We start from the raw sequence: 72,089 nt of genomic DNA, 5'->3' as shown, positions 1-72,089 counted from the left end.
TCCTTCAGGTAAACTCATGTGTAGCTTAATTAAGTTACAGTGTGGAGCTTGATAACCACTGTCACACACAGGACGAAGTTCACAACCACACAAGAAATGGGTTAACCCTAACCCTAACCTTAACCCTAACCCTAACCCTCAATTCCAAGCAGTATTTATGAAATTGAAACAAACAGCTTATTTCTAGAATTAATGTGAAGAGTGAGCCACTGCAGGTGGACCAGTGTTTATTCTAACCCTAACCCTGACTCCAACCCTTACCGTACCTCCAACCCCAACTCTGACCCAACCCTAACTCTGACTTAACCCTAACTCCAACCCCAACTCTGACTTAACCCTAACTCCAACCCCAACTCTGACCTAACCCTTGCTCCAACCCTAACTCTGACCTACCCCTCCAACCCTAACTCTGACTTAACCCTAGCTCCAACCCTAACTCTGACCTAACCCTAACTCCAACCCTAACTCTGACCTAACCCTAGCTCCAACCCCAACTCTGACCTACCCCTCCAACCCTAACTCTGACCTAACCCTAACTCCAACCCCAACTCTGACCTACCCCTCCAACCCCAACTCTGACCTAACCCTAACCGTAACCCAGCTCGACAGGCTGAAAGTCCTCATTTGTTCACCACATCTCCGGTTAGTGTGACTGGGAGGAGTGAAAAATACTAATAACAGAAACATGTTACCGTAACCAACACGGTTAGTGTGGGGAAGGAGGAGCAGGGGATTAGTGTGATGGAGGAGGAGCAGGGGATCAGTGTGATGGAGGAGGAGCAGGGGATCAGTGTGAGGGAGGAGGAGCAGGGGATCAGTGTGATGGAGGAGGAGCAGGGGATCAGTGTGATGGAGGAGGAGCAGGGGATCAGTGTGATGGAGGAGAAGCAGGAGGTCAGTGTGGGAGAGGAGCAGGAGGAGGTCAGTGTGGGGGAGGAGGAGGAGCACGAGGAGGAGAAGGAGATTGGTGTGAGGGAGGAAAGATCAAATAATTTGAGTTAATGTGATTAACCACCACCACTACCACCATGACCACCAACAACACCATCACCACTACCAACAACACCATCACCACGACCAACAACACCATCACCACTACCAACAACACCATCACCACGACCAACAACACCATCACCAGTACCACCATGAACACCAACATCATCACCACTACCACCACCACCAACAACATCATCATATCCATCATCACCAACACCACAATACCACCACCACCAATACCACCATCAACACTACCACCATCACCACTACCACCACCATCACCACTACCACCAACACCACATACCACCACCACGAACCCTAACCCTAACACCACTACCACCCCCATCACCATTATTACCATCAACACCACTATCATCACAATACCACCATCACCATCATCACTACCATCACCACTATCAACACCATCACCATCATCACCACTACCACCACCAACACCATCACCACCGACACTATCACTAACAACACCAAAACTACCACCACCAACACAACCATCACCAACACCAACACCCATAACCAACACCAACAACAACACCAACAACAACACCCATCACAACAACAACACCAACAACAACACCAACAACAACACCCATCACAACAACAATAGGTTTAGTGGAGGTATTTGAAGAGCAGTGACAGTTGTTCCTGATTTCTCACTAGAGGTTTTCTTCTAGATGGTGAGGACAGATCCTGTCAGGCCTGTTTGTTACTCATCGTATTTACCTCAGGAGGGAAGCCAGATTCAAACAGTAGCTAATAGTCAGAATTGAAATCACAGAGGCAGGGCGAGCTGGGACACGATCTGCTCGGCTGTGATGACGAGGCTTCAAGGGTTAAAGACAGGAATGTTTACTTTGCACAAAAGGCCGTTGATGCTGGTGTTTTCCCACCTCAGTCTAACAGAAGTCCCACTCATGAACCTGCACAGACAGAGTCAGAGCAACCTGCTTTGGAGGCCCTGGCAGGCAGGAGTCACCTGCTCTACATGACTATGTATGAATACAAAGTGGTGGTATGGAGCAGCAGGACCCAGCAGACAGGCAGCGTGAATATTGTGTAATTATATCTGTTCATGAGACTCGACGACTGAGATCAGTGACAAAGTTGTAGGCTGGATGAATTTTGCACCCACATTTATTTTTGCAAAATCCCTCCAGTAATATGCAGATAAACCTGCTCCACATTGAGCAGTACCTTTCACATATACGTATCAATCAGCGCCTGCTCTTCCTCACTACACCACGTTAGCCCCCAGAGACTTTTTTCAACTCTTCTTTAAGATTCTGGCAGTTAACTTTGTTAGTTTTGTTTGTTTATTACCCAAAATGCATTGCGCTCTCCATCACGTTCTCTCGCTACATCCGCTGGAACGTCCACAGATTTTCATTTGCAAGTAAACCAAGACCCAGGTTTTCAAGTGGACCAGAGTTCATTTGTTTGATGTGGATCCGAATTCGGAGAAAGTCCCTGAAATGAACTCTGGTCCGGATCAAACCGGGCTGGTGTGAACGCGCCCTAGGAGATCATTCTTTGAATGTACATAACCAGCTGGTCTCCCTGCAGGTCCAGTAAGGAGGGCTTGGTTCACTCCCAGCGGACTCTCCACCAGCACAGCCCCACCTCGTCGGTCACCTCCACAGGCTCCTTGTCCCGAGCTCAGTCTTCCACCCTCAGCAGCATGCTCAGCGGCTCCCATTCTTCCCACTCCACCTTCCCCCACCAACAACACCACAGTCAGGGGGAGCCCTTCCCCAGTATGGGGCCCCGCAATCCACAAGGCACCGGCCCCCACCAGGTGGGGGAGCTTTTCTCCTCAGGGCCATTTCACCCCACCCCACAGAGGGGCAACGGTTTCCCCCCTGACCCGTACAGCTCCACGCCACGGATGCAGCAGCAGCAGCATCACCATCACCATGCATTTCAGCAGCAGTTTCAGGGAGCGCCACCTCCTCAAAACCAGCTCCCTGTGCAGGCTACACATTTCCCCCTGCCACATTCCTACACTCACCTGCAGGGGGAGCCCTTCTCCATGATGGCCCGAGCCCACCAGATGGTGGACATGCTGACGGAGGAGAACCGGGTGCTGAGGCAGGAGATGGAGGCCTGTCGGGAGAAAGTCACCAAGCTGCACAAGGTAACAATCTCGGCATCTCAGCCTTCAGCACCAGGGCAGCGTCAGAAGGGCTTCGGGCAGTTATTCAAACTTTATCCATCCCTCAGAGCAAACAGTGGTTTAAGCAACAAAACTACACCATTGGCACACAATCCAATATCAAAGAAAAACTGCAGCCTGCTGCAGTTCATCAATGTGCAAAAAATTAAAATATGCCAAGATAATAAATACTATCTAAATCACTATCCAGGAGTGCGGTAGCCGAAGAAGTCGTCTTCATTAATATCGTCAAAGAGGCCGTGACACAAGATGAGATTGGAGAATATCCTGGTTCCACTCTGTGCATCTCTTCTGCTGCTTTTCCTTGTTTGTTAGTGACACACCAAAACTTAGAGGCTAAAAACAGCAGCTCAATAACAGTGCACAGAAGAGCTCCACTATCCTTAAGATACAAACGTGTTGTTTCCTCAGACTGGACTCCAGCGCCTCGTCCCTGCTTTTCATCCTGGTTTAAACTGGCTTTTCTTCCAAACTTCACAATCTTCTCTTTGAACTTTGAGGCATTTTGGTACATTTGGTTGTTGAAACACCAGTCAGCACAATGTCCCTTCACTCCTTTTCATCAGTCCGACAGCATCCTAGTCCCCATTAGGACACTCTCTCACTGTCTTCACTCTGTGTTTGAGCAGTTGGAGACAGAAATCCAGCTGGTGTCAGAGGCCTATGAGACCCTGGTTAAGTCCTCCTCTAAGAGGGAGGCGCTGGAGAAAACCATGAGGAGCAAACTGGAGCTGGAGGTGAGACGGCTGCACGACTTCAACAGAGACCTGCGAGGTGAGACAGCACCATTTTAATCCACACTCATCAAACACATTCAACACAGTCAAAGACAAATTTTAGAGACAATCTGGACGTCCTCAGTGGCTCCAAGAGAACTTCATCACAGAGCGTCTCTGTACCGTCATCATGAAGCTGTGCAGAGTCAGCAAGCTTAGAAAGACACAACAGACACACAGACCAAAAGGTTCAAACTGCTTCCTGCAGCCTCTTTCTGAGATTCTGACACTGAGAAGAGGAAAAGCCTGCGTCTGATCTCTGAGCCACTCAGGAAGGTCATCCAGTTTTGAATGAACTTCAGTTATGTGCAGTCCTGAACATCACATGCTCCACCATGATTTGACTTTCTAAAGTTAATAAATAGTTGTTAAACTGGGTGAACGCAGTGTGGTAGTTACATCTGAGTGAGGAACTATTATGTGATCATATTCGATGTAACTTTTTTGTTGAAGTTACTTTGCAATAATGAACATAATAAGCTCTATTTGTGTTTTGAATGATGTGACTATTTAACCTTTGCAGACTGGAACTTCATGAAGTCTTCATTTATTTGAGCTCTTTATTTGTTTACTCATGTTTTCTGTGTTTCCTGGGTATTTGTGCTTCATGCTGCTGTTTTAAAGAGCGAATGGAGACGGCAAACAAGCAGCTCGCTGCTAAAGAGTGTGATGTGTCAGAGGACAACCGCAAGACCATCTCGCAGTTGCTGACTCAGAGTAAGTACTGCAGGGTTCAAGACAATAAGGGCTCAGCAAGGTGAGCTGCAGGTGAGAGGACCTCAGGGTCCCGGGGGTTAAGAGCAGGTGTGGTTACGACGGCTCTCACAGCAACATGTCCAGTTTGTAAGGTCAGAATGACGGCATGTTGATTTGACTGGTGCTGCACGGAGGCTTGAAGAGGGCTCGAGGACAGGTCTTCCACTCTCCTGGATGGACAGGTCTTCCACTCTCCTGGATGGACAGGTCTTCCACTCTCCTGGATGGACAGGTCTTCCACTCTCCTGGATGGACAGGTCTTCCACTCTCCTGGATGGACAGGTCTTCCACTCTCCTGGATGGACAGGTCTTCCACTCTCCTGGATGGACAGGTCTTCCACTCTCCTGGATGGACAGGTCTTCCACTCTCCTGGATGGACAGGTCTTCCACTCTCCTGGATGGACAGGACTGCCACTCTCCTGGATGGACAGGACTGCCACTCTCCTGGATGGACAGGTCTTCCACTCTCCTGGATGGACAGGTCTTCCACTCTCCTGGATGGACAGGTCTTCCACTCTCCTGGATGGACAGGTCTTCCACTCTCCTGGATGGACAGGTCTTCCACTCTCCTGGATGGACAGGTCTTCCACTCTCCTGGATGGACAGGTCTTCCACTCTCCTGGATGAACAGGACTGCCACGGCGGTTTTAAAGAAGTAAAGAAATGAAGAGCTAATAGTGTCTATTATGGTTTCCAAGAAGGTCATGACGTTATGGGAGAGCTCCTCAGTAGCTTCTCAAAGTGACAACCCTAACCCAAGGGTTTACGGGGGAAGAGGGACATGTTGTATTTCAGATGGGTGAAGGTCTCATATAAGACTTGTTAAGTCATATTGAGAGTCCGTTTTGTAAATAACACAAATTTACTTGTAGTACTCAACAGTGTAAAAAGCTCATGAAGAGAATGTTTGGACTAGAGATAGTGACATGTGTAGTTTCTGTCAATTCTGATTTTGTAAGTGTCATGAAATGGGGCCATAAGGTGGCGCTGTGGTTAGTGCTCTCCTCACGAATGAAGGTCCTGGTTCTGGGCCTTCTCTGTTTCCATGTTCTCCCTATGTGTACATGAGTTTCCCTCCACAGTCCCAAAAACCTGCACCATTGGTCTCTAAACAAGACACTGGGCTCCTATCTGCTGCCCCCAAGCGCTGCTCTGTGTGGCTGCTACCCATGGGTTGATTTGGTAAAGACGTTTCCCAGAAGCAAGATTAATATAGTATGATAAATAAAATAAAGAGTACAAAAGTACAAAAATATTCAACTACATCTGATGGATAAGTGAATATTTTATAAAGGGTCAAACAGCAGCGACCACTACAGTTATTAATGGATTCTAAAGACTGTGGAGGGTCAGATCCACTCAAAGAAAAATCAAAAAGACTGTAATCTGGATGTCCTGAATTTAAGTAAATATTTTCACTGCCACGGTTTGGAGAGATATACTCAAGTCGAGTGCTGATGTTATGGTGTGTTCAGACAGAGAAACCCTCCGTGAGAAGGAGAAGCTGGAGATGGAGCAGAGTGCACTTCGCTCCACCACAGAGGACCAGAGGAGACACATCGAGATCAGAGACCAGGCGCTCAACAATGCCCAGGCCAAGGTGGTGAAGCTGGAGGAGGAGGTAACTGCTTGTCTCTGTGATGTCCTTCCTGACTCTGTCTGCTGGAGGTGGGCTTCTGCATTCTGGGTTCCCCTCTGGAGGGACTCTAGTGACTCTACAGCTCCTCTGTAGTGACTCTGTAGCTCCCTGTAGTGACTCTGCAGCTCCTCTGTAGTGATTCTGTCGCTCCTCTGTAGTGTCTCTACAGCTCCTCTGTAGCTCTCTATAGTGACTCTACAGCTCCTCTGTAGTGATTCTGTCCCTCCTCTATAGTGACTCTTCAGCTCCTCTGTCGTGACTTTGTAGCTCTCTATAGTGACTCTACAGCTCCTCTGTAGGGACTCTGTAGCTCTCTATAGTGACTCTGCAGCTCCTCTGTAGTGATTCTGTCGCTCCTCTGTAGTGTCTCTACAGCTCCTCTGTAGCTCTCTATAGTGACTCTACAGCTCCTCTGTAGCTCTCTATAGTGACTCTACAGCTCCTCTGTAGTGATTCTGTCCCTCCTCTATAGTGACTCTTCAGCTCCTCTGTCGTGACTTTGTAGCTCTCTATAGTGACTCTACAGCTCCTCTGTAGGGACTCTGTAGCTCTCTATAGTGACTCTGCAGCTCCTCTGTAGTGATTCTGTCGCTCCTCTGTAGTGTCTCTACAGCTCCTCTGTAGCTCTCTATAGTGACTCTGCAGCTCCTCTGTAGTGATTCTGTCCCTCCTCTGTAGTGTCTCTACAGCTCCTCTGTAGCTCTCTATAGTGACTCTGCAGCTCCTCTGTAGTGATTCTGTCCCTCCTCTGTAGTGTCTCTACAGCTCCTCTGTAGCTCTCTATAGTGACTCTGCAGCTCCACTGTAGTGATTCTGTCCCTCCTCTGTAGTGTCTCTACAGCTCCTCGGTAGCTCCTCTATAGTGACTCTTCAGCTCCTCTGTAGTGACTTTGTAGCTCTCTATAGTGACTCTTCAGCTCCTCTGTAGTGATTCTGTCCCTCCTCTGTAGTGTCTCTACAGCTCCTCGGTAGCTCCTCTATAGTGACTCTTCAGCTCCTCTGTAGTGACTTTGTAGCTCTCTATAGTGACTCTTCAGCTCCTCTGTAGTGACTTTGTAGCTCTCTATAGTGACTCTACAGCTCCTCTGTAGTGATTCTGTCTCTCCTCTATAGTGACTCTACAGCTCCTCTGTAGTGATTCTGTCGCTCCTCTGTAGTGTCTCTACAGCTCCTCTGTAGCTCTCTATAGTGACTCTACAGCTCCTCTGTAGCTCTCTATAGTGACTCTGCAGCTCCTCTGTAGCTCTCTATAGTGACTCTGCAGCTCCTCTGTAGTGATTCTGTCCCTCCTCTGTAGTGTCTCTACAGCTCCTCGGTAGCTCCTCTATAGTGACTCTTCAGCTCCTCTGTAGTGACTTTGTAGCTCTCTATAGTGACTCTACAGCTCCTCTGTAGTGACTTTGTAGCTCTCTATAGTGACTCTACAGCTCCTCTGTAGTGATTCTGTCTCTCCTCTGTAGTGTCTCTACAGCTCCTCTGTAGCTCTCTATAGTGACTCTACAGCTCCTCTGTAGCTCTTTATAGTGACTCTACAGCTCCTCTGTAGTGACTTTGTAGCTCTCTATAGTGACTCTACAGCTCCTCTGTAGTGATTCTGTCTCTCCTCTATAGTGACTCTACAGCTCCTCTGTAGTGATTCGGTCTCTCCTCTGTAGTGTCTCTACAGCTCCTCTGTAGCTCTCTATAGTGACTCTACAGCTCCTCTGTAGCTCTTTATAGTGACTCTACAGCTCCTCTGTAGTGATTCTGTCCCTCCTCTGTAGTGTCTCTACAGCTCCTCTGTAGCTCTCTATAGTGACTCTACAGCTCCTCTGTAGTGATTCTGTCTCTCCTCTGTAGTGACTCTACAGCCCCTCTGTCGCCCCTCTAACCCTAACAATCATTCAATACACAGAGCGTCTACCAGCTGGAGTTTCAGGAATCAGGAGGTCCTCTTCTTCATGGGGGTTTTCTGGGTAGCTGTGTCCCGGGTTACTGCAGTGTTCTGTCAGTGTAGCTGTTGGTTTGTTATCCAACACCACAGATCTGCCAACTGTACTCACTGTTCTTGGCTCAGTCCTGCCCCCTACTGGGCATGGAGAAGAACTGCAGCAGGGTGCAGCTCCCCTTGTTTCAGGAGCTGCATACATAATTTGGTTTGAAGTGGGCCATGCAATAATCTATAAACAACTCCTACACTCTCCCCTTCCTCTTACATGGAACTATAAGTCAATATTGAAAACCTGAAAAATGTAAATAACATACACCCCTGATGTAGATGGGAATGAAAGGGCAAACCAGTGGTGTCAAACATGCTGCTTGGGAAACAAAACCAGACCAGAAGAAGGTCCAGTCCGGTCCGGGGGACTTTGCGAAAAGTAAAAAGAATGATCAATTTAACTCTCTCTGTCTGTCTGTCTCTGTCCCTCTGTCTCTCTCTCTCTCTGTCCCTCTGGCTCTCCATGTCTGTCTCTATGTGTCCATCTGTCTCTCTCTCTCTCTCTCTCTCTCTCTCTCTCTCTCTCTCTCTCTCTCTCTCTCTCTCTCTCTCTCTCTCTCTCTCTCTCTCTCTCTCTCTCTCTCTCTGTGTCCATCTGTCCATCTGTCCATCTGTCTCTGTCCCTCTGTCTATTTGTCTCTGTCTCTCCGTATCTCCCTCTGTCTTCATCTGTCCCTCTGTATCTGTCCCTCTCTCTGTCTATGTCTCTATCTGTCTGTCTCTCTCTGTCCCTCTGTCTCTCTCTGTCCCTCTGTCTTTATCTGTCCCTCTGTCTATCTCTGTCTGTTTTTCTTTGTCTCTCTCTGTCCCTCTGTCTCTCTGTCCCTCTGTCTTTATCCGTCCCTATGTCCGTCTCTCTGTCTCTGTCTGTCTGTCTCTCTCTGTCCATCTGTCTCTCTCTGTCCCTATATGTCCATCTGTCTGTCTCTATCTCTCTCTCTCTGTCCCTCTGTCTCTCTCTGTCTCTCTCTGTCCCTCTGTCTTTATCTGTCTCTCTGTCTGTCTCTATCTCTGTCCCTCTGTATCTGTCCCTCTCTCTGTCTATGTCTCTATCTGTCTGTCTCTCTCTGTCCCTCTGTCTCTCTCTGTCCCTCTGTCTTTATCTGTCCCTCTGTCTATCTCTGTCTGTTTTTCTTTGTCTCTCTCTGTCCCTCTGTCTCTCTCTCTGTCCCTCTGTCTTTATCCGTCCCTATGTCCGTCTCTCTGTCTCTGTCTGTCTGTCTCTCTCTGTCCATCTGTCTCTCTCTGTCCCTATATGTCCATCTGTCTTTATCTGTCCCTCTGTCTGTCCCTCTGTCTATCTGTCTGTCTCTATCTCTCTCTCTCTCTCTGTCCCTCTGTCTCTCTGTCTGTCTCTATCTCTCTCTCTCTGTCCCTCTGTCTCTCTCTGTCTCTCTCTGTCCCTCTGTCTTTATCTGTCTCTCTGTCTGTCTCTATCTCTGTCCCTCTGTCTCTCTCTGTCCCTCTGTCTGTCCCCTGTCTCTCTGTCTGTCTCTATCTCTCTCGATGTCCCTCTGTCCCTCTCTGTCCCTCTGTCTTTATCTGTCCCTCTGTCCGTCTCTCTGTCTCTGTCTGTCTGTCTCTCTCTGTCCATCTGTCTCTCTCTGTCCCTCTCTGTCCCTCTCTGTCCTTCTGTCTTTATCTGTCTCTCTGTCTGTCTCTATCTCTCTCGCTGTCCCTCTGTCCCTCTCTGTCCCTCTGTCTTTATCTGTCCCTCTGTCCGTCTCTCTGTCTCTGTCTCTGTCTCCAGCTGAAGAAGAAGCAGGTGTATGTGGAGAAGGTGGAGCGGATGCAGCAGGCTCTGACTCAGCTGCAGGCAGCTTGTGAGAAGAGAGAGCAGCTGGAGCATCGTCTGCGCACGCGGCTGGAGAGAGAGCTGGAGTCACTGCGAATGCAGCAGGTAACGCAGCTGCTCTGCCCCCTGCCCATTAACCCTGAACACACCTGTCCTTTGGACGGGTGCTTTTAAAAGACAGGACAGAGTTCTTTCGTTCAGACACTCTTCTTCTCATGTCCTGACTCGTTCAGCGCCAGGGGGGCTCTCAGGCCAGCGGGGCGGTTCCATCAGAGTACAACGCCTCCGCCCTGATGGAGCACCTGCGGGAGAAAGAGGAGCGCATCTTGGCGTTGGAGGCTGACATGACCAAGTGGGAGCAGAAATACCTGGAGGAGAGTGTGATGAGGCAGTTTGCTCTGGATGCTGCAGCTTCTGTCGCCACCCAGAGGTACGTCTTCCTGTGGTCCGCTGTGTTCAGCTCCTCTCAGGGAATCGGTAGGAAGTATCACTGCTTCACAAAGTTTTCAATTAATTCACTTTTCATAAAAGACATCATGATCAATTTAAAATGAATTTCATAAAAATGCCACAGTGGTTTCAAACTAACAACAGTTTACATCTTCTGCTAACACATTGATTCAGATTTATTATGTTACCTTCCTCATTTTTAATGTTGTTCTTTAAATTCGGTATTAAAAAATAAGGATTTTAAAGAGCACTGTGGTAAAATGGGAGGAGAAAAGCAAAGCTTGTGAGTTGCACCTCCTCCTCCTGCTCCTCCTCCTCCTGCTCTTCCTCCTCCTCCTGCTCCTCCTCCTGCTCTTCCTCCTCCTCCTGCTCCTCCTCCTCCTGCTCCTCCTCCTCCTGTTCCTCCTCCTCTCTTCCTCCTCCTCCTGCTCCTCCTCCTCCTCCTGTTCCTCCTCCTCCTGTTCCTCCTCCTCCTCCTGCTCCTCCTCCTGCTCTTCGTCCTCCTCCTGCACCTCCTCCTCCTGCTCCTCCTCCTCCTGTTCCTCCTCCTCCTCCTGCTCCTCCTCCTGCTCTTCCTCCTCCTCCTGCTCCTCCTCCTCCTGTTCCTCCTCCTCCTCCTGCTCTTCCTCCTCCTGCTCCTCCTCCTCCTGTTCCTCCTCCTCCTCCTCCTCCTCCTCCTCCTGCTCCTCCTCCTCCTGTTCCTCCTCCTCCTCCTGCTCTTCCTCCTCCTGCTCCTCCTCCTCCTGTTCCTCCTCCTCCTCCTCCTCCTGTTCCTCCTCCTCCTCCTCCTCCTCCTCCTCCTGTTCCTCCTTCTCCTCCTCCTCCTCCTCCTGCTCCTCCTCCTCCTCCTCCCCCTGCTCCTCCTCCTCCTCCTCCTCCTGCTCTTCCTCCTCCTCCTCCTCCTCCCCCTGCTCCTCCTCCTCCTCCTCCTCCTCCTCCTGCTCCTCCTCCTCCTGTTCCTCCTCCTCCTCCTGCTCTTCCTCCTCCTGCTCCTCCTCCTCCTGTTCCTCCTTCTCCTCCTCCTCCTCCTCCTGCTCCTCCTCCTCCTGTTCCTCCTTCTCCTCCTCCTCCTCCTCCTGCTCCTCCTCCTCCTCCTCCCCCTGCTCCTCCTCCTCCTCCTCCTCCTGCTCTTCCTCCTCCTGTTCCTCCTCCTCCTGTTCCTCCTCCTCCTCCTCCTCCTCCTCCTCCTCCTCCTCCTCCTCCTGCTCCTCCTCCTCCTCCTCCCCCTGCTCCTCCTCCTCCTCCTCCTCCTCCTCCTGCTCTTCCTCCTCCTGTTCCTCCTCCTCCTGTTCCTCCTCCTCCTGTTCCTCCTCCTCCTCCTCCTCCTCCTCCTCCTCCTCCTCCTCCTCCTCCTCAGAAGAGCTGATGCTCACTGTTGTCTCACAGGGACACGTCTGCAGCCGTGATGAGCCACTCCCCCAGCAGCAGCTACGACACGTCTGTGGAGGCTCGGATCCAGAAGGAGGAAGAGGAGATCCTCATGGCCAATCGACGCTGTCTGGACATGGAGAGCAGGTGAAGCCGTGTGTCCGTGTGTCCATGTGTCCGTGTGTCCATGTGTCCATGTGTCTGTGTGTCTGTGTGTCTGTGTGTCCGTGTGTCTGTGTGTCCGTGTGTCCGTGTGTCCGTGTGTCCATGTGTCCGTGTGTCCGTGTGTCCGTGTGTCCGTGTGTCCGTGTGTCCGTGTGTCCGTGTGTCCGTGTGTGGGGTAGGGAGTCCTTGACAGTGAGGTCCTCAGTTAAGTTCAAAACCTTCACATCACACAGGGAGAACATGCAGACTCTACACAGGGAGAACATGCAGACTCTACACAGGGAGAACATGCAGACTCTACACAGGGAGAACATGCAGACTCTACACAGGGAGAACATGCAGACTCTACACATGGAGAACAATGAATGCTCAGTGGTCCAGTGTTAATACTTTTGCCTCATAGCAAGGAGTCCCTGGTTCAAATCCAGCAGGGATCTTTCTGTGTAGAGTTTGCATCTCTGGGTAATCGGTTCCCTCCCATGGTCCAAATAACATGCACTATGGGCCCCTCGGCCCCCACCGGCTCCTGTCATACTGTGACTGGTGAATTAATTCGTTTGAGGCGATTATTAAAGTAGGATTATTAGTAGGGGATTATTAAAGTAGGATTATTAGTAGGGGATTATTAAAGTAGGATTATTAGTGGGGGATTATTAAAGTAGGATTATTAGTAGGCGATTATTAAAGTAGGATTATTAGTAGGGGATTATTAAAGTAGGATTATTAGTAGGGGATTATTAAAGTAGGATTATTAGTGGGGGATTATTAAAGTAGGATTATTAGTAGGGGATTATTAAAGTAGGATTATTAGTAGGGGATTATTAAAGTAGGATTATTAGTAGGGGATTATTAAAGTAGGATTATTAGTGGGGGATTATTAAAGTAGGATTATTAGTAGGGGATTATTAAAGTAGGATTATTTGATTTTAAACCTCAGAGAGAGCTCTAACCACTTCACCATCACCTCCACTGTTTTCAGAAGCGGTTTGAAATGTAACATTGAGGTTAAAGAGAGCTGGTGATTGATGTTCCATGTGGCTCAGGGGGGATTCAGATCTGAAGAAACAGGGTCTGTTTGTTTCTCAGTGTCCATGTTTGATGTCCACTTTGCTCCTTCCTAATGCAGAATTAAGAACCTCCACGCACAAATCATAGAGAAGGATGCAATGATCAAGGTGCTGCACCAGCGCTCTAGAAAGGAGCCCTCCAAGACCGACGCTCCCTCCGCCATGAGACCCTCGAAGTCCCTCATGTCAATCTCCAACACGGGCTCTGGTGGCTCAGGACTACTGTCCCACAGTCTGGGACTCAGCAGCTCCCCAATCACCGAGGAGCGTAAAGACACAAGCTGGAAGGGAAGTCTGGGTGAGCTGAGCCGTCCTCGCAGGACATCTGTCCTGTTTTCAGTTGTGCACTCATTCTGTCTGATCTGCTCTCAGGGGTTCTGTTGGGTCCAGAGTTTCGCACAGAGTCACTCAGAACAGGGTCCATCTCATCGTCTCCTTCTCCAGTACTTCCTTCCACGCCCATGACTACAGGCCACTCAAAGACGGGCAGCAGAGACAGCTGCACACAGACCGACAAGGGCCAGAACCAGGACAGCAGCAAGCCCAGCACCCCAGCCCTGCAGAGCATGACGCTGCCAGCCCGCCTGTCCAGTCCCAGCCCCGTCTACATCCCGGACCGCCTGGCAGGTCAGAATTCCAGGAGTAACAGACTCCAGCAGTAACAGGCTTCAGCAGTATCAGGATCCAGCAGTAACAGACTCCAGCAGTAACAGGCTTCAGCAGTAACAGACTCCAGCAGTAACAGGATCCAGCAGTAACAGACTCCAGCAGTAACAGGCATCAGCAGGAACAGGCTTCAGCAGTAACAGACTCCAGGAGTAACAGGCTACAGCAGTAACAGGATCCAGCAGTAACAGGCTACAGCAGTAACAGGCTACAGCAGTAACAGACTCCAGGAGTAACAGACTCCAGGAGTAACAGACTCCAGCAGTAACAGGATCCAGCAGTAACAGGATCCAGCAGTAACAGACTCCAGCAGTAACAGGCTCCAGCAGTAACAGACTCCAGTAGTAACAGGATCCAGCAGTAACAGGATCCAGCAGTAACAGGATCCAGTAGTAACAGACCCCAGCAGTAACAGGATCCAGCAGTAACAGACCCCAGCAGTAACAGACTCCAGCAGTAACAGGATCCAGTAGTAACAGGTAACAGACCCCAGCAGTAACAGGCTCCAGCAGTAACAGGATCCAGCAGTAACAGGCACCAGCAGTAACAGACCCCAGCAGTAACAGACTCCAGCAGTAACAGACTCCAGCAGTAACAGGCTCCAGCAGTAACAGGCTTCAGCAGTAACAGACCCCAGCAGTAACAGGCTCCAGCAGTAACAGACTCCAGCAGTAACAGACCCCAGCAGTAACAGGCTCCAGCAGTAACAGGCTCCAGTAGTAACAGGCTCCAGCAGTAACAGTAATGAGGTAGTGGAAGATCGTCTCTGTTCCCATTCCTTCGTAGGGGTACAAGGAAAATAAAAACCTGTAAATAATACTTGAAATTTAGTTTCCTTTATTTAAGTACAAAGAGTAAAACTGCCTAATTCTTTCGTTCGGTACGAAGAGCAAAACTTGTGTATAAATATACGAAGCCCAAGTATTGATCTACCTTCTCTGGCATGATTACAATTAAATTATTATCATCACAAAAGTGACTCGCCATAGTCAGTGGTCAGCATAAAAAGTTTTAAAAACAGCATAAAATATTTTTTAGCAATAAATGAATTTATCTGTACAAACTAGTGAGATTGAGACTAATGAGACTTAGGATCAGAATTAGAAAGATTTTATTACAGTTACTATACTGGTACTTTTCACTGTTCATCACATTCACCTATTCACACCAGTGAAGGTTGCAGCAATGCAAGGTACCGTCACTCCAATGGGAGCAGTTTGAGGTTCAGTGTCTTGCTCAAGGACACTGAGCATGTGGACAGATGGAGATGGGAGGTCTTTAACAGGTATTTAACAGGTCTTTTACAGAGTGGTGGTTTTTAATAGAGTGGGGGGGTTAGCAGAATGGGGAGTTTTGGCTTGTAGTAGGTGATGTCCTTGAGCCCTCTCCAGACATCGAGGTGTCGTTGGCTGAGAGTTGCTGTTTCAGTTTCTTGCTATGAAGTGATTTAGCTCCTCTCACCTCTTGTGTTGTCTTTATCCCCACATCTGAATCAGGCTTTGTCTCTGATAGGATCTGAATCAGGCTTTGTCTCTGACAGGATCCTTCTGAGTTCAGCTGTGAACCAGAGTTTGTCATTATTGTGACTCACCCTGGTGCATGATGGGATGATGCTGTCCTCACAGAATTTAATGTAGGATGTCACAGTGTCTGTGTATTCATCCAGACTGTTGGTGGTATACCTGAAAACGTCCCAGTTCATATGTCCAGACTACCCTGAAGTTCACAGGCTTACAGAGTTTTAGTTTCTGCCTGTATGCAGGGATCAGGTGCACCATGGTGTTGTCGGACTGGCCCGTGATGTACTTGGACTGGCCCATGGCGTCGTGAGACTGGCCCATGAGGTGGTTGGACTGGCCCATGAGGTGGTTGGACTGGCCCATGGCGTCGTGAGACTGGCCCATGAGGTGGTTGGACTGACCTATGACGTAGTTGGACTGGCCAATGACGTAGTTGGACTGGCCCATGACGTAGTTGGACTGGCCCATGACGTAGTTGGACTGGCCCATGAGGTGGTTGGACTGGCCCATGAGGTGGTTGGACTGACCTATGACGTAGTTGGACTGGCCCATGACGTAGTTGGACTGGCCCATGAGGTGGTTGGACTGACCTATGATGTAGTTGGACTGGCCCATGAGGTGGTTGGACTGACCTATGACGTAGTTGGACTGGCCCATAACGTGGTTGGACTGGCCCATGAGGTGGTTGGACTGACCTATGATGTAGTTGGACTGGCCCATGAGGTGGTTGGACTGACCTATGATGTAGTTGGACTGACCTATGACGTAGTTGGACTGGCCCATGAGGTGGTTGGACTGGCCCATGAGGTGGTTGGACTGGCCCATGAGGTGGTTGGACTGACCTATGATGTAGTTGGACTGGCCCATGGCGTCGTGAGACTGGCCCATGAGGTGGTTGGACTGACCTGTGATGTAGTTGGACTGGCCCATAACGTGGTTGGACTGGCCCATGAGGTGGTTGGACTGGCCCATGAGGTGGTTGGACTGGCCCATGAGGTGGTTGGACTGACCTATGACGTAGTTGGACTGGCCCATAACGTGGTTGGACTGGCCCATGAGGTGGTTGGACTGGCCCATGACGTTGGCACATTGGCCTATGGCGGGATGTAAACTCTGAGGAGAATGAATGAGGAGAACTCCCGGGGCAAGTAGAAAGGTTTGCAGTTGATGGTGAAGGGCTGCAGGTCCAGGAACAGTGCTGGAACAGTCCTGTTAACATCCAGCCAGACTTGATGTAGAAAGAGATTCCAATGCCCTTTGTTTTGCCGGAACGCTCCATGTGTCTGTCCACTCTGTAGACTAGGAAGCCTCTCGGCTGTCGGGTGGAGTCCAGTGTCAGTTTACACAGCCACGTTTCCTTAAAGCACCACACACAGGAGGTTGAGACGTCTCTGTTCTTGTTCACCAGCAGGTTCAGCTCATCCATTTTGTTACAAACTGATCGCGTTAGACAGGAACATTCCGTGAATCGCAGTGCGTAATTCGCTCCATGGTCAGAATCAGCAATAAGTCCACCGTAGTGTCAGGAAGCGTGGGAATAAGTCCACTGGAGTAGTAGCTCTGATGCTAATGAGCTTTTCCCTGGCGTAAGAGCTTCTGGAGTTGTAGCAGAAAACAAAAACATCTCATCTCATGATGTAGGCAACACTTTGCAGAACTCCCAACAAAAGCAAATATACCTCCAGCAGAAATTACAATAAGAAAACCTTCATCCTAATAATGCAAAAAAGACCTGCAGGATGAAGAAGAAAAACTGTGAGCCAACCCAAGAATCCACAATGTGATCACAAAGTGAGGCTGAACTATTTGTTCAATATTTAAAGGTGGACAAAGAATTGACATGGAAATAGAGATGGAGTGGATTTGGGACTCCGACATTTAAAAAAGCTTTAATATGTGTGTGCAGTTAAGTAGAGACTCCTTCATTGTGATGACTCTGTTCTTTGCTTTTTCATGTAGACGTCCCCATGTTTCACAGCAGCACCCTAGAAAGGAGGCTTCCCGTCCAGTCCCACCTGCAACACCCTCCCCCTCCATCTTCAGGCCCCCCCACTCAGCAGGACGTGGACTCGGATATGGTGGAAATCCTCATCTGAGCCTGAACCCAGTGTGACTGGAGCTCCTGAACAGCCTCCATCAGGACATGTCATCTCAACTCTCCTCCCACCAATGAATGAAGTGATGACTGGAAGCTCAGGTGTGACCGTTTGCACAGTTTACAGAATGGTGTTGGTTTTCTCACTGCATTGTTGGACTTTAAATATTTCCACTCAGTGGTGGTGAAGGTCAACGTGTGGTTTAAATACAAGGTAACGAAAACACAAAGGACTAAACCAGGGGTCTGCAACCTGTTGTCCCTCTGTAGTGACACTACAGCTCCTCTGGAATGGATCTACAGCCTCTCTGTAGTGACTCTCCAGCTCTCTGTAGTGACTCTATAGCTACTCTGTAGTGGCTCTACAGCTCCTCTATAATGGCTCTACAGCTCTTCTGTAGTGACTCTCCAACTCCTCTGTAGTGACTCTATAGCTCCTCTGTAATGACTCTACAGCTCCTCTGTAGTGACTCTATAGCCACTCTGTAGTGACTCTACAGCCTCTCTGTAGTGACTCTCCAGCTCTCTGTAGTGACTCTATAGCTCCTCTGTAATGGCTCTACAGCTCCTCTGTAATGGCTCTACAGCTCCTCTGTAGTGACTCTATAGCCACTCTGTAGTGACTCTACAGCCTCTCTGTAGTGACTTCACAGTCTCTGATGTGGCTCTACAGCTTCCTCTGTAGGGACTCTGTCGTGACTTCACAGTCTCTGTAGTGACTCTACAACCTCTCTGTAGTGACTCTACAGCCTCTCTGTAGTGACTCTACATGCTCTCTGAAGTGACTCTACAGCCTCTATGTAGTGGCTCTGTCGTGACTACAACCTCTCTGTAGTGACTCTACAGCCTCTCTGTAGTGACTCTGTAGTGACTCTACAGCCTCTCTGTAGTGACGACAGCCCCCCTGTAGTGACTCTACAGCCTCTCTGTAGTGGCTCTGTAGTGGCTCTACATCATCTCTGTAGTGGCTCTGTAGTGACTCTACAGCCTCTCTGTAGTGGCTCAGTAGTGACTCTACAGCCTCTCTGTAGTGACTCTACAGTCTCTCTGTAGTGGCTCTGTAGTGACTCTACAGCCTCTCTGTAGTGACTCTACAGCCTCTCTGTAGTGGCTCTGTAGTGACTCTACAGCCTCTCTGTAGTGACTCTACAGCCTCTCTGTAGTGGCTCTCTCTTTGCTCATCATGTGGAGCTGCTGTTAGCCTGTTAGCCTGTTAGCCTGTTAGCTGGTGGAGACAGGAAGTGGTGTTGAGCAGGAAGCAGCTGATGTGAGGCTGACGGAGAGAAATGGACCAAATGTAGAATCTACTGTCTATCATGGGCAGCAGTAGTGTACTGTCAGAGACGATGGGCAGGACCAATGTGGTCTCTCACACACACACACACACACACACACACACACACACACACACACACACACACACACACACACACACACACACACACACACACACACACACACACACACACACACACACACACACACACACACACACACACACACACACACACACACACACACAGTTTTAACAACATAAACATAAAATGATTTAACATCTTTCTGCAGATTTAAACCCATAAAAAGACGGAGTTGGTCCTGTCTTTCACTGCTCCAGAAGTTTAAATGAAGATACCAGAGGACTTTGACATTTCAGTGTTTTTTACCCGGAGGCCTCTTTAAAAAGAAGATTCAATTCAAACAATTGTTTCTGGTTTTGTGAAGTTATTTGATTGAATTCCTTAATGTTTTCTTTCTTCACAGTGAATAAAAGAGGAGACATTTTAATTTGTTTATCATGGTCTAATTTCACAGGGTTTTTTAATAATTTCCTGGTTCAAGAAAACCATGAAAACAAGCTTATAAACAACATAAACTGTCACAAATCTGCAGAAAAAATGCATTTTTTTAATGTCTTCTTTCACTAAGACAGTCGCTCAGACCAATAAAACTGAAACAGAAATCTACATGAAGTTTTCTTTGTGGCTCTGACTAACCCTCTGTTGGGTGGTCCTGTATCAAACCCTCTGCTTGTCTAGGTGGTCTCAGTCCAGAGGGCAGGTTCGCCCTGCTGGGGTCCCACGGAGTCTGAGCTTCATTCAGGGTTCACTTTTTAGCTGATGAGGTCCCAGAGGTGAACATGTACATTTCTGTCTGAGGCACCATTAATGTAAACACATTTAAAGGCTTTTCCTTCACCACTTCACTGAGGTGAGGTTTGATTCCATAGACATGAACACAGGGAATGATTAGTCCACTGTTTGTGTCTTTTCATCATCTTGCAGGTCTTTGCTCTTTCTGTTTGGGCAGTTTGTGACTGTGAATGTTTTCATGAAGACCTTGGGACCAAAAGTAAGAGAAGATTCAGAGTAGAAGAGCATAACCAACTCAGGCTCAAGGCAGATTGTTGCACCAGACTACAAACTGTGTCGCATATCTTGATTTCACCAAACCTTGCAGGGTGTGGACCTGATGTAAAGAACACATTTAGAATTAACCTTGATTGTTTTAACCTTTTCAAAAACAAATCATTTTTTTATACTTGACTTCCAGTGAACTGCTTCCTGTTAGAGTGAAGAAAAACCAAAAACTGTCTGACCAAAGAAAGTCTGACGTGGCTTCAGGAGGTCTGAAGGACTGATCTGATCTGAAGTGTGTGTGTGTGTGTGTGTGTGTGTGTGTGTGTGTGTGTGTGTGTGTGTGTGTGTGTGTGTGTGTGTGTGTGTGTGTGTGTGTGTGTGTGTGTGTGTGTGTGTGTGTGTGCGCGTGTGTGTGTGTGTGTGCGTGTGTGTGTGTGTGTGTGTGTGTGTGTGTGTGTGTGTGTGTGTGTGTGTGTGTGTGTGTGTGTGTGTGTGTGTGTGTGTGTGTGTGTGTGTGTGTGTGTGTGTGTGTGTGTGTGTGTGTGTGTGTGTGTGTGTGTGTGCGCGTGTGTGTGTGTGTGTGCGTGTGTGTGTGTAGGATTTGGGAAGCCTCAGGTGGGACTCACATTTTAAAAGGTTTTAATAAGTGAGTAGAAGTAAAAACCCACAATCCTGTTCTGAAGTTCTGTCAGATGAAGGAACATGTTCCTTCATCCAGTCAGTCTGGATGAGGGAACATGTTCCTTCCTCCAGTCAGTCTGGATGAGGGAACATGTTCCTTCCTCCAGTCAGTCTGGATGAGGGAACATGTTCCTTCCTCCAGTCAGTCTGGATGAAGGAACATGTTCCTTCCTCCAGTCAGTCTGGATGAAGGAACATGTTCCTTCCTCCAGTCAGTCTGGATGAGGGAACATGTTCCTTCCTCCAGTCAGTCTGGATGAGGGAACATGTTCCTTCCTCCAGTCAGTCTGGATGAGGGAACATGTTCCTTCCTCCAGTCAGTCTGGAGGATTTCTGGATGGACCATAAGAGGTCAAATCTTCATGACATGGTAACGTTCATGTCAGATTGGAGGTGTCTGATCAGGCAGCTTCAGGCCTGTATCGTCCCAACTGATGGCTGACTGAGCTCCAGACTTTCCTGCTACACACACATACACACACACACACACACACACAGACACACACACACACACACACACACACACACACAGACACACACACACACACACACACACACACACACACACACACAGACACACACACACACACACACACACACACAGACACACACACACACACACACACACACACACACACACACACACACACACATACACACACACACACACACAGACACACACACACACACACACACACACACACACAGACAGACACACACACACACACACACACACACACACGCACACACACACACACACACACACACAGACACACACACACACACACACACACACACACACACACACGCACACACACACACACACACACACACACACAGATAAGTGGAGTGTCTCTTAGAAAAGTTGTCCTGACTTTTCTCAAAATTCTTAAGAAAAATCTGAAATCTGAATTTAGAGAAACACTTGTAATTGTTGAGTGACGTCTGTGGGCTCGTGTCATGATGAACACTTTAACAGGCACTTGAGTGGTTAGTATGTTCAAGCGTGTCACATTCGGAGCAGTTTATTGAGTCTGTTTGTGTGTAAGCTGCGTCATTTAGTTATTGCAGAACAATCACAATAATCATGAAAGCACATTTTCATTAATCATCTTTTTTTACATTGACATTCCTATCATACAATCTATTGTATTTTAAAGCCACTTAGGATTCTTTTGTTTGTCTTTTCAAACTTCCAAATAACCTTTTTTCAAATGTTTGTTTCATAAATGGCTATTAATTTAATTTGTCATTAATAAATTAATGATGAGACCTAACCTTTGTGCCTGTTTTTTATATGTGAAGCTTTTCTTTGTTTCCTTGTTCATTCCAACTTCAGGTGCTTAAAGATTTTCTCTTTCACTTTGTGTTGACTGCTTTTGGTCGCCTTTATGGGAGGAATTCTCCGTTTTGTTTATTTTTTCTGTTCTTGCAACCACCTCCATTCCCAGGCCAACACTAACCTCCATAAACCAGAGTCAATCCTGAAGTTACCTGGATAAGAGATCAGATAAGATCAGATATCCTCTATTTATCTCACATGTGGAGAAATGTGCAGTGGTACAACAAACAGGATAGTAAAAAAGAAAAGAAGCACACATAACAGAAACTAAAAAAACATAAAAATACAATATAATAAAATAGAAATAGATATTAAGTGTGGACATGTACAGAATATGGGGGTGGATGTATTTTACATAGTAAATACGTTCTTATAGATTATTATAGTTATAGCACTACTTCTTGCCCAGTTGCAGTGGAGTGATATTGTCCGGTGGTGGTGTGCAGTGGTCTCCTGGGAGCAGGCTTGGTTGAAGAGTCTGACTGCAGCAGGGAGGAAGGACCGGCGGAGTCTCTCCTTCAGACACCGCGGGTGGAGAAGCCTGTCACTGACGGAGCTGCCCAGTGATGTGACGGTACCATGTAGGGGGGGGGAGACGGTCTCCATCAGGGATGAAAGCTTCTTCAACATCCTCCTGTCTCCCACCACCTCCACAGGGTCCAGGGGGGGCAGCCCAGGACAGAGCTGGCCTTCCTCACCAGTTGGTTCAGTTGGTTCCTGTCTGCAGCCGGAGTGCTGCTGCTCCAGCAGACCACTCTATAGAAGATGGCTGATGCCACCACTGAGTCATAAAAGGTCCTCAGGAGCGCCCCCTGCAGTCCAAAGGACCTGAGTCTCTGCAGCAGATGGAGTCTGCTCTGGCCCTTCTTGTAGAGAGCTTGGGTGGTGTTGGACCAGTCCAGTTTATTGTTCAGGTGAACACCCAGGTACTTAGAAGAGTCCACTATCTCAATGTCCTTTCCCTGAATATTCACCGGTGGGGGGGGGGGGGGGGTCTCTGCCTGCGGAAGTCCACCACCAGCTCTTTAGTTTTACCCGCATTGATCTGGAGGTGGTTCCGCTGGCACCAGTCCACAAAGTCCAGGTTGAGTTCTCTGTACTCCGCCTCGTCGTCGTTGGTGATGAGGCCGACGATGGCGGAGTCGTCAGAGAAGTTCTGCAGCTGACAGGTGGATGTGTTGTGGGAGGAGTCTGCAGTGTAGAGGGTGAAGAGGAAGGGAGCCAGGACCGTCCCCTGTGGAGCCCCCGTACTGCAGATGACCAGGTCAGACACACAGTCCCGTGTCCTCACAAACTGTGGCCGGTTGGTCAGGTAGTCCAGGAGCCAGGATGTGAGGTGCGGGTCGACTCCAGTGTGCTGCAGCTTGTCCTCCAGAAGCGTGGGCTGGATGGTGTTGAAAGCTCTGGAGAAATCCTAGAACATGATCCTCACAGTGCTCCCAGCCCTCTCCAGGTGAGAGAGAGATCTCTCCATGAGGTAGAGGATGGCGTCCTCCACCCCGATGCCTGGCTGGTAGGCCAACTGCAGCTGGTCCATCGATGAGCTCACCAGGGGGTCCAGATGGAGAAGGACCAACCTCTCCAAGGTCTTCATCAGGTGTGATGTCAGCACCACCGGCCTGAAGTGGTTGAAGTCCTTGGGGCGGGAGATCTTCGGCACCGGTACCACACAGGTCGTCTTCCAGAGCTGTGGTACTCTCCCCAGTTGAACCAGAGTTAATCCTGAAGTTACCTTCATAAGAGAAACCCAGAGTTAATCCTGAAGTTACCTAGATAAGAGAAACCAAGAGTTAATCCTGAAGTTACCTAGATAAGAGAAACCCAGAGTTTATCCTGAAATGACCTTAATAAGAGAAAACCAGAGTTAATCCTGAAGTTACCTAGATTAGAGAAACCCAGAGTTTATCCTGAAGTTACCTAGATAAGAGAAACCCAGAGTTTATCCTGAAGTTACCTAGATAAGAGAAAACCAGAGTTAATCCTGAAGTTACCTAGATTAGAGAAACCCAGAGTTTATCCTGAAGATATCTCAATAAGAGAAAACCAGAGTTAATCCTGAAGATATCTCCATAAGAGAAAACCAGAGTTAATCCTGAAGTTACCTGGATTAGAGAAACCCAGAGTTTATCCTGAAGTTACCTAGATCAGAGAAAACCAGAGTTAATCCTGAAGATATCTCAATAAGAGAAAACCAGAGTTAATCCTGAAATGACCTTAATTAGAGAAAACCAGAGTTAATCCTGAAGATATCATGATAAGAGAAAATCCAGTGTCATAGTACAGGCCCCTGGTCCTTGTGGTTTCCTCTGGACTGTCGACTCCTTGCTGGATGGTTTTCGGACTGAAAACAAGAGTTACCACCAGATGGCGCTCTGAACTCCCAGGATGCTCAGAGTTTTTTGGCGAAGTGGGACACTGACCGAACCTCATGACGCCATCCTGGACCCTGTCCCCCCACTCCAACTCTGGATGAGTAATCGATTTGCAGCCATATTTCTCCAGAAAGGTACTTCTGGGATTTTTCTTTGCTTTCACTCGTTTGTACAACAGGTTTGTTCTTTTCTATGCACTCAGGCCACGCCCCCTCACAGCGACCACGCCCCCTCACATAGGCCACGCCCCCTCACAGCAGCCACACGTCTGTGATGCGGCGTTTAAACTTTTCAACTGCACAGTTTATTTCAGGCCTTCAGAGCTTTCAGAAACACATTTCCCTGAACTTTTTCAGTAATAAAAGAGAGTTTTTATCAGCGCGCCATGTTGGTTGGTTTGAACTCCAGGAGCTGACCGCTGTTCGTGATGCGTTCAGGTGCATCACGTAAGCCTGCACTCCGATATTTTAACAAGCTGCGGCGCTCGTACAGTAGCGATGTTACAAGCTAAATATGATTAAAATATGACTGATACTCAAGAGCGAACTGGAACACGCACGAGCAGCACACGGCAGAGCAGAAGTTTAGGTAGAGCAGCTCCCACATAGTTCGGCCAGGGCGGTTGGAACAGCCCAAACAAATTCCTTCGGCCAGCTCCCTCTGGCCGAAGGAAATGACTTCATTTCGTTCGGCGGGACCCGCACTGCCGAACTTTCGTCTTGTTCTTATGGAGGATGAAGAGGCCTTATGGAGGATGAAGAGGCCTTATGGAGGATGAAGAGGCCTTATGGAGGATGAAGAGGCCCTTAGCCTAGCATTTTGTAATGTTTGTTTAATGGTGAAGATGATTGGTTTTTTTTGTTTAATAACGTAAGACAATATTTGTTCACTTCTAATATCATTTCTGTGTGGTATTGTTTGGCGCAAATGCATTTTCACAAGTGTTAATGATCTACAAACATATTAATCACATATACCAAAAGTCAATCGGTGCAGTTGTTTCGTTGTGTTTTCAGTTATTTTACTTATCAAAACTAATATTATACTAACAATATACTCAGCTGTTTTTCTACATTAATACCAAAGAGCTCAGCATCAAGACTGCGGTCAGGCCGTCTCTCACTTCTGTTCGGTGAAGTGAGCAGCTCCGAGATTTTCATGGTCTTGCTATTGTGAACTTTACGGTAACGTCTCGGCCCGGAGTCAAGCTTTTGGTTTTCAAAATAAGGCAATTTTGAAACGATCTTGTTAAAACGTTGATTTTCGAATAGGGGCTGATTCGAAACTCGTGTCTTAACCAGCCTGTGAGGATTTTGGGAGACATGTCATCCAACACGCATTTGGAGTCAGTATATGAGGTAACCTTGGAGTTACCTCATATACTGACTTCAAGTATTTTTCATAATAAGGTGAATAATGTTAAAAGCGACCATCAAAAATTCGACGATAGAGCTGTATCTTCATCAGCTTATGTACTTACGCGATCCAATACTGATTTGGAGTCTGTAGGTCACATAACATGGGAGTTATTGGATTAAAATACAGTATTTTTAATAAAAATGTCAATATCATTCATAATGAATATTAAGCGCTATTAAAACATCTTCTCTGCGATAATAGGTAGTTATATGATCCAGCACAGATTTGGAGTCAGTGGGTCACATGACCAGGGAGCTATTGAGCAAAATTACAGTGTTTTTCATAAAAATGTGAATATAATTATGGTGAGCACCAAAAGCTACTAAGAAGGGGAGTGTCTGAACGATCCTGTTTGGTCATGCAATCCACCACTGATTCAGAGTCAGTAGGTGGTGTATCCTGGGAGCTATTGAGCTGTTGGTAGACATGTCATCATCGTGTCAAGGATGATATCCAAAAGTTTGAGGTTGTGGTATGTGAAAATATAATTGCTTAAGCTTCTTCTTACCAATAGGTGGTTATTTAACTGACCAAATGTTTTGGATGTGGTGAACGGTTTTGCCCGTTTTAGATGTTGCAAATGTGAAAACAATTGAGGGGTGCTATGGAGCCGTTATGCCATACACATGCGCTCTGCTCAGGCTAAGACCCAAATTGTTTTCAAATCTACCGGCTTGTTTGCACTGAACAAGCATAGAACGCATGGGAGGTGATGTAACTTTATAGCTGCATGAAATCCCAATCAGGGTTGAATCACATAACTACACCAGGTTGTTTAGACACAGCTATTCCATTTAGCTTTTAATGGTTGTTATAATGATAGTAACATGTGACTCTTCCTCTCTAGGGTTCTGAGACAGACACAGAGTCAGCTTGAGATTTCTTTCAACGTTCTCTGCGTTGCCTTTCAGCTGCTGTCTGTCCAGCCTCTCCCACAGCTCTCCTCCACCTCTTTTATACCTCCCAGCCACTACTGAGAGGAGAAAGTTCATTAGACACTGACAGCACTCAGTTGTGTGCCGAACCCTGACCCCACCACAGCAATGATGTTTACATTTTTTATGAAACAAATACTGTATATAAGCTCAATAGCTCCCAGGATACACCACCTACTGACTCTGAATCAGTGGTGGATTGCATGACCAAACAGGATTGTTCAGACACTCCCCTTTTTAGTAGCTTTTAGTGCTCACCATAATTATATTCACATTTTTATGAAAAATATTGTATTTTTCAATAGCTCCCTGGGTTAGGGTGACTCATGTGACCCATTGACTCTAAATCGGTGTTGTATTGTATAGTAGAGACACACATCGTTTCAATAGCATTTAATGTTTTTTATGAAATTTTTTATGAAAAATACTGTGTTTTTGCTCAAAAGCTTCCTGGTCATGTGACCCACTGACTCCAAGTCCGTGTTGGCTCACATGTCTCCCAAATATCTACACAGGCTGGTTAAGACGCGAGTTTCTAATAAGTCCATATTCGAAAATCAACGTTTTAACAAGATCGTTTCAAATTTGCCTTATTTTGAAAACCAAAAGCTTGACTCCGCTCCAAGACGTTACCGTAAAATTTGTAATATGAGCGACCATAAAAATCTCGGAGCGGTCACTTCACCAACAGACGTGAGAGACGGCCTGACCGCAGTGCCTCCAGCAGGGAGGAGGAGGAGGAGGAGAAAGAGGAGGGGGAGCAAAGAGCAGCACACAGGAGCTCAGACCACCCGGACTCCTTGGACTTCTCCCAGATGCCAGCGGACACGGACGGACGCCTCGGAGCGGACGCACGGAGCGCGGGAACATGGCGGCTCGGATCCGGAGAGGAGCATCACTTAACACGGGTCAGCAAATTCAGCGCAACACCTCCACACTCTAGCTATCCATCTCTCCATCTATCCATCTATCCATCTCTCCATCTATCCATCCATCTCTCCATCTCTCCATCTATCCATCCATCCATCCATCCATCCATCTATCCATCTATCCATCCGGCCTCCTGAAGTATATTCAATATAAATGATCTATTTTTGCTCGTCCACAGCTGTGAATGTCACGTGCATGATCTCAGAAATACCCCCATCATGATGTCAAATTCAGTCTTATAATTTTTCTTTTCCGTCTTTTACTCTTTCAATTTTCTACCTTCTAGAATCGTCCCACACTGAAATAATAACTTATATATATTAATGTCATGATGAATGAACACGTTCACTGTAAAATGTAGTTTATTTATGTTCTGATTTATAGTACCATCAAAACTACCATAATATTGTATATAAAAAGTATTGTATATAAAAAAACATGACATGCCTACTGATACTATCCAACCTACCATAGCAATACTATTCAAAAATGTCCTAATACACTGATGAGATGCTCTACTAGGTAGTTAGGTACTACCTTATATACTACCTAATAGGTAGTATATAAATGCAGTTTTAATCTGAAAATAAAAAAGCATTTCTGCTAATGCATTTAAATTTTCAAATTTGACATTTCAAAATGAATTCTGGTCGCTTTGCTGGGACATCGTTTGAAAATTAAAACTTGAACGTAATTTTCTTTTTCATTTTAATGAAGTCACAGAATAAGTAGCCTTATCAAAGAAAAGGAAAATGCAGTTTGGATGATTGATTATTAATTAATTTCTATGAGTCATAAAATGCAGTTTAATGTGAAAATGAAAAAGTATTTCTGTTAATACATTTCAAATTGACTTTTGAGCAATATTCGCTTCCATAGCACAGATATCAACATCATAACGTTTGGGTGCATGTCGGAGTGCGATGTGGGATAACTATTACATCAAGTATCATAAATATCTCGTATAGGAAGTATAAAAACTTTGGTCTTACTGCCGTCATCCGCAAGTAATGAACTCCAAAAAACGAGTGAAATGAAGTCGTGATTCTCAATCTCCACCCACAATCTCCACCCACAATCTCCACCCACAATCTCCACCCATTGAGCTTTCTCCACCTCCTCCAACTTGCTGTGATGTAGGAGGAGTAACAGACTCCAGCAGTAACATGATCCAGCAGTAACAGATTCCAGCAGTAACAGACTCCAGCAGTAACAGATTCCAGCAGAGGCTCCAGCAGTAACAGACTACAGGAGTAACAGACTCCAGGAGTAACAGACTCCAGCAGTAACAGGATCCAGCAGTAACAGACTCCAGCAGTAACAGGATCCAGCAGTAACAGACACCAGCAGTAACAGACTCCAGCAGTAACAGGCTTCAGCAGTAACAGACTCCAGCAGTAACAGGATCCAGCAGTAACAGGCTCCAGCAGTAACAGACTCCAGCAGAGGCTCCAGCAGTGACAGACTACAGGAGTAACAGACTCCAGGAGTAACAGACTCCAGCAGTAACAGGATCCAGCAGTAACAGACTACAGCAGTAACAGGATCCAGCAGTAACAGGATCCAGCAGTAACAGACTCCAGCAGTAACAGACCCCAGCAGTAACAGACCCCAGCAGCAACAGGCTCCAGCAGTAACAGGCCCCAGCAGTAACAGACTCCAGCAGTAACAGGCCCCAGCAGTAACAGGCCCCAGCAGTAACAGGCTTAACACAGCGGCGGATGCACAAGTGACGGTAGTTGAAGACTTTTTTAAAGAAGAGCATGAGAGAGTGATGGAGGAGCGTTGGAGGTCAGGCCCAACAGATTTGGAGGAATATTGACGACGAATATTGATCAACCCAGCAACTACGGCAAAGATTGAGACAATCTGAAGACGAGACGCCAACAACAACCACAGCCTCTCACCCCACAGCCACAAGGTCCAGTTTAAAAATGAAAAAAAAAGGTCCTGGTGCAAATCCCGGCAGGAGCCTTTCTGTGTGGAGTGTGTATGTTCTCTCTGTGTGTGTGTGGGGATTTACTCCAGTACTCCGGTTTACTCTGATAGTCCAAACAACCTGCACCGTGACTCCCTGAGCTACACCCCCGGCCTCCATCACCTCCTCCTGAGCTACACCCCCGGCCTCCATCACCTCCTCCTGAGCTACACCTCCAGGGTCCATCACCTCCCCTGAGCTACACCCCCGGCCTCCATCACCTCCTCCTGAGCTACACCTCCAGGGTCCATCACCTCCCCTGAGCTACACCCCCGGCCTCCATCACCTCCTCCTGAGCTACACCCCCGGCCTCCATCACCTCCTCCTGAGCTACACCCTCGGCCTCCATCACCTCCTCCTGAGCTACACCTCCAGGGTCCATCACCTCCCCTGAGCTACACCCCCGGCCTCCATCACCTCCTCCTGAGCTACACCTCCAGGGTCCATCACCTCCCCTGAGCTACACCCCCGGCCTCCATCACCTCCTCCTGAGCTACACCCCCGGCCTCCATCAGCTCCTCCTGAGCTACACCCCTAGGGTCCATCACCTCCTCCTGAGCTACACCCCCGGCCTCCATCACCTCCTCCTGAGCTACACCTCCAGGGTCCATCACCTCCCCTGAGCTACACCCCCGGCCTCCATCACCTCCTCCTGAGCTACACCCCCGGCCTCCATCACCTCCTCCTGAGCTACACCCCTAGGGTCCATCACCTCCCCTGAGCTACACCCCCGGCCTCCATCACCTCCTCCTGAGCTACACCCCTGGCCTCCATCACCTCCTCCTGAGCTACACCCCCAGGGTCCATCACCTCCCCTGAGCTACACCCCCGGCCTCCATCACCTCCTCCTGAGCTACACCAACGGCCTCCACCTCCTCCTCCTGAGCTACACCCCCGGCCTCCATCACCTCCTCCTGAGCTACACCCCCGGCCTCCACCTCCTCCTCCTGAGCTACACCCCCGGCCTCCATCACCTCCTCCTGAGCTACACCCCCGGCCTCCATCACCTCCTCCTGAGCTACACCCCCAGGGTCCATCACCTCCCCTGAGCTACACCCCCGGCCTCCATCACCTCCTCCTGAGCTACACCCCCGGCCTCCACCTCCTCCTCCTGAGCTACACCCCCGGCCTCCATCACCTCCTCCTGAGCTACACCCCCGGCCTCCATCACCTCCTCCTGAGCTACACCCCCAGGGTCCATCACCTCCCCTGAGCTACACCCCCGGCCTCCACCTCCTCCTCCTGAGCTACACCCCCGGCCTCCATCACCTCCTCCTGAGCTACACCCCCGGCCTCCACCTCCTCCTCCTGAGCTACACCCCCGGCCTCCATCACCTCCTCCTGAGCTACACCCCCGGCCTCCATCACCTCCTCCTGAGCTACACCCCCAGGGTCCATCACCTCCCCTGAGCTACACCCCCGGCCTCCATCACCTCCTCCTGAGCTACACCAACGGCCTCCACCTCCTCCTCCTGAGCTACACCCCCAGGGTCCATCACCTCCTCCTGAGCTACACCCCCGGCCTCCATCACCTCCTGAGCTACACCCCCAGGGTCCCTGAGCGCCGCATTGTGTGGCTGCTGAAGACGGTCCATTTGGTGAAGAAATTTACTGTCGAAGGACTAATGAGGGATTTTTAATAAATTAACTCTACAGCATGTAGTGGACGATCTACTAGAGTATGTCTACTATGTAGATATATACAATCTAGTAGAAGTCTACTACTGTATGTGTATGTATTAGATCATTCTGTGTTAAAAATCCCCTCAAAAAAAAGCATTAACACAATATGAAAACGCAGCATTCCCTGTGGACCGAGAGAACGTGTTCCTCCTCCTATGTCACTTCCTCCTTCCTCTCCAGTCTCTGACCTCCGGCAGAGCGTTAGCTTGTCAACAGTGCAAAATCTGAAAAGGTGTAAATTCCAGTGGGCATCCAATAATGGGAAATACACCTTAGACTGTTATTTTTTAAGAGAAAAATGATCAAATTAACATGTGATATGGTGTCACAGGCACTTTAAAGCTGCAGCTCACCGACTGATATTAACATTCTAACATCATGAAGAACACTGCTGCAGGAAAGAAAGAAAATAAAGATTTCTTAGGAGTTTAGAGCTCAAGTTGTTCGCATCAGATCAAAAATTAAAACCCGTTGTTATCACAAGATCTTTTAACCAGTTTTAAACATTTGCTTTGATATCTCCAAGTCTTAAAGCTCATTTACATGTGATCGGATCAGAAAGTATAAAGGTGAATAAATATGAAACAGAAATGTGCTGTGTGGTGTTAGACGGGTGTTGGTCTCACATCTAAATGTATTTCTTTTACAGAGGGGAGGAGGGCACACCTGGAGACAGCAGCCCGTTACTAGGCAACATCAGCAACACTGAGTGTGTGGAGGGACACACACATACACACACACAGTGATCGCCATGGCCTACAAGGTAATGTGTGTGTGTGTGTATGACTCAGCAGTAGTAACAGCTGATCTCCCAACAAACAAACAAGGTGGAGGTGTGACACATCAGTGTGTTTACAGACTGCACAGCTGACATCATCATCCCCTTTATCATCGTCTTCATCATCACTCAACTCATAGAGAGCAGAGTACTCAGTGGGAGAAGTGACATTGTCTTTCAACATTTAGCCTGTCACCATCGTTCCACCACCAGCATGTAGCCTGCTCCAAACAGACCCAGCTCCCTGCTGCATGTAGCCTTCAGCATGTAGCCTGCTCCAAACAGACCCAGCTCCCTGCAGCATGTAGCCTGCTCCAAATAGACCCAGCTCCCAGCAGCATGTAGCCTTCAGCATGTAGCCTGCTGCAAACAGACCCAGCTCCCTGCTGCATGTAGCCTTCAGCATGTAGCCTGCTCCAAACAGACCCAGCTCCCTGCAGAATGTAGCCTGCTCCAAACAGACCCTGCTCCCTGCAGAATGTAACCTGCTCCAAACAGACCCAGCTCCCTGCAGCATGTAGCCTTCAGCATGTAGCCTGCTCCAAACAGACCCAGCTCCCTGCAGAATGTAGCCTGCTCCAAACAGACCCAGCTCCCTGCAGCATGTAGCCTGCTCCAAACAGACCGAAGCTATAAAATATTGGTATAATAACCTTTAAGCTACACTTGAATGTTTTTCTTTGTTGTGGTGCACAGTGTACATGATGAAACTGTCTACCTGTCTATACCTCTATACAAGGTACCCCTTACCTCTAAATTCTTATTTTTTGCTGGTTGTGTTGCCTTTTTTAATGTGCTTGTAGCACTTTGAGATTTTTAAATGAAAGGTGAATTAGAAATACATTCTATTATTAAGATCAAACAATTACTACTGAAAATGACTACAATCTCAACGTGAAGTCAATTAATGAAACATTCTTGTGCCAAATCCAGTGAGATGTAAAAGAAAAACCCTCCTATGAATCCTATAGAACCACCTTGCTTGGTGGTTTGTGGGGACGGAGTGAAGCCTTTTGCGGCTAATTTTGGCCCACGGGCCTTATGTTTGGCTGAAATGAAACTTCACAGCAACACTGAGAGGCTGTCCGCTCATTAGTATGTTAACAGCTAAACCTTTTCCGTTGGCGATGGTTTGTTCGCTCTTATTAGGTCTCCTCGACTATACACATATTCTAGAGGCTACCTGTCTGCTTTTTTTTTCGAAAATTGACCGTCCAAATAACGGCTGGAGGCTCACTGCCTAAAATTGCGCACCTAATTTGGACGTTAGAGGGGGAAGATGCTCTATAATATGGATGTTAGTGGAGGAAGATGCTCTATAATCTGGATGTAGAGGGGGAAGATGCCCTGTAATCTGGATGTTGATGGAGGAAGATGCTCTATAATCTGGTTGTAAGAGGAGGCGGATGCTCTATAATTTGGAGTGAAATGCTCTATAATCTGGATGTTAGAGGGGGTAGGTGCTCTATAATATGGATGTTGAAGGAGTTAGATGCTCTATAATCTGGATGTAGATGGGTAGATGCTCTGTAATCTGGATGTAGATAAGGTAGATGCTCTATAATATGATGTTAATGGGGGAGATGCTCTATAATCTGGATGTTAGAGGGGTGGATGCTCTATAATCTGATGTCAGAGGAGGAAGATGCTGTATATTTTGGACCTTATAGGAGTAATATGCTCTATAATCTAGATGTTAGAGGAGGTAGATGGTCTATAATCTGACGTTAGAGGAGGTAGATGCTCTATAATCTAGATGTTAGAGGAGGTAGATGCGCTATAATCTGGATGTTAGAGGAGGTAGATGGTCTATAATCTGGATGTTAGAGGAGGTAGATGGTCTATAATCTGACGTTAGAGGAGGAAGATGCCCCGCACGGTGGTGCAGTGGTTAGCGCTCTCGCCTCACAGCAAGAAGGTCGTGAGTTCAAATATGGCCCGGAACCTTTCTGTGTGGAGTTTGCATGTTCTCCCTGTGTGTCCTCCGGGTACTCTGGTTTCTCCCTACATTCCCAAAAAAACATGCACTGGGGGTCCCTGAGCAAGACACTCAGCCCCCCCGGCTCCCTGTGAGCTGCTCTGTGGCTGCTACCAATGGGTCAATTCGGGATGGAATTTAATACAGTGCAAAAAGATATATATAATCTGGATGTTAGACGAGGAAGATGCTCTATAATCTGATGTTAGAGGAGGAAGATGCCCTATAATCTGATGTTAGAGGAGGAAGATGCTCTATCTGGATTTTAGATCTAATCTGGATGTTACAAAGAAGAAATTGATCTCTTGTTATTGTGCTACTTTACTTCTCAACCCGTTACACTGAGCTGGTTCTCTGGAATGGGTTTTTCTGCAATTATCAAACATTTCTAACATTTTTTGTTTTCTTTATTACAACAACCATTAACCACGAGGATTCCGGCTGCCAGAGTGGATAAATGCTGAGCTGGTGTGTGTGTTTTTATTTTAACAGGATGTTTGAACCAATGAGATCAATGGATGATTTCAGGTCACTGTGATTCATTGATTGTTTTAAAAGCCGACAAACTGTGCTAACAGACTACCAGCACTGACAATGTCACGCACAAAGGGACGGGGAGGGAAAAAGCATGTTTCTAATGAACCGAGGGGTAAACTTTAACTGCCCCCCCCCCCTCCCCAGACTCTGTCCCCTCCAATGTTCCTGATGCAAGTGTTGGATTTAAAATGTAGTTTTTCTGAAGATGACTGCAGGACAAGCAGTGCTTCTGAGTGCGATCTTTGTGAAAGGCTTTTTTCTCCTTCACTTGAATCCGAGTGGAAGCAGCTGTTTCCTCCCGAGGCTGATTGTCGAGTCCATTGCCGGCTTCTCAGCCGCTCTGCTGCCGCTCTGCTGCAGCACAGACGCTCACTTCTCCCGCTCCCATCATGAGCTGCATTTCAACAAGTCCAGCACAAAGACAGCTCCTTCATCTAGTTTAGGGTCTCCAGGGCCTCTCTCTCTCTCACACACACACACACACACACACACACACACACACACACACACACACACACACACACACACACACACACACACACCCCCACACACACACACACACACACACACACACACACACACACCCACACACACACACACACACACACACACACACACACACACACACACACACACACACCCACACACACACACACACACACACACACACACACACACACACACACACAGGCATGCTATTATCATCCCCTTTTTTAAATGTCCAAACAACTACAATAAGATTAAAAGTACACTGAACAAAATTTAGGCCAGAAAGATTAAAGACAAAGACAGTGTAAAGTTTCCCGTTTAAGTTCAGATTTCATTGGTGTTTTTGACCAAAAGACAAGTTCTCACTGAACATTTCTTTTTTTTTTTCTCCCTTGTCCTGTTCAGCACCTTGGGCAAACAATATGATGTGATTGAGAACCGTCCAGTGTCAGAATAGTTTTTGCTCTTTCAACAGGAAGAGACCTTGAGTCTCCTGCTGCCTTTATTAGGAGTTGGCATGGCTGAGGTACACGACCGGGGGGGAACGCTCAAAGAGAGAGAGAAGAGAAAAGATTGAAGGTGGAGAGAGAGAGTGGGGGGGTTAGCTGTAGCGACACCCCGGGGCCCGAGGCCATCGGAGGACAACCAACTAACCACCCCCAGGGGCCTCGTACCCACCACCCACGTTCCCTCCCCATGATACTACCCCCCTGATTTGATAGACACACCCACCCCCACCCACACACAGACGCAGACACAGAGGCACACGCCCACACGCGCTCACACTCACACACTCATACACTTGGGGGGAGGGTGATGCCTCTCACTCCCCAGGCCGCCAGGCTTGCCCCCACCAGGCCACTGCGAGATACCATCCTCCATTAATCCACCCGTAAATTCAATTCAATTCAATTCAATTTTATTTGTAAAGCGCTAAATCACATCAACAAACCTCTCAGAACCTCTTACAATGATAGAGAACCACAGAACCCAACTAAACCTTCCAGAGCCTCTTACAATGATAGAGAACCACAGAACCCAACTAAACCTTCCAGAGCCTCTTACAATGATAGAGAACAACAGAACCCAACTAAACCTTCCAGAACCTCTTACAATGATAGAGAACAACAGAACCCAACTAAACCTTCCAGAACCTCTTACAATGATAGAGAACAACAGAACCCAACTAAACCTTCCAGAACCTCTTACAATGATAGAGAACAACAGAACCCAACTAAACCTTCCAGAACCTCTTACAATGATAGAGAACAACAGAACCCAACTAAACCTTCCAGAACCTCTTACAATGATAGAGAACCACAGAACCCAACTAAACCTTCCAGAACCTCTTACAATGATAGAGAACAACAGAACCCAACTAAACCTTCCAGAACCTCTTACAATGATAGAGAACCACAGAACCCAACTAAACCTTCCAGAACCTCTTACAATGATAGAGAACAACAGAACCCAACTAAACCTTCCAGAACCTCTTACAATGATAGAGAACCACAGAACCCTACTAAACCTTCCAGAACCTCTTACAATGATAGAGAACAACAGAACCCAACTAAACCTTCCAGAACCTCTTACAATGATAGAGAACCACAGAACCCAACTAAACCTTCCAGAACCTCTTACAATGATAGAGAACAACAGAACCCAACTAAACCTTCCAGAACCTCTTACAATGATAGAGAACAACAGAACCCAACTAAACCTTCCAGAGCAGCAGATGGAACAAGCAACAGAGGAAACCAGGAAGAACTCCCTCTCAGGAAGAACAGTTCATAAGAAGTCCCTCTTCAGGAAGAAAGGGGGCGGAGCCTAGACTCTGGAAGGGCGGAGCCTAGACTCTGGAAGGGGGGAGAAGTACATGGGATAGGACAGGAGAGAGAGGAACAGAAGAGGGAGAGAGAGAGGAATAGAAGAGAGAGAGAGAGAGGAATAGAAGAGAGAGAGAGAGGAATAGAAGAGAGAGAGAGAGGAATAGAAGAGAGAGCGGAATAGAAGAGGGAGAGAGAGAGAGAGAGAGAGAGGCAGAGAGAGAGTAGCAGACAGGCCAGAGAAGAACAAATACTAAGAAAAGTCTATGATGAGCGTTGGTCTGATGATGAACCAATCTCAGTCTGGAGTTTAAGGGCCGTGCCGTTTGAGGAGTGAGGAGGGAGTTCCGCAGCCCAGCCCCCCCACGAGTGCCATGCCTGAGCCAGTGCGCCCCCCGCATTCCAGCCGCACTCACCTCGGGCCGGGGTGAGACCACAGCGGGAGGTTTTTTTGGGGGGAGCCCCATCTCCCGCCTCCACCACACTGTGGAGTGTTGGATGCATGTAGGGATGTGTCTTTGTGTTTTGAAGAGGTGGATGCAATGTGTGTGTTTAAGGTTCGGTTATTAAATTGGGGGGGTAGCGGGGCCCGGGCGTTCTACCGCTGCCAAGCGGCAGAACCCCGAAAGCGGCTTACCCCCTCAAGACCCTGCGTGACTCAGTGTGGTTAAAATTGTGGATGGTGCAAAGTCGGGGGAGGACCCAGACCGCAGTTAAGTGGCCTGGACCCCCCACCCTAGGGACTGCCCCACTGTTCCCTATTGTGGAGTGAAGTAAGGTGAGTTAAGCAGGGAGGGTTGTGAGGGAGGGGGGTCCCCCTGTCGCTAGGACCTTGGCCCACCGGGGGAGGGTGGCAGAGGGAAGATCCACCCCCGGCGTCGCAGCGGGGACCTCCACCAGCAAGGGGAAGGCAACCCGCCCCCAGGGCCCCGACGCCCCCCTCCCCCCCGGCCAGCACCCCCACCCCACCCCAGCGGGACCACACCCAGCCTAGAGCAGACCCCCCTACACACATCCCCCAGCACTCCCCAGACCAGGCCGCAGCCTCCTCAGCATAGACGCTAGCACCCCTCCCCCCCAGCCCGCAGAGCCGCCAACCACCTGAGCCACGACGCCCCAGCCACTGACGGCCCCCAGAGCCCCGGGGCGGAACCACCGCCCCCCCACAGGGCTACATGGTGTATTTAATTATTGGGGACCATATGGACTCAAATTGTGTCGAATGGTTTTTCCTACCAGCAGACATTCTCTCCACTGTGATGTGGTCTAGAAGTAAATTTTTAAATAACTTTATATTCAGATTACTTTTGGATTTCCAGTTCACGAGGATCACTTTTGTGTGACGCTTAGGGAAACCAGGAGCATCAGGACACATTTTTTTCTCTTTTAATTTCTGTGAGATCACCTAACAAACAAAGTTCAGGTGAGACTGGAATAGGGGGGCCCAGGCATAACGATAAATCTTCACAAATCTTTTGCCAGAATGTTTGGACTGGCGTACACAGTTTGTGTAGATAGTATCAGGGACATCACCTGTGCAGTTTGAACATATGTTAGTGGACGTGAGACCCATCTTGAACATCCTTTGTCCTGTGTAAAGTACTCTGTGGAGGACCTTGTATTATAAAGTACTCTGTGAAGGAGCTTGTATTGTAAAGTACTGTGTGAAGGAGTTTGTACTGTATGAGTTGTATCTTGGTGTTATTAGAGTACTAATGTACTAGTACAGAGTAGTGACCAAACGTTGGGTCTGGTGATGTTGAGATCTTCTTCCCATCTGGAGGTTGAAGGGATGTTGAGATATTTGAAGCTCCAGGATTGAGATGATTTTAGAAAGAGGTTTAGGAGCTGAGATCTTCAGGAGCTTTGTCACTGTCTTAGGTCAGTTCAGCTCAATCTCTTCTAGATTACACTGACTTGGGATTATTGACTGAAGCTGAAGAGGTTCCAGATACTTGTTCTGACTGATAGCAGATGGTTCTATTAGCTCATTCAATGGAATCAAAGAGTTACTGGAGGAAAGTTCTTCTAAGGTTCTTCTTCCTTTATTTTGCCATCTTGGGAAGTTTCTTGGTTTCTTTCTTTGCAGGATGTCAGAATTTGAACATTTCTTTTAGCTGGTGAAGGGAGAAAGCTCAGAGGCTGTAGGTCATTGGGAGGGTGAAATGTGTCACCATAGCTGGATTACACCTGACATTCTGTGGAGTGATCTAAGGCATTGTGGGAGTGAACACGCTAGAATGTGGAGCGCTCAGTTCAGGAGCAGCAGGGTTAGCACGTTTGTCCATCGGGACAACTTGTTAGAGTTGATTGTTTTTTCTCTCAATTGTGTTTTGCTTTGCCTTTTTCTGTTAGTTTGCCGGTCATTGGAGATGTTGGAGCATTGTAGGTTACATATTTTATTCATTCTGTATACTCTGAGTGGAGTCATGACCCTCATCCATAAATCCATTCCTTTATATATTGCAAATGTCATTGCTTACAAACCTGGCAGGTATCTCATAAGCCAAGGCAGTCTAGTGACAGAATTTCTAACATTGGTCAATGTACAGTATATGCACCAAATATCAATGACCCTGGATTTCTTCAAAATGTTTATTAATTTATCCATCCTGAAGGGTCATTATATAATAAGAGATTTCAATAGTACGCTTGACCCTACAATTCAATTCAATTAAATTTAACTTTATTTATATTAAAGGATACAAGGATAGATCATCAAAGATAGATAAGACCTATAATAGAAGCAGATAAATTTTACATGAATTTATGGGAATATTGATTTTGCGTGATGTTTAGAGAGATAGTAACACTAAGCCTCTTTTATTCATACTACTCTAGTACACCTAAGTCATATTTTCAAATTGATTACCATTTAGTCTTGGGGAGGACATGCAAACTCCACACAGATTTGAAGCCAGAACATTCTCACTGTGAGGCAAGAGCACTAACCACCGAACCACCGTGTGGCTAAAACACCTGCTCTTTCTCAATATAGTCCAATTTAGGGTAATAATTATTTTGCAAAAGACAAGAAAGATGGTGGTTTCAAAACATGAGCTGATAGGGGAGTGAGAGAAATTAAAAACTTGAGGATGGGAACATTAGATATTTTAAATTGGCTTGCAGTTCTAATATTCCTCATAAACATGTTTTTAAATACTTACAACCAGGAAGTATACTGAATCTACATAAAATCAAGTCCTTGCCATTCCTGCTTGAGAAATACTGATTAAGGACATGTTTCATAGGGGAATTATATCAGAAGTTTACAATTTTCTGATGGATATATCATTGGAATCCTCACAATCCAAACTTGAAGCGCGGAAAAATGATCTGCATGAAAAACTGTCACTCAGATGATGGAATAAGGCATGCAGAGCCTATAGTCAAACAGCTATCACACGATTACAACTCCAATACAACTGGTTCATGAGAGTTGATATTACTCCACGAAAACCTAATACAATAAACATAAAATATACAACATCCTTCGTACCGGAAGTGGTACAGAGAAAGGAACACTCTTCCACTTCTGGACAGTTGTGGCCCGAGTAGCTCAGGAGATCTTAGTTCAACTAGCTGTAAAACTCTTTAATCTTGGCATCCTCCCAATGGGTCACATTTAAACAAGCAAATATTCATAGACACGAGTCTACTGTAAGCCCGAAGATGCAAAAGCACTCTCAACCCAACCATCATGCAGTGGCTCAGGGAAATGTTGGTTGTGGAAGTCAGTGAGGGAAAGAATAAGGAGAATGAGGAAAACAAAGAACACAGTTTATAACATTTTGATGGAGCCATTTCCTCCGGTGTTTATCAGTGACACGTCAATGACACGTCAGTGACAGGGCAGTCGCATGTAGAAACATATTCAAATTGGTACCACATATGATGGAGGCCTGGGTCTGGTGTGAAAACATCCCAATTGGAGCTTTCATAAGTTCACAAAACAGGTTGATATGAGTCACTGTGAGTAGAACATCAGAACTGGGTCACATCCCTGCAGTGTGAAAGTCGCCTCATTCTTGTGTCGAGCACACAAGCTTTTATATGATGAGACCCTCCCATCTGGACCTACTGTACCATCTTCAAAAACTTTTGGAAACATTTTCCCTCAAAACCACAATACACCAATGAAATACATTTTGCACAAAGTATTAATAAACATGCATACCATAAATTTGAAATTCATATTTAATGTCCTTTTTTGGAACTAATACATGGACAAAAGTCCTCAATAATACATTTTAATCTAAAGCTCACGCCTTACTGCTAGCATAATCACATTAGCATTGAAACTAATTCATTTGTGAAAAGTTGCAGGTCTTTGTCTCTGTTTAGTCCATCTGTCCTTCAGTGACGAGAGCCATCTTTCTCCTCCTCTTCTTCCTCCTCTGTCTCTTTCTGCCCCATTGCCCTGCTCGCTTGAAATCACCACCCATGTCCTCATTCTTCTGTGTAGATTGTGTCGCTGTATTTCCTGTATCTGAGCCTGGTTCTCATGGAAGTCTTCTTATTCACAATACACCATGGAAAAATGACAGGGACTGTCAGCATTTATCATTTAAACAAGCAACAATTAATCATTTTGTAAAGATGAAGATCCAGATTGTAGAGCACTAACTCAGTTCAAAGAAAAAACCCTAACCTTTGATAATGCCACAAGTTATTTGTTTCTTTTTCTCATGATTTTATCATTTGTGTGTGTGTGTGTGTGTGTGTGTGTGTGTGTGTGTGTGTGTGTGTGTGTGTGTGTGTGTGTGTGTGTGTGTGTGTGTAGATTCCCGGGGCAGCGATGGACAGAGTCAGCCTGCTTTGGCGTCTGAGGCGTCGTGCTCGCCGCGGGGCGCTCTGCATGGCCTTCTTCTGCGTCTCCATGGCTCTGCTCTATGCGCTCTGTGCCGAGAACAGCGTACCCGTCACTGATGCCATCTTCGGCATTCGGGCGCGGACTCGGGCTCAACCACGCACCCACTCTGTCATAAAGGTATTTAACAATTCCTCTCCCCTTTGGCTTCCTGTTCATCAGTTGCTTTCATGTGGAGCCTCCCCAACATCTGTCCAAAACACTCTGTAGCCCTCCACTGAATGACCAAAACATCATAGTGAAGACACACACTTGAAGAAGCTTTCAAAATAAAAGCGTTGGAGCGTTTCCAGGTCTGTCTATGTAGATTCTAGATAGTGTTTTGTTCTGGTTAGTTTGTACGTGCAAATTTGAACTATCTCCAAGGATCTATATGAGAGCAGCTCTGCAACCTACACATCTAAACAGATGGATTCAAGTTCCTTCAATAAACTCCTCTTTTCTCCCTGTGAGTACTCGCTGCCCTCATCACACTCCTGACACATCTGACCATTTTAGACTTTTTAGTCACACTCTTGACTTTTTCTTGTAGCTAGTGTTGGCTTCTTGCTTCAGCTTGTGAGTTGAGGATCTGTAGCTGTTTCCAAGAAACTGAACATTTACTGATACTCAGCCGGAGGTCTGTGACGCCCACAGGTGCTGCGAGGAGGAGCGAAGCCCATGTATGTCGACCCTCAGAAGCTCCCGGGGGTTGTCCCGGGCGACCCTCGCCGCCCCATTCCCGTGCTCTCCTCCCCGAACCGCACGCATGAAGCCGGCAACTCGCCTTCCAAGAGGAAGCGGGAGCCTTCGGGCTTCTTTGCACGGCTGCTGCCACGCCCCTTAACCCGTGCCCTGGAGACCCTGTTTGGGGGGCGGCGGCGTGGGGAGTTGAGTGGCCGAGGCGGCGATGCCGAGTTCTTCGGACCTCACGGGCTGCTGGGAGAGGTGTGGGATGACGAGATGTCCAGCAGCATGCTGGGAAGCAGGCTGAGAAAGGTGGTGCAGAACTATCAGGTGAGGCCGGATAAGAAAACAAGAAGTGGTTTATACACAAGAGAAACTAAGCTAACAGTAGTAGCTAACAGATGTGATGATGTAGCCACCAGCTAATGCCAAACACATAGCCACCGGCTAATACTAAACAAGTAGCCACCAGCTAATACTAAACACGTAGCCATCGACTAATGCTAATATGTAGCCATGGCTAATACTAAACATGTAGACACCAGCTAATACTAAACACATAGCCACCAGCTAATATTAAACATGTAGACACCAGCTAATACTGAGCACGTCGACACCAGCTAATACTGAGCACGTCGACACCAGCTAATACTGAACACGTAGCTACCGGCTAATGCTAACATGTAGCCACCAGCTAATAGTGAACACGTAACAACTGGCTAATACTAAACACGTAGCCATCGACTAATGCTAATATGTAGCCATGGCTAATACTAAACATGTAGACACCAGCTAATACTAAACACATAGCCACCGGCTAATGCTGACATGTATCCACCAGCTAATATTAAACATGTAGACACCAGCTAATACTGAACACGTCGACACCAGCTAATACTGAACACGTCGACACCAGCTAATACTAAACATGTAGACACCAGCTAATACTGAACACGTCGACACCAGCTATTGTTAAACACATAGTGTACGTCCGAAAAGTCCCTCCTGTCTCCTTCTCTATCGACTTTTCCTTCACCCCAGAAGTGTTTTGTGTGACCGCCATGATAAGGACTGTCCAAATTCTCAATAAGCAAAGGAAAGGAGGCTCAATACTTCCTTTAGAGCCTCCTTTAGCTTAGGAACCACTGATGCATGCTTTAGCAAAGGAGGTGAGCTCATGCTGCCCCACAATTCCTTGTGGCGACAACATTTAAAGGAACCCGCTCATCTGAGCGTTTACGGAAACTCACCATGTTGGAAAAAGGACGCAGATCATGTAAGTGACCAATACAATAATCTGCATTGAACAGCTTTAAACCATATAAAACCCAAATGCGCTTTTTTTAGTCCATTTTCTGAAACTTGTAGTTCTTTCACCACCACGCCAGACGTCACTAACTTTGGCCACCGTCGGATTATTATGACATCACTAAGTGAAAGTGCAGTCCGACTGCCACACCACCATGATCAACTTTCACTAACTCCTTTAGGAAGCCTCCTAACACCTTTCCTTAACCTTGTGATGTCATCTACGGGGTTACGGTAAAGTCGATTGATAAGGAGATAGGAGGGACAATTTAGATGTTCCCACAGCCACCAGCTAAAGCTAAACGCGTAGCCACCAGCTAATACTAAACACGTAGCCACCAGCTCATGCTTAGGGCATTCCTGCTTTAGATTTCAACTGTACACAATAAAGAAAGAAAACATGATTAAGCTGTGTATATGTAAGTCAATTTCAGGGGTCCTCAATTCCAGGCCTCGAGGGCCAGTGTCCTGCGCGTTTTAGCTGTTCCCACACCTCAATTTGATGTTGATGTCATCATCAACCTTATAAAAAAGCTAAATAACGAGCATCTTATTGCATTCAGATGTGTTGCAACTGGGAGAAACCTAAAACATGCAGGTCACCGACTCTCGAGGCGCGGAATTGACGACCCCTGGTCTATTTATTCATTCATTCATCAACCAAAATCACAGAAAAATGTTGATGCTAATTATAAGTTAACTAACCAGCCAGTGAATAATTACATGAATAATTTTAATCGTTCTAGTTACGTCTGATATGTTTATCTTCTGTTCGAATATAATGTGTGTCTCTGAGATTTGAAAATCACTGTACTCTATTTTTGTTGAACATATAACACATGTGTAACGTCCAAACTTTTTGGAATTGTGGAAGGTGAAAAGTGTTCCTCACATATTTTATCAGTTAGCTAACTTGGTTTATTGTGTGTATGTTCAGGCCTCAGAGAGTAGTCAAACACTCAATTGCCCTCTGTTCCACAGGCGATGAACAAATATGGTGTGGAGGTGTTGGGTCCTGGTGGTGTTTCCAGCCGGCCAAAGCTTAGCGGCCCTGAACTCCTCTGCCAGTTCAAGGACAGAGTGGACAAAGTGTCGACTTTGACCTCGGACCTGCAGCCCTTCTCTGCGCTGCCCTGGGCCGTCCAGCTGCCCCCCGGCCCACTGACCTCCGACATCGGACCGTTTGGGAGCTGTGCCGTGGTTTCATCGGCAGGCTCGCTGAGATACTCCGGCCTGGGCAGAGAGATTGGTGAGATCGTGTCACATGAGTGTTTGTCGAGGTGATGGAGCGTGTCGAGGTGACGGAGCTCTGATCATAAAGCGTGTTGGGGTAACAGAGCTCTGATCATAGAGGGCGTCAAGGTGATGGAGCTCTGATAATAGAACAGGTTGAGGTGATGGAGCTCTGATCAGAGTGTGTGTCAAGGTGATGGAGCTCTGATCATAGTGCAGGTTGAGGTGAGGGAGCTCTGATCATAGAGCATGTCGAGGTTATGGAGCTCTGATCTTAGAGCACGTCGAGGTGACCGAGCTCTGATCATAAAGCGTGTCGGGGTAACAGAGCTCTGATCATAGAGGGCGTCAAGGTGATGGAGCTCTGATAATAGAACAGGTTGAGGTGATGGAGCTCTGATCATAAGGTGACGGAGCTCTGATCATAGAGCGTGTCGAGGTGACGGAGCTCTGATCATAGTGCAGGTTGAGGTGACAGAGCTCTGATCATAGAGCGTGTTGGGGTGACGGACTTCTGATCATAGAGCGTGTCGGGGTGACAGAGCTCTGATCATAGAGCGTGTCGAGGTGACCGAGCTCTGATCATAGAGTGTGTCGGGGTGACTGAGCTCTGATCATAGAGCATGTTGAGGTGACAGAGCTCTGATCATAGAGCGTGTTGAGGTGACAGAGCTCTGATCATAGAGCGTGTCGAGGTGATGGAGCTCTGATAATAGAACAGGTTGAGGTGAGGGAGCTCTGATCATAAAGCGTGTTGGGGTGACAGAGCTCTGATCATAGAGCGTGTCGAGGTGATGGAGCTCTGATAATAGAACAGGTTGAGGTGAGGGAGCTCTGATCATAAAGCGTGTTGGGGTGACAGAGCTCTGATCATAAAGCGTGTTGGGGTGACAGAGCTCTGATCATAGAGGGCGTCAAGGTGATGGAGCTCTGATAATAGAACAGGTTGAGGTGATGGAGCTCTGATCAGAGTGCAGGTTGAGGTGAGGGAGCTCTGATCATAGAGCAGGTTGAGGTGACAGAGCTCTGACCGTAGAGCATGTTGGGGTGACGGACTTCTGATCATAGAGCGTGTCGGGGTGACAGAGCTCTGATCATAAAGCGTGTCGGGGTGACTGAGCTCTGATCATAGAGCGTGTTGAGGTGACAGAGCTCTGATCATAGAGTGGGTTGAGGTGACAGAGCTCTGATCATAGAGCGTGTTGAGGTGACAGAGCTCTGATCATAGAGCGTGTCGAGGTGACCGAGCTCTGATCATAGAGTGTGTCGGGGTGACTGAGCTCTGATCATAGAGCATGTTGAGGTGACAGAGCTCTGATCATAGAGCGTGTTGAGGTGACAGAGCTCTGATCATAGAGCGTGTCGGGGTGACTGAGCTCTGATCATAGAGCGTGTTGAGGTGACAGAGCTCTGATCATAGAGTGGGTTGAGGGGACAGAGCTCTGATCATAGAGCGTGTTGGGGTGACAGACTTCTGATCATAGAGTGGGTTGAGGTGACAGCTCTGATCATAGAGCATGTCGAGGTGACCGAGCTCTGATCATAGAGCGTGTCGAGGTGACCGAGCTCTGATCATAAAGCGTGTCGAGGTGACCGAGCTCTAATCATAGAGCATGTTGAGGTGACAGAGCCCTGACCATAGAGTGTGTCGGGGTGACTGAGCTCTGATCATAGAGCATGTTGGGGTGACAGACTTCTGATCATAGAGTGTGTCGGGTGATGGAGCTCTGATCATAGAGCGTGTTGAAGTGACAGAGCTCTGATCATAGAGCGTGTTGAGGTGACAGAGCTCTGATCATAGAGTGGGTTGAGGGGACAGAGCTCTGATCATAGAGCGTGAGGGGGGTGACAGACTTCTGATCATAGAGTGGGTTGAGGTGACAGAGCTCTGATCATAGAGCATGTTGGGGTGACAGACTTCTGATCATAGAGCGTGTTGAGGTGACCGAGCTCTGATCATAGAGCATGTTGGGGTTACAGACTTCTGATCATAGAGTGGGTTGAGGTGACAGAGCTCTGATCATAGAGCATGTTGGGGTGACAGACTTCTGATCATAGAGTGTGTCGGGTGATGGAGCTCTGATCATAGAGCGTGTTGAAGTGACAGAGCTCTGATCATAGAGCGTGTTGAGGTGACAGAGCTCTGATCATAGAGTGGGTTGAGGGGACAGCTCTGATCATAGAGCGTGAGGGGGGTGACAGACTTCTGATCATAGAGTGGGTTGAGGTGACAGAGCTCTGATCATAGAGCGTGTTGGGGTGACAGACTTCTGATCATAGAGCGTGTTGGGGTGACAGAGCTCTGATCATAGAGCGTGTTGGGGTGACAGACTTCTGATCATAGAGTTTGTTGGGGTGACAGAGCTCTGATCATAGAGCGTGTTGAGGTGACAGAGCTCTGATCATAGAGCATGTTGAGGTGACAGAGCCCTGACCATAGAGTGTGTCGGGGTGACTGAGCTCTGATCATAGAGCATGTTGGGGTGACAGACTTCTGATCATAGAGTGTGTCGGGTGATGGAGCTCTGATCATAGAGCGTGTTGAAGTGACAGAGCTCTGATCATAGAGCGTGTTGAGGTGACAGAGCTCTGATCATAGAGTGGGTTGAGGGGACAGAGCTCTGATCATAGAGCGTGATGGGGTGACAGACTTCTGATCATAGAGCGTGTTGAGGTGACAGAGCTCTGATCATAGAGCATGTTGAGGTGACAGAGCTCTGATCATAGAGCATGTTGGGGTGACAGACTTCTGATCATAGAGCGTGTTGAGGTGACCGAGCTCTGATCATAGAGCATGTTGGGGTTACAGACTTCTGATCATAGAGTGGGTTGAGGTGACAGAGCTCTGATCATAGAGCATGTTGGGGTGACAGACTTCTGATTATAGAGTGTGTCGTGTGATGGAGCTCTGATCATAGAGCGTGTTGAAGTGACAGCTCTGATCATAGAGCGTGTTGAGGTGACAGAGCTCTGATCATAGAGTGGGTTGAGGGGACAGCTCTGATCATAGAGCGTGAGGGGGGTGACAGACTTCTGATCATAGAGTGGGTTGAGGTGACAGAGCTCTGATCATAGAGCATGTTGGGGTGACAGACTTCTGATCATAGAGCGTGTTGAGGTGACCGAGCTCTGATCATAGAGCATGTTGGGGTTACAGACTTCTGATCATAGAGTGGGTTGAGGTGACAGAGCTCTGATCATAGAGCATGTTGGGGTGACAGACTTCTGATCATAGAGTGTGTCGGATGATGGAGCTCTGATCATAGAGCGTGTTGAAGTGACAGAGCTCTGATCATAGAGCGTGTTGAGGTGACAGAGCTCTGATCATAGAGTGGGTTGAGGGGACAGCTCTGATCATAGAGCGTGAGGGGTTGACAGACTTCTGATCATAGAGTGGGTTGAGGTGACAGAGCTCTGATCATAGAGCGTGTTGGGGTGACAGACTTCTGATCATAGAGCGTGTTGGGGTGACAGAGCTCTGATCATAGAGCGTGTTGGGGTGACAGACTTCTGATCATAGAGTGTGTCGGGGTGACAGAGCTCTGATCATAGAGCGTGTTGAGGTGACAGAGCTCTGATCATAGAGCATGTTGAGGTGACAGAGCTCTGATCATAGAGTGGGTTGAGGTGACAGAGCTCTGATCATAGAGCGTGTTGAGGTGACAGAGCTCTGATCATAGAGTGGGTTGAGGTGACAGAGCTCTGATCATAGAGCGTGTTGAGGTGACAGAGCTCTGATCATAGAGTGGGTTGAGGTGACAGAGCTCTGATCATAGAGCGTGTTGAGGTGACAGAGCTCTGATCATAGAGCGTGTTGAGGTGACAGAGCTCTGATCATAGAGTGGGTTGAGGTGACAGCTCTGATCATAGAGCGTGTTGAGGTGACAGAGCTCTGATCATAGAGTGGGTTGAGGTGTTGGAGCTCTGATCATAGAGTGGGTTGAGGTGACAGAGCTCTGATCATAGAGTGGGTTGAGGTGTTGGAGCTCTGATCATAGAGTGGGTTGAGGTGACAGAGCTCTGATCATAGAGTGGGTTGAGGTGACAGAGCTCTGATCATAGAGCGTGTTGAGGTGACAGAGCTCTGATCATAGAGTGTGTTGAGGTGACAGAGCTCTGATCATAGAGCGTGTTGAGGTGACAGAGCTCTGATCATAGAGTGTGTTGAGGTGACAGAGCTCTGATCATAGAGCGTGTTGAGGTGACAGAGCTCTGATCATAGAGCGGGTTGAGGTGACAGAGCTCTGATCATAGAGCGTGTTGAGGTGACAGAGCTCTGATCATAGAGTGGGTTGAGGTGACAGCTCTGATCATAGAGCGTGTTGAGGTGACAGAGCTCTGATCATAGAGTGGGTTGAGGTGACAGAGCTCTGATCATAGAGTGGGTTGAGGTGACAGAGCTCTGATCATAGAGCGTGTTGAGGTGACAGAGCTCTGATCATAGAGTGGGTTGGGGTGTTGGAGCTCTGATCATAGAGCGTGTTGAGGTGACAGAGCTCTGATCATAGAGCGTGTTGAGGTGACAGAGCTCTGATCATAGAGTGGGTTGAGGTGACAGAGCTCTGATCATAGAGCGTGTTGAGGTGACAGAGCTCTGATCATAGAGCGTGTTGAGGTGACAGAGCTCTGATCATAGAGTGGGTTGAGGTGACAGCTCTGATCATAGAGCGTGTTGAGGTGACAGAGCTCTGATCATAGAGTGGGTTGAGGTGACAGAGCTCTGATCATAGAGCGTGTTGAGGTGACAGAGCTCTGATCATAGAGTGGGTTGGGGTGTTGGAGCTCTGATCATAGAGCGTGTTGAGGTGACAGAGCTCTGATCATAGAGCGTGTTGAGGTGACAGAGCTCTGATCATAGAGTGGGTTGAGGTGACAGCTCTGATCATAGAGCGTGTTGAGGTGACAGAGCTCTGATCATAGAGTGGGTTGAGGTGACAGAGCTCTGATCATAGAGTGGGTTGAGGTGACAGAGCTCTGATCATAGAGCGTGTTGAGGTGACAGAGCTCTGATCATAGAGTGGGTTGGGGTGTTGGAGCTCTGATCATAGAGCGTGTTGAGGTGACAGAGCTCTGATCATAGAGCGTGTTGAGGTGACAGAGCTCTGATCATAGAGTGGGTTGAGGTGACAGAGCTCTGATCATAGAGCGTGTTGAGGTGACAGAGCTCTGATCATAGAGTGGGTTGAGGTGACAGAGCTCTGATCATAGAGCGTGTTGAGGTGACAGAGCTCTGATCATAGAGCGTGTTGAGGTGACAGAGCTCTGATCATAGAGCGTGTTGAGGTGACAGAGCTCTGATCATAGAGCGTGTTGAGGTGACAGAGCTCTGATCATAGAGTGGGTTGAGGTGACAGCTCTGATCATAGAGCGTGTTGAGGTGACAGAGCTCTGATCATAGAGTGGGTTGAGGTGACAGAGCTCTGATCATAGAGTGGGTTGAGGTGACAGAGCTCTGATCATAGAGCGTGTTGAGGTGACAGAGCTCTGATCATAGAGTGGGTTGGGGTGTTGGAGCTCTGATCATAGAGCGTGTTGAGGTGACAGAGCTCTGATCATAGAGCGTGTTGAGGTGACAGAGCTCTGATCATAGAGTGGGTTGAGGTGACAGAGCTCTGATCATAGAGCGTGTTGAGGTGACAGAGCTCTGATCATAGAGTGGGTTGAGGTGACAGAGCTCTGATCATGGAGCGTGTTGAGGTGACAGAGCTCTGATCATAGAGCGTGTTGAGGTGACAGAGCTCTGATCATAGAGTGGGTTGGGGTGTTGGAGCTCCAGCACGATCACAAGGTGTGTCAAAGTTTCCCATGCGGTTTTGTATTGACGGACACAGAGATTTAACAGCGTTTTGTTCAACCACAGACTCCCATGATGCCGTGCTGCGTTTCAACGCTGCACCCACTGCTGGATATGAGAAGGACGTCGGGTCTAAAACCACGATCCGCCTCATCAACTCGCAGGTATTAATCGAAAAACATGGTCACGCCATGAAGCTCTTGTATCTCATGGCAGAACGTCTCTGGCCATCATAGAGGGTATGAGTAGATGGACAAAGTGATCCTGGTGTTGTCGAGTGTTCAGATGGATTTTTGTTTGTTCAGCGTCAGTTGAGACTTTAATTTAAACGTTTACATGATTTTTCACAGGTGATGGCATCTGATGACCACCGCTTCCTGTCCAGCTCGCTGTACAGCTCAGGTGTTCTGGTGGCCTGGGATCCCGCTCCTTACTCCGCTGACCTCATGCAGGTGACGCGCACATGACAGAAACACTTTACAGTTGTATTTCACCAACAAAAACAATTAAATGCTTTTACTGTCTGAGTTTTAATTTATAGATTCATGGTTTCAATTTGAGGCTGAAACTACAACCTGAAGCAGTTCTTTAAGATAGTGAGATTCTCAAACTCTCTAAACAGTCCCTGAAGGCATCTCAGAGGATGCAATGCTTCACTACTTATAAAATAAACCTTTATTGTCATTGCACAGTCAAACTATTGTACAATAGTAAAACAAATAGTGCCAAAAAATGCAATTGTTAAAGATGAGCATATACATCTCACATTAAAAGAATGTATCACAATCAGAATCAGAAGTACTTTATTAATCCATGTGGGAAATTCTTTTGACATAGTCCCACACAGAATGAAAGGACAGTTAAATAAAGTTAAATGAGTAATGTCCATATATACAGGATTAATCTGAGCGGTGTAGGTGGAGCAGTGATGGTGTAGTATGAATGGCGTACTGATGATGATGTAGCGGTGATGGTGTAGCAGCAGAGTGAGATTAACAGTCAAACACAACACACAGTAATGTATAAGGAACACTCTCCTATGACACACTGTTGTGACCTGTGGTGGAATGAGACTGTTGCTGAAGGTGCTGCTCCTAACCAGAACATCATGGACGACGGGGTCATTGCTCAGGATGAACCTCAGTTTGGAGTTTCGACCAGACTCTCCTCTCTGACACCACCTGCAAAGGGTCCATCGCCACCCCCACCCTCACCATGTTACATCTCCACCCCAACAACATCACTGGCCTTCCCAATGAGTTTGTTGAGCCTGTGGGTGTCAGCCACCCTCAGCCTGCTGTTCCATCCTCACTGCCTCACAAGATGGCTGCTGTGCCTTGTCTTTGAGTGACTAGCTGGTCTGAATCCATCGGATATTACGTTAATCCTGCTATAAAGTACTGAAGTGGGGTACTTTTTTACATTTTTGAGATTTTGTCTTTTTGCGGACCTCAGGACAGCCAAACCAGGACTGTGGCATAAGAATTCCTAAGGCCGCAGGGCCTGTTAGGCCTTTATTGAAGAAAGGTGAAACCACTATCTTCAACTCTACTGCAAAAATTCATACTTTCCGTACAAACTGTTGCTGGTACATCTTGGTAAGATGCCTCTTAAAAAAGCTGCTATCTGTGAGAATGAGTCCTTTGTCACCATGGCTGTCCTCATTCAAATGCTGGATCAGCAGAGACCATTTCATAAAGAAATGCTGTCTCAACAACAAGAGAATTTTAAATGTTTTATTCAAGTCGTTATGGAGGGGGCAAACAAGAGGCTGGATGGTGTAATTAGAGATGTGCAGGAGCTGAAGACAAGCCTCGAATTCACACAGCGGAAAATGGAGGAGATGAAGTCATCGCATACAGAAATGGAGGCCAAACTGAAATCTGTTGATAAAAGTCTAGCTGGCTACAGACATGACGTGGATGATATGTTCACAAAACTGGACCTCATTGAGAATCAAGAACGTCCTCATTGAAGGCATGACGGATGAAAAGGATGAAATCTGGAAGGATTTGGAGCTAAAAGTTCATAATCTGTTTTCCAGTAATCTTGGACTGGACACTAAAAGTATTGAAATTGAGCGTGTCCAAAGACTGGGACAGCATGAGGAAGGTGGAAGACCAAGACGAGTGGTGGTTAGTCTCCTACGCCTGTCGGGGAAACAACAGATCTGAACTGAAGGGGACCAAAATCTTCCTAAATGAAGACTTCTCAGGGACGGTGCTACAGAGACGGAAGGAACTGTGGTCCAAGCTCAAAGCTGCAAGACAAAGGAGACCGAGCCACATGGAGGTATGATCAACTAATTGTCCGGCCAAGAGGAACTCAAACAAAAGACACTTCAATCTTTCACCATCACAGATGTGCTGGGATGAGTTAGAATGTCTGCCTTTTTTTCCTGATTATCATTATTTTTTATTGATGGACAGAAGTCCTAATAAGAAAACGGACTGACCTTTAGGCCCTCAAAGAAGGGTCTGATTTCCGCCCACTTAAATATCTGCAGTCTCAGGAATAAAGTAGGGGAAATTAATAGAATCTGCCCAACAAGTGGTGTTCACATCTTGGCACTATCTGAAACACATTTAGATGAGAGTTTTGATGATTCACTTGTAACTGTCAGTGGATATAACTTGTACAGAAAAGACAGAAACAGATATGGAGGAGGTGTTGCACTTTATATTCAAGAAGATATTGTCACTATGTTAAGAGAGGATCTCATGAACTTTGACAATGAAATATTATGGGTACAGATTCATTTACCATTCAGAAAGCCAGCATTAATTGGTTGCTGTTACAGGCCTCCAAGTTCTCACACATGTTATTTGGATGAATTATGTAAAAACCTTGTAAGGGCCTGTGATTAAAACAAAGAGGCGTTTATTTGAGGTGACTTTAATGTGGATTGGTTTTCCAAAGCTTGCCGGTTGTTTTAGAAGATGTCTGTTATGACCAGTATTTGTCATCTATCTCAGATTGTTGAGCAGGCCACAAGAGTGTCTTTCAGTGAAAATGGTGTAAAGACATCCACTTGCACAGATCTCCTATTCACTAATGTACTTGAACTTTGATCAAAAGCTGTATCCAGGGCTGTGGGCTGTAGGGATCAGAATTTGATTGCAGTATCAAGAAAAACTGAAATGCCTAAATCAGGGGCTAGGATCTTACAAAGGAGATCTTTTCAAAGATTTAATCGAGATTCTTTTTTAACAGACTTTAACAATTTGCAATGGGCGGATGTTTGTGACCAACATGATGTAAATATAGCTAGGGTTAGGGTGACCCCCTAACGCTAAGTGTTTATGGATATACTACTGTAGTAGTAGTCAACAAGCATGCACCACCCCGGAAGAGAACAGTCAGGAGTAACAGCGCTCCTCGGGTGGATAATGAACTAAGATCTTTAATGCTTCAGAGGGATAAGGCCAAAGATACTGCTCAGAAATCAGGGAATCAGGACTGGAGTTAGGGTTAAGGTTAGGGTTAGGTTTAGGGTTAGGGTTAGGGTTAGGACTGGGGGTGCGGCGGGCTTCGCCGTCGGAATTGGGGGGCTCTCGGCCCGTGGGCCCTGCTTCGGCCAGTCTCGGCTTGGCGGCTTGGGTCAGAGCCTGGGGCCCTGTGCCCTTTATCCTTCTCTTGTGGGGTCCTCTTGCCTGGGGGGGATTCCTCTCTGTATTCTCTATCTGGTTCTTTCTGGGCGAGGGCGTGGCTCTCTGGGGTGGTTCGCTGAGGCCTCGCCCGGTCTGGGGGGCTGCCGGCCGCCGGGGTGACGGTGTCCGGGCCCGATGGCCTCGGGTGCCCGGGTTGTCGCTACAGGCCCCCCCACAACAGTTCCGGCCACACCCAGTGGACAAACCACACACACACACACACGCACACACACACACACGCGCTGCTCTCCTCAGAATCACAATCAGCCAATACTTTATGAACAGGGTAAAACCCTCAGTGTTTGTGTATTTTTGCAATAATTCACTTGCCCTCTCCCCCTCTCTCTTTCTCCCTCTCCTTCTCTCTCCCACTCCCCTCTCTCTCCCTCTCCTCCCCTCTCTCTTTCTCCCTCTCCTTCTCTCTCCCACTCCCCTCTCTCTCTCTCTCCTTCTCTCTCCCACTCCCCTCTCTCTCTCTCTCTCTCCTCCCACTCCCCTCTCTCTCCCTCTCCTCTCCTCCCCTCTGTCTCTCCCTCTCCTTCTCTCTCCCACTCCCCTCTCTCTCTCTCCTTCTCTCTCCCACTCCCCTCTCTCTCTCTCTCCTCCCACTCCCCTCTCTCTCCCTCTCCTCTCCTCCCCTCTGTCTCTCCCTCTCCTTCTCTCTCCCACTCCCCTCTCTCTCTCTCCTTCTCTCTCCCACTCCCCTCTCTCTCCCTCTGTTTCTCTCTCCCTCTCCTCCCCTCTCTCTCTCCTCCCACTCCCCTCTCTCTCCCTCTCCTCCCCTCTCTCTTTCTCCCTCTCCTTCTCTCTCCCACTCCCCTCTCTCTCTCTCCTTCTCTCTCCCACTCCCCTCTCTCTCCTTCTGTTTCTCTCTCCCTCTCCTCCCCTCTCTCTCTCTCCTCCCACTCCCCTCTCTCTCCCTCTCCTCTCCTCTCCTCCCCTCTGTCTCTCCCTCTCCTTCTCTCTCCCACTCCCCTCTCTCTCCCTCTCCTCCCCTCTCTCTTTCTCCCTCTCCTTCTCTCTCCCACTCCCCTCTCTCTCCCTCTGTTTCTCTCTCCCTCTCCTCCCCTCTCTCTCCCTCTCCTCTCCTCCCCTCTGTCTCTCCCTCTCCTTCTCTCTCCCACTCCCCTCTCTCTCCCTCTCCTCCCCTCTCTCTTTCTCCCTCTCCTTCTCTCTCCCACTCCCCTCTCTCTCTCTCCTTCTCTCTCCCACTCCCCTCTCTCTCCCTCTGTTTCTCTCTCCCTCTCCTCCCCTCTCTCTCTCTCCTCCCACTCCCCTCTCTCTCCCACTCCCCTCTCTCTCCCTCTCCCCCCTCTCTCTTTCTCCCTCTCCTTCTCTCTCCCACTCCCCTCTCTCTCCCTCTCCTCCCCTCTCTCTTTCTCCCTCTCCTTCTCTCTCCCACTCCCCTCTCTCTCTCTCCTTCTCTCTCCCACTCCCCTCTCTCTCCCTCTGTTTCTCTCTCCCTCTCCTCCCCTCTCTCTCTCTCCTCCCACTCCCCCCCTCTCCCTCTCCTCTCCTCCCCTCTGTCTCTCCCTCTCCTTCTCTCTCTCTCTCCCCCTCTCTCTCCCTCTGTGTCTCTTTCCCTCCAGCCCAGTCCGTCACCCCACCACAGAAGTAGTGTTTAAAGTTCTTTTTTTCTTTAAAAAAATGTCCTGTTACAACATGGACTCATGTGCTTATAGACAATGCAGCCTATACTTCATATGTACATATGTATTATTTCTTTTTAAATATGGTGGGTGCAGCTTATGTAAATTTTTTTAAATGGTGTACACTGTACTGTCTGTGTCCCATAGTCACGTGATCATTGACAACATCAACATTTTTCACATTGCACACCTAAATCACGCAGTTATATTACTCTACAGGCAGTACATTCCCTAAAAATTAAAATCAGATAGTTTTCAGCACACCGCGTTCCTGTTCTGTCCATTCCTACACGACCCCAGGTTCCTCTGTCAGTTTTCAAGTAGATTCACTTCACCATTTGTTTCACAATCACACACTAAAATCACACCTAATTGAAATACTGTGTCAAGGCAAATTTTAAAAAATGTCCTAAAAAATTTCTAATTGTTTTCAGTAAACTGCACCACATCTTGTTCTACATTCACATCTACATTTACTACTTGACTACAACTGTCAATGATTTTGTGTTGATAGGGGGCAGACATTATAAGTTTTGACTTCTTTCTGCCACCCTTTCATTCAAAATATTTGCTATATTTATATATTTTGCTTGTTGTTTTTTTTTTTGTTTGTTTTAATGAATTACAAAAATTAAAATGAAACATGCCCCCAGGTTCCTCTGGGTCAGTTTTCAAATGGATTCATTACAGATTTTTTTTAACTCAATTACACCCAATACATATAATGCTGTACATACGGATTAAATTAAAATCCCCACAGGGACAATAAAAGTATATCTGAACTTATTCAGGATGGTGTGTAGTGACAGCCACTCATCTCTCTCTCAGTCAGTCTTTAGTCTGATTTATTTTAGGGAATTTTTTAAAAATCTGCCAACATTTAAATAAATATGCAATTACTTGCAACATGTACTTATGTTTTTTGTTTTTTTAAATCTCACACTACTACAATAAGGCAGCCGGTGAATCCACACGCTGCACAAGGTGCCCTTATTTTACACTTAGCACCTGCCGCCCCAAATGTCTGTGCACGCCGCTAAAAATCATGTTTTTGTCCCATATTTCTTTGAGAGACGGACAGCATGTCACTAAGGGGAAGACCGGCACTTATTCTTTTTGTACCTAAAGCACTGAATGTATACGTGTATGTATGTGAGTGCAGTATTTATGTTTTTATACTTGTTGCAACACTTAATTGTCCTACGAAAGAAGAAAATAAAAACTGAACTGAATTGAAAACTGTCAAAATAAATAGTGAACAGTAAAGTGGCTCAGTTTAAATGACCTGTAGGTGCAAAGAATAATTATTGTCATGGTTTTAATGCCCATTGCCCACTGTTGGACCAGATTTTATTGGTGTGCATTGATTACGGCTATTTCCTTATTATAAAAACTGTCCTCTTGTCTGACAGTGTCACGATAGATAAAGTGCACAGCTTTTGGGATTCAGTGAAAAAACTATTGATGAGAAAGTTAAAACAAGTCTGGAAATTCAGGAAGTTTGTTTTTGACTTTTGACCACATCACATCTTGTTTTTGCCCCCCTTCAGTGGTACAACAGGACAGATTACCCCATCTTCATCCAGTACCAGAGGTACCGGAGGCTTCACCCGCTGCAGCCCTTCTACATCCTTCACCCCCGCTTTGAGTGGCAGGTGTGGCAACGAATCCAGGATAACATGGCCGAGCCCATCCAGAAGAACCCGCCCTCCTCCGGCCTGCTCGGTGCGTGATGTAGTTTCAGTTAACGTCTAGATTATAGAGCATCTTCTTCCTATAACGTCCAGATTATAGAGCATCTTCCCCCACTAACATCCAGATTATAGAGCACCTGCCTCCACTAACATCCAGATTATAGAGCATCTTCCTCATATAACATCAGATTATAGAGCATCTTCCTCCTCTAACATCAGATTATAGAGCATCTTCCTCCTCTAACATCTAAACCAGGGGTTGGAAAGTGGGGCGGCCGTACGGTACGGTAAGGCAAAGTGCACCCAGACCAACTGTGTTGCACGGTCCCACCACAGAGAGTGTGGTAAAATATAGGCGGGTTGTGAACGCAACGTAACGACGCAGGCATGTGATGTCTTTACGCAAATATAGTGGCGCGGAGGATGCGGGGGATGCGGGGGCTTCCTCACCGCCGTTTGAAGCCGAGGGAAACTTTCTCAATCCAAACAGCAGCGTCCGTCTCCCCCCGGATCTCCTCCATTTCTGAAACTGATAGGAGCATCTGAACCTCGTTGAAAGACCGCGGTGCTGTGGAGCGCCGACGTTTCAATAAACCCAGTCAATAAAACAACCTGTGAGCGCAAAGCAGTGTATGTGAACAATAACAGGAGGGTTTACAATAGATGAGATACTTAAATATGTCATCTACCATTTCCTGCAGTGAAATTCCTGCACGGTTACAACCTGGACTCCTACGGGTTACAGTCAAGTATGGCCTTGATGTTGGGTTTTTTTCTTTTTAAATTTTTCGTGTGCTTATATTCAGGTGTACTCAATCGTCTTTAAAATATGGTACTTTATACTGTTGTTGTTTAAACTGTTACAGGTTTTTGGTCACAAATGTGATGTGACTTCTTCCCTTTTTCCCACCAAGGCACTGTTCTGATGATGTCACTGTGTGATGTGGTGCACGTGTACGAGTTCCTGCCGTCCCGCCGTAAGACGGAGCTCTGCCACTACTACCAGCGCTTCTACGACGCCGCGTGCACTCTTGGTGCATACCACCCGCTAATGTACGAGAAGAACCTAGTGAAGCGCATGAACCAGGGCTCCGACCGCGATGTCTACAGCCACGGACGGGTCACGCTCCCCGGGTTCAGCAGGCTGAACTGCACCCAGGCAGGCGGAGAAGCATCTGACTGAAAACACTTACACACACACACACACACACACACACACACACACACACACACACACACACACACACACACACACACACACACACACACACACACACCTTGCATGAAGGCGGACAACTGCATGAAAACTTCATACTCGCTGCCAGAGGAACCACCTTGATAAATGCTACATGTCATCCAAACAGGCTGAACACACACACACACACACACACACACACACACACACACACACACACACACACACACACACACACACACACACACACGTAGCTCCATTGATCAACGTGAATTAATATTGATCACTACAACACTGGAGCATGAACTTATTTTGATCAGACATCAGCTGTAGCAAAGGCTGTTTTAGCTATCTGGCTGTAATTAGCCACATTGCAGTCAGTTTTTCATGCTGTTAGTTTTATTTTTCAAAAATCTCATTTTGGTGGTGTAAAATGTGTTATACAACAGGATTTACTGCCAGAAAGCAGTGTTACAGTGGTGCCTTCGACTTTAATCGTTTTAAGTAGAAAGATTCACCACACTTGAAATTTCATGAACTTAATGTTTGCTACTTTACAAGCTACATTAACTCTCCTCCTAACCTAGTACCTTTTTTATTGACTCATTCATGAAGCCACTGAAGTTTTAAATGTGTTGAGCGATGTACTAAACATAGCTTTTCCTTAAACCTGTTGTGTCCAGTTACCTAATACAGTACAGACCAAAAGTTTGGACAAACCTTCTCATTCGAAGAGTTTTCTTTATTTTCATGACTATTGACATTGTAGATTCACACTGAAGGCATCAGAACTATGAACTAACACATGTGGAAATATATACTTAACAAAAAAGTGTGAAACAACTGAAAACAGGCCTTATATTCTAGGTTCTTCAAAGTAGCCACCTTTTGCTCTGATTACTGCTTCGCACACTCTTAACATTCTCTTGATGAGCTTCAAGAGGTAGTCACCTGAAAGGTCTTCCAACAGTCTTGAAGGAGTTCCCAGAGATCTTAGCACTTGTTGGCCCTTTTGCCTTCACTCTGCGGTCCAGCTCACCCCAAACCATCTCCACTGGGTTCAGGTCCGGTGACTGTGGAGGCCAGGTCATCTGGTGCAGCACCCCATCACTCTCCTTGGTCAAACAGCCCTTCCACAGCCTGGAGGGGTGTTTGGGGTCATTGTCCTGTTGAAAAATAAATGATGGTCCAACTAAACGCAAACCGGATGGAATAGTATGATGCTGCAAGATGCTGTGGTCGCCATGCTGGTTCAGCCATGCTGGTTCAGCCATACTGGTTCAGCCATGCTGGTTCAGCCATACTGGTTCAGCCATGCTGGTTCAGCCATGCTGGTTCAGCCATGCTGGTTCAGTATGCCTTCAATTTTGAATAAATCCCCAACAGTGTCACCAGCAAAGCCCCCCCACACCATCACACCTCCTCCTCCATGCTTCACGGTGGGAACCAGGCATGTCGAGTCCATCCGGTCACCTCTTCTGCGTCGCACAAAGACACGGTGGTTGGAACCAAAGATCTCAAATTTGGACTCATCAGACCAAAGCCCAGATTTCCACTGGTCTAATGTCAATTCCTTGTGATTCTTTAGCCCAGTGGTCCCCAACCTTTTTATCACCACGGACCGGTCAACGCTTGATAATTTTACCGCAGCCCGGGGGCGGGGGGGGGGTTGCCAGTTTGAACCGTCAGCCGAACACTCGCTGACTCTGGTCGCTATGTTAACGTTTCCAAATCTGATACAGATACACCACAAAAACGAACATAGAGTGAAAGAAAATTTTAACTCACCATAACGCCAAATCAATGGGAGCCCTGAGCTTGTTTTTCTGCTACGAGACGGTGTCCATCTGGGAGTGATGGGAGACAGTGACACCCGAAGTGTGTTGCTTATGTCCAGTCTACTCCGTTGTTTTGTTTTGGTTGCAGTCACTGCAGAAAACCCCATTTCACACAGATAGGATGTCGGAAATGGCAACAGGGTTTTCAGTGCTGTGGTGGCGATCTCAGGGTATTCTGCCATGACTTTAATCCAGAACACCGGCAGAGTTGTTGTTTCGAACATACTTTTAAGGCCGCCGTCATTTGCGATCTCCAGCAGTTCATCTTCTTCTTTCATAGACATGTTAGATTCACCTGGTTTGTTGACAAATGGGTTGCGGATCCATTCCTTGCCAGTTCGCGGGTCCTTTGTGGTTGGGAAGTAGCGCTCGAACTCCTTTAAAAGCAAAGACAGGTGATCGTGCACCAGCTGGGAGAATGAAGCCTCAGGCGCGCTCTCATCCAAAATCTCCGCTAATGTTTGAAACATGTCCAATATGCCGTTGTTCACGCGCCGTCCCCACAAATCCAGTTTGGCTTTAAATGCAGCTACTTTATCTGCCAACTTGAAGACAGTTGTCATTTTTCCTTGAAGTGACAGATTTAGTTCATTGAGCAGGTTGAATATGTCGCACAGGTACGCCAGTTTTGCGACCCATTCCTCGTCACTGAAACTTGCTGCCAGCGGTGACTTCTTTTCTGAGAGAAATCTTTGCAGCGGCTCTCGTAGTTCAAACACTCTGGTCAGCGATTTCCCTCGGGATAACCATCTTATTTCAGTGTATAAGAGAAGGCGTCTGTGCTCCGCGTCCATCTCCTCGCAAAGCTGCTCAAACAGGCGCGAGTTAAAGGCGTTTGCTTTGACGTGGTTAATAATTTTAACGACATCATTCAATACGCTGTTCAATTCCGGTGGCATTTTTCGGCTTGCCAGCATTTCCCTGTGAATGATACAATGTGTAGATTCACACTCAGGTGCAACCTCCTTAATCCGAGCAGTTAAACCGGACAGCCGTCCGGTCATGGCAGCAGCTCCGTCTGTGCATATGCCGACACAAAAGGACCATTTCAGTTTTCCTGATATATAGCCATCCAGCGCCTTGAACAGTTCTGCGGCTGTGGTGTTGTTTGGCAACGATAGTGCACACAACATATCCTCATGCACATCCTCCTGATAATAAAGATATCGCACATAAACAAGTAGTGTTGCCTTGTTGTCAACATCTGTAGATTCGTCAACCTGGAGGGCGTACCGCGGTGATGTATTAGTCCTCTCCAACAATTGCGTCTCAATGTCTTCGGCTATTTCCTCAATGCGCCGAGTGACGGTGCTCGCCGACAGAGGCACCTGTGCTATCTTTTTAACAGCATCCTCTCCTAGAAGTTCACGGCAAATGTCTTTAGTGGAGGGCAAGATCAATTCTTCACCAATAGTGAATGGCTTTTTAGCCTTAGCAAAACGGTTAGCCACCAAGTATGATGCTCTCAGTGCATCAGCATTCACTGATGTGGTGGCGCTCAGTAATTTCTTCTGTCCTTCGTGTTCCTGTTTTTTTCTTTCAAAATACTCCAGGGGCTTGTCTTTTAATCCAGGATGCTTGGTCTCCAAGTGGCGAAGCAGTTTTGAAGGTTTCATTGCCTCATTAGAGAGCCGGTCGCCGCATATTATGCAGAGCGGGCTTGGTGCGTGGGAATCACCGACTGCGATAAATCCAAATTTCAAGTAGGACTCCTGGTATTGTCTGTTAAAAGCTTTCTTTTTCTTGGAAGTCGAAGGCTCTTCTCCTGTCTCTTCACTGGGCCTTTTCCCCTTCGTAAAGAAATTTTCCAACGATGTCTGTTTCTTGCTCATTTTGCTAGCTTGTAGGTTAAACTTTGGCGCTCAAGTGACTGAGACGTAACCGAGAGAATCCGGTCATTTTTCAAAATAAAAGATCGTTTAGACACAGATGATACGTAAAACGGAAGTACTTATTTATTTCTTGTGCGGCCCGGTACCAATTGATCCACGGACCGGTACCAGTCCGCGGCCCGGGGGTTGGGGACCACTGCTTTAGCCCAAACAAGTCTCTTCTGCTTGTTGCCTGTCCTTAGCAGTGGTTTCCTAGCAGCTCTTCTACCATGAAGGCCTGATTCACACAGTCTCCTCTTCACAGTTGTTCTAGAGATGTGTCTGCTGCTAGAACTCTGTGTGGCATTGACCTGCTCTCTAATCTGAGCTGCTGTTAACCTGCGAGTTCTGAGGCTGGTGACTCGGATAACTTATCCTCCGCAGCAGAGGTGACTCCTGGTCTTCCTTTCCTGGGGGGTCCTCATGTGAGCCAGTTCCTTTGTAGAGCTTGATGGTTTTTGCGACTGCACTTGGGGACACTTTCAAAGTTTTCCCAATTCTTCGGACTGACTGACCTTCATTTCTTAAAGTAATGATGGCCACTCCTTTTTCTTTACTTAGCTGCTTGTTTCTTGCCATAATACCAATTCTAACAGTCTCTTCAGGAGGACTATCAGCTGAGTATCCACCTGACTTCTGCACAACACAACTGATGGTCCCAACCCCATTTACTGTATAAGGCAAGAAATCCCACTTATTAAAGCTGACAGGGCTCACCTGGGGAGTGAAGACCCTTTCAGGTGACTACCTCTTGAAGCTCATCAAGAGAATGCAGAGTGTGTCCAGAGCAGTAATCAGAGCAAAAGGTGGCTACTTTGAAGAACCTAGACTAAAAGGCCTGTTTTCAGTTGTTTTACACTTTTTTGTTAAGTATATAATTCCACATGTGTTAGTTCATAGTTTTGATGCCTTCAGTGTGAATCTACAATTTTCATAGTCATGAAAATAAAGAAAACTCTTTGAATGAGAAGGTTTGTCCAAACTTTTGGTCTGTACTGTACATGCTTCACTTAAAATATTTGGTACGCTAACGTTTGCTTCCCCAATATGTTATATATGCATGTTTCTCTTGCATGATACGAAGTGAAAATATGCTCCAGTATGCTACCAGTAGCTTCACTGGTCATATGCTACAATATTAAATATCGTCACTTGCCATGTTTGCAGCACATGACGCTAACATTAATGTGCAATTCATTGTGTTAGCTTTTGCTCCACAAGCCTGACATTTGTTTCATTCTTGACTAAAATTAACATTAGGTGTAATCGTTATGGTCAGTATGTCCGTATTAGCTGCAATTGCTATGCTCATAATGCTAACATTAGCCTCTGTATATTTTTTGGTTCATATTTGATCAAGGTTTGTTTTTGTAGTCTGAAACTTCATTATCTTATGTTGTAATTTATTATATTAGACCCCTAAATGTGTGATTTGTATTTTGAATTGACCATTTTCAGGTTCACGTGATGTTTTTCATTTTATTTTATTATTCAAACAAAAAAAATGTTCTTTTCAAACATTCTGAGTACGAGCGACATTGTGGGAAAATAGAGGAGTTTAAAGTCGGAGGTGCCACCTTCTGGAAAGTTTTGAGGTTTAAAAGATCATGGCAACATTGAGCCTGGAGCTCGAATGAAGCCTTCGTAACAATTTTCCTTCGTAATGACTCAAGTTTATCGTTTCTTCAGGCGAACACTTGAATAATTGATGTCATTGTGTTTTTCGAAGAAAACTCTATGCAGCTGCATGTGAAGCCTTCACACGTTTCTCTGCTTTTACGTTTTCTTTTAATTTACTTTTTCATGAAGGAAAGACAAACAACACAATTTTTGGGGGGGGGGAATTCAGAAAGCAGTCAAGTTATTTTTCTGTCTTTCTCTTGTCTATTTTTGATTATCCATCTTCCCTTTCATGTAAATATGCAGACTTCATTTTCTTGAATGAAATATTGTTGAACCCCTGCAGACTGACATGATGTAACACTGTATAACCTTTATGATGTAGTAGACCTCAGGTCTGCCACCCTCAGTAGGGAATTCTGATTCACGTGAAAGCTCACAAGATTATGAAAGTAACCCTAATATATGTCTTGTTGATTGTTTGCATTTTTTGACTTTTCTTTGTCAAATCATTAGTTAGTTTCAGTTCTACTTTTTGTACCAAATTGCAAGAAACTAATAATTTATTATGTTAAGTTATTCCAAATGAGCTAACAGAGGAGGCGATGGTGGAGGAGACTTTGTGTAGAACCAGACTCAGAGGAGGAGAATTTCTATAGAACCAGACTCAGAGGAGGAGAATTTCTATAGAACCAGACTCAGAGGAGGAGACTTTCTATAGAACCAGACTCAGAGGAGGAGAATTTCTATAGAACCAGACTCAGAGGAGGAGAATTTCTATAGAACCAGACTCAGAGGAGGAGAATTTCTATAGAACCAGACTCAGAGGAGGAGACTTTCTATAGAACCAGACTCAGAGGAGGAGACTTTGTGTAGAACCAGACTCGGAGCAGGAGACTTTCTATAGAACCAGACTCAGAGGAGGAGACTTTGTGTAGAACCAGACTCGGAGGAGGAGACTTTGTGTAGAACCAGACTCGGAGCAGGAGACTTTGTGTAGAACCAGACTCAGAGGAGGAGACTTTCTGTAGAACCAGACTCGGAGGAGGAGACTTTGTGTAGAACCAGACTCAGAGGAGGAGACTTTCTATAGAACCAGACTCAGAGGAGGAGACTTTGTGTAGAACCAGACTCAGAGGAGGAGACTTTCTGTAGAACCAGACTCAGAGGAGGAGACTTTGTGTAGAACCAGACTCGGAGCAGGAGACTTTCTATAGAACCAGACTCAGAGGAGGAGAATTTCTATAGAACCAGACTCAGAGGAGGAGACTTTGTGTCGAACCAGACTCAGAGGAGGAGACTTTGTGTAGAACCAGACTCAGAGGAGGAGACTTTCTGTAGAACCAGACTCGGAGGAGGAGACTTTGTGTAGAACCAGACTCAGAGCAGGAGACTTTGTGTAGAACCAGACTCAGAGGAGGAGACTTTCTGTAGAACCAGACTCAGAGGAGGAGACTTTCTGTAGAACCAGACTCGGAGGAGGAGACTTTGTGTAGAACCAGACTCAGAGGAGGAGACTTTCTGTAGAACCAGACTCGGAGGAGGAGACTTTGTGTAGAACCAGACTCAGAGGAGGAGACTTTCTGTAGAACCAGACTCGGAGGAGGAGACTTTGTGTAGAACCAGACTCGGAGGAGGAGACTTTGTGTAGAACCAGACTCGGTGGAGGAGATTTTCTGTAGAACCAGACTCGGTGGAGGAGACTTTGTGTAGAACCAGACTCAGAGGAGGAGACTTTCTGTAGAACCAGACTCAGAGGAGGAGATTTTCTGTAGAACCAGACTCAGAGGAGGAGATTTTCTGTAGAACCAGACTCGGTGGAGGAGACTTTGTGTAGAACCAGACTCGGAGCAGGAGACTTTCTATAGAACCAGACTCAGAGGAGGAGATGTTCTGTAGAACCAGACTCAGAGGAGGAGACTTTGTGTAGAACCAGACTCAGAGGAGGAGACTTTCTATAGAACCAGACTCAGAGGAGGAGATGTTCTGTAGAACCAGACTCAGAGGAGGAGATTTTCTGTAGAACCAGACTCAGAGGAGGAGATTTTCTGTAGAACCAGACTCGGTGGAGGAGACTTTCTGTACCAGTCCGGTCCACTTGAGGTGATATTTGACTGAATGTGGCCCCTGAACAAAAATGTGACACTCCTGCTCTAAGCCATTAGCATCTGCACACACTGTGATAATTTGTCTTTTTTCAAACCCATACAAATGATTAAATTTTCAATTCAAGTTGGAATGGACTCCAGTAATGCAGAAACGTTAAGCCCATCGTGGGAATAATGACTTTTCTGTTTTATGAATCCTTTCTTGACAAATGGAATGATCAGACAGTCCTTGTGGAGTTAATGACTATGCCATGAAATATGCCATATATATAGATAGATAGATATATATATATATATATATATATATATATATATATATATATATATATATATATATATATATATATATAGATATATATATATCTATATATATATATCTATATATATATACTACCTTATCCAACTAGGGAGCATACTAATCCACTTTATTCACATTCAAAAATTGTAAAATTTATGGATCTTGTGGAGTTTAAAACTATTCAAATAATTCATAAAGCAAAGAATAATTTATTACCATATAATATTCAAAGATTGTTCTGTAACAGAGAAAACAGTTATGATTCAAGAGGAGAGTTACAGTTTAAAACTCAAAGTCTGCACCACCCTTAAAGGTACTGTTTGAGTGATAGGTGTGTCTTAACTTTTGATAGTATAGTATATTGTAGGATTTAATGCATTGAAAGTGATGAAGATATATTGTTGTAAATGAAGATGACGGCAATGATGTGAAGGGGTTGGATTAAATAAGTACGTCTTCGTTCTAATCCTTTTCCTGCATGTGAAAGACACGGGCACATATGGTGTTGACCCTTTTATATTGTTTATGAAATTGGATGTTCTGGTTTTTTGTTTTTGTTTTTGTTTTTTTACATGTTCGAAATAAAAACTTCAAATCAAATCAAACTCGGTTTATTTGGTTGTTTGTCTCCTTTTCAGTTTTCCACCACAGGAGACTCTAAAGAAGTGGGGGCTTGTCCAGGAACTATTTTTCCTGAGCTATTGGATAATCAAGTCACTGTGGTGGAGGCAGAAGTAAACATGAGATGAGGGAGGTGAGTGTTTCTCCTGGACGTGTCTGTGACACGGTGGAAACAGGAAGTCAGATGTGAAAGGGTTTTGAAAAGCAGTCTGCAGGAAGAGGGGCGGAGTCTATAAAAAGGAGTGGGCAGCTCACCTGAGCCATTCTTCCTGCACTGAGACACACCTGAGTGAGAGCAGCTGAGGCCAGCATTTGTTTGGTGTCTTATTGGGTGAGATCACTTACAAAACATTTTACATTAGTTCAAAGAATGATTTTAAAATGTATGAGTTTAAGTATTTCAGCTCAGTTTTTAATTTGATAAATAATAATTAAAATGTATAATTTGTTAAACTTTTGATTCAGATCTCAAACACCTGCAAGGACAGTTCCAGTCTGGTAAGTTAGATTGTTTTACATGGTGTTTGTAAAATGGTCTTTTTGTATAGTCGTGTGCCCCTCTTTCTTTTAGTTTACAAGTAAAGACTGCATTAAAGGAGCCAACTGCTGTTTTTCCCAAACTCATAATTGATTTAGATGGGCCATTTTATTTATTTTGTGGACTTCTGTTTTACTTAAGAGGGGCCCAAGATGTACAGTAAATATCCTGTGAGTAGGAAAACTTCAGTGTTTTATTTGGTTTTAATTGACAAGTGTGAAGTGGTGTTTCATTCATTCTTGCCAAGGTTTTCAGAGACTTTTATTGTATATCGCTCTACTTACCCCCGGATAGAGTAGTCTCGCCCCACATTAGATAGTCCCTTTAATTGTTCCTTTATGTTCCAGTTAATTGATTAATTGCACTCCTTGCCTGGTCTGTTTGATCAGATTTCTTTTTAAACTCAGAGTGTCTGGCTGCAGGACCTCCACTGTCAGACATGAAGTGCTCATTCAAAATAAAATGCGACACAATGAAATGCGCTTGGAAAATTGAGAAAGCGTTAGTCAACAACGCTACATTAAAAAAAACTTTCTTCAATGTAGTACAGTATGTTTTTGCCTTTTTATCTATATAGCACGTGTAGCCTGAGTATTTATGCCAATAATTGATCGTATATTATACTATTTCTGAATGTATAATATACGATCAATTATGGCCACAAATAATTGTATAATATACAATCACAATAGTATGTTCGATGCAGTATTTTTGATTTGAAAAAAATGCAGCAGAGCTCGTGACTTGAAGAGTTTATGATTATGATGTGAAAAATTCTATGTCTATACTCCGCCATTTTAGAGTCTAATCTTTTATAAATGTTGTTGATTTTGAACACGCACAAAATCAAATAAACAGTTCATAATAATCAAAAGCTATCTCACCAAACAAAGAAAAGAAAGAAGTAGAACTTATCAAATCCAACCCTCTCTACATAAATACTAGCAGGTTTATTTTTTATTGTATAAAGGTGGGCGATATGTACAATATCTCACAAAAGTGAGTACGCCCCTCACACCTCTGTAAATATTGAATTATATACTTTGATGAGACACTGAGGAGACACTTTTCTTCAGTGTCCCATCGAAATATATAAATGTTCACAGAAATGTGAGAGGCGTACTCACTTTTCTCAGATACCTTCTAGTATATAGGGCTCAAGTATGTTTAAATTACAAATCAGCTGGAGGCCAGTCAGTTTAAATGCTCTTTTTTCTTAAAAATACCAATTTTTTTTTTTTTGAGGCAAACATGTCATACCTATTGTTGTAGTGTTCTACCATGTGATGCATATGATTTACTTCCACAGTTATCATTTAAACTGTATTTACTATTACTTTAGTTTAATTTAGTATATGGTTGTTTAATTTAGTACATTGCTCCCTTTTCCATTTGATATTTTCTTTTGTCTTATTCTGTGTTAGTGGCCATTATTCATTTCATATTTGGTCTTAATTCTTCTGTTTTGGTTCTGGTTCTGCTGGAACACATAGATTGACACCTGGGGGAATGTCAATAGATCTACTACCTTAGCTCTGAGATGTCCACGGTACAAATGAATTGAATTATAAAGTACCCCATAAAGCAAATGTACAAAGGAAAAAAATCAAAGTCAAAACAATTTTATTGTTCTTTATTCAGTCATCTGTGTGGCAGTCACAATATCCCTGATCACAGGCGTAAGCACTGGGGGGACGGGGGGGACGTGTCCTTCCCAATATTGGAGACTTTGCATTTGTCCCCCCAATAATCATACCGCGGAGTAGAAAACTATTTGACGTTGAAATGTTTAACTCGCGTTCTTTTATTTTGACGGTGCAGCACAGTGTCCTCCCTCAGCAGCTCTGATTGTTTCAGCGGTGGACGGCAGCGGTGGACGGCAGCGGTGGACGGCAGCGTTTCTAATCACAGGACTTCTGTTCAATGAGGTAAAATGGTCTGCCGAGAACGCTGCAAAGAATATGGCTCATTCATTACGTCATGTTTGTTTACATTCATATTTAGGAGCAAAATGTGTTGAATGAAGTCTTAATCCTGGGATGGTCATTGGTTATTTATTTAACTAGTAACTTTGTCAGTGTTCCTCAGTATTATCAACACTGGACTAAATAGTTTGTCATCTTATTTCAGTACAACGCCACAGAAGAAAAGACTGAAACTGCAACAAGAGTTGTTGTTTTTTAAGAGTAATGTCAGTGTGAGTAATGTTATACTACACAAGGAGAACAACCTCATCACTCCAACATTTATCAACATGAATAACTTTATATTAGACATTATGTGAAAAATGTCTCATCAGGACAATGATAGAACTTAGAGCAGTGGAGAGACTGAGGAAGCTCAGTTCAGCTCTTAAATTGGTGAGTGAAATGTGGATTAGCTCCTAATACTTTAGAAACAAACCCTTTTATGATGCGATGAACTATAATCCATCCAGGAAGAGATGGGAGAGGAGGTGGAGCTTCAGGGTGTGAGGTAAAGTTTAAAAACTGTATTATTGATTATAATGGATCAAGAAAAAAGAACAGGTGAGGTCTGATGTCAAGTTGATTTGTATTTAAAGATACATTTTCCAATCATTATTTCATAGTACTATCAGGGTTTAGGTTAGGTTTTGATTAGCTGATCAGCAATACTCCACCAGTGTTGTGAATATCTATATGGTGAGATGCTCCATCATGACCAATGACTTATTTTTATTTTCTATTTTTTTCCACCAGTTTAGTTTTGAAATGGTTCACATTTATGCTGCACATTAGACCTGCATGTCAGAAGACATTCTGTTTGTTCAGTAGCAGGAAGGAGACAGGAGGAGGGGAGGACGGCACAGGGCTGGAGGGGAGGTCTTAAAAGAAAGTAGGGAAATATTTCAGTGTAAAGGTTAAGCTATCTGTAAACAGAGTTAACATTGTATGAGCCTATATACTACATCTGCATACCGGTTGTTGAAAGACTTTATTCTGTATGAGCAACAACTTAACACAGGCTTTCTTTAGCTTTTGTAAGTCAAATGCGGTTGCATTACTAGATGTTATGTTGTCTATTGTAAATCCATTAAAGCCATGCAGGGACATGAAGGACTGGGGACAGTGAATCAAAGTGAGGGAGGGACAGGAGCAGAGCAACAGGAAAGGGAGAATAACACAACAGGAGGTGTTTTCTAAAAGTTCACTATAAAGTTACAAATCTGAGTTGGTTGCTTGTAGGAAGTTCAAACTTCTACTTTTTTGGAGCCTTATTGGACAAGAAGTCAAGATGGGAGCAATTTATGGCTGCAAATGACAGGAGGAAAAAACATTTAGGCCCCATTTACACGACAACGAATTAGAGTGTATCCGCAAAACGTTCTTCATGTTTGGGGGGTCCGTTTACACGACACCAGTTTGCGGATGCACTGTATCCGCAAAGTTTTTAATCCGGCTCCCAAGGTGGAAAGATTCTTTCACGGCGCAAATCCCTCCTGCAGACAGTGATTGGTTAGGGTCAGGCTACAGAGCCTGTTACTGCTCATGCACATCTCTCCCCCTCCCTCCTGCTCATCCAGTTGTAAACAAACATGGCGGCCGCGTAGTGGTACGACTCGCGGTCCATATTCTAGTTTTATCCTCCAGATCAGTAGTTTAATAGTTGAGACTCTCCCTGATAACATCCGATGCATCATCCGTCCATGCGGATGTCAGGTTCTCTCCATTTTCATCATGTTTATAGTGTTTTGTTCTCTGCACATGACAGTGTAGTTTCATAACAAAAACAGCGCCCTCCAGTGACCCGGCATACTAACTACATCGTTGTCTCTGTGTCCGCTGCTGCAGTGGAAACGCCCCCACTTTTTTTTTGCGGATTAGGTGTCATGTGAAACGTTGTGTAAACAGGGCCTTAGTCTCCTTGGCTCAGGCCAGAGTCTTTCAACCTTTTGTGTCGGTTCATGAAGAAATCCTCGGACATGCACATTACTGAATGCAGGGCTGTAAAGAGCAGGAGTATGGAATCACAGAAGTGCCAAAATTAAAAGGAAATAAATGTGAGAATATAAAGCCAATCAATAATACAAAAAAATATACAAAGGTAGTCGTATTCTTTTTCTGTCTTGTCTTTGCTTATTCCATTTTGTCAATGCTTCTCCTGTTTTTGCCTTTTCCATTTGCTTTTTGTCATTGCATTTACTGGATGAGTCAAGCTGTCTGGAAAAGACAAAAGCAATACAATGCAATTCAGCAAGGGTCGTGGGCGGGTCTTTATGTTCAGGGTGACTAGTCAATACCTGATCACCGGATTCCTGCTTGCAGGGGCTCTGTAGTAGCAGGAAGTAGCAACATATGCACGTTTATTTGAAGTAAAAGAGGGAAAGTTAAATATGACAGATGTTTA

General features: G+C 46.2%; 2 protein-coding genes across 4 annotated transcripts in view; both read left to right on the top strand.

Annotated features, from left to right (window-relative positions):
* amot (angiomotin) overlaps window positions 1–18,034 on the top strand; it is a 39,892-nt gene extending 21,858 nt beyond the window's left edge. For 2 of the 3 annotated variants that reach the window (XM_080483484.1, XM_080483482.1), the window contains 11 exons: window positions 1–8; window positions 2,578–3,148; window positions 3,817–3,961; window positions 4,588–4,680; window positions 6,196–6,341; window positions 10,088–10,237; window positions 10,366–10,562; window positions 11,969–12,097; window positions 13,242–13,480; window positions 13,555–13,809; window positions 17,328–18,034. The exon at window positions 1–8 is cut by the window's left edge and continues 974 nt beyond it. In XM_080483484.1, the coding sequence (XP_080339610.1) occupies window positions 1–8; window positions 2,578–3,148; window positions 3,817–3,961; window positions 4,588–4,680; window positions 6,196–6,341; window positions 10,088–10,237; window positions 10,366–10,562; window positions 11,969–12,097; window positions 13,242–13,480; window positions 13,555–13,809; window positions 17,328–17,464 (2,070 nt within the window). In that variant the 3' untranslated portion in view covers window positions 17,465–18,034. The remainder of the gene's footprint in view (window positions 9–2,577; window positions 3,149–3,816; window positions 3,962–4,587; window positions 4,681–6,195; window positions 6,342–10,087; window positions 10,238–10,365; window positions 10,563–11,968; window positions 12,098–13,241; window positions 13,481–13,554; window positions 13,810–17,327) is intronic. The other variant, XM_080483483.1, reaches the window with a different exon arrangement.
* A 23,523-nt stretch (window positions 18,035–41,557) lies between these two features.
* On the top strand, window positions 41,558–58,815 carry st6gal1 (ST6 beta-galactosamide alpha-2,6-sialyltranferase 1; the record flags this gene model as incomplete). Its single annotated transcript, XM_080483345.1, has 7 exons — window positions 41,558–41,758; window positions 42,275–42,634; window positions 44,594–44,861; window positions 50,706–50,803; window positions 50,990–51,091; window positions 57,489–57,663; window positions 58,547–58,815. The coding sequence occupies exons 1-7, from the start codon at window positions 41,567–41,569 to the stop codon at window positions 58,813–58,815; spliced, it is 1,464 nt and encodes a 487-aa protein (XP_080339471.1). The 5' UTR covers window positions 41,558–41,566.
* Window positions 58,816–72,089: the final 13,274 nt, after the last annotated feature.

The sequence above is a fragment of the Lipophrys pholis genome (genome assembly GCF_963383615.2).
Source record: "Lipophrys pholis genome assembly, chromosome: 16".
Taxonomy (NCBI): Eukaryota; Metazoa; Chordata; class Actinopteri; order Blenniiformes; family Blenniidae; genus Lipophrys; species Lipophrys pholis.
This window is presented reverse-complemented; position numbering and strand designations above follow the sequence as displayed.